This window comes from Chiloscyllium plagiosum, unplaced genomic scaffold, assembly GCF_037043375.1.
Source record: "Chiloscyllium plagiosum isolate Xiang-an unplaced genomic scaffold, Cpla_swu_hap1 HiC_scaffold_13, whole genome shotgun sequence".
Classification (NCBI taxonomy): domain Eukaryota; kingdom Metazoa; phylum Chordata; class Chondrichthyes; order Orectolobiformes; family Hemiscylliidae; genus Chiloscyllium; species Chiloscyllium plagiosum.
This window is the reverse complement of record NW_028270151.1, coordinates 75,941,669-76,013,757: the sequence shown is the minus strand read 5'-3', so window position 1 is coordinate 76,013,757 and position 72,089 is coordinate 75,941,669. Positions and strand designations below refer to the sequence as shown.

The 72,089-nt window shown below is 40.4% G+C and overlaps 1 protein-coding gene, 1 long non-coding RNA gene and 1 pseudogene across 3 annotated transcripts; 1 reads left to right on the top strand and 2 right to left on the bottom strand.

Annotated features, from left to right (window-relative positions):
- Positions 1-14,534: 14,534 nt before the first annotated feature.
- On the bottom strand, positions 14,535-59,104 carry fam168b (family with sequence similarity 168 member B). 2 transcript variants are annotated; one of them, XM_043701918.2, is made up of 7 exons: positions 59,026-59,104; positions 32,172-32,256; positions 31,439-31,519; positions 27,412-27,554; positions 25,120-25,297; positions 22,347-22,478; positions 14,535-19,830 (listed from the first exon to the last, which is right to left on the bottom strand). In XM_043701918.2, exons 2-6 carry the CDS (start codon positions 32,239-32,241, stop codon positions 22,366-22,368), a joined length of 585 nt encoding a protein of 194 aa, XP_043557853.1. In that variant the 5' UTR covers positions 32,242-32,256; positions 59,026-59,104; the 3' UTR covers positions 14,535-19,830; positions 22,347-22,365. The 2 variants fall into 2 exon arrangements, with proteins under 2 accessions (XP_043557853.1, XP_043557852.1); XM_043701917.2 differs by lacking the exon at positions 59,026-59,104 and adding an exon at positions 48,464-48,489.
- On the bottom strand, positions 42,952-48,120 carry LOC148148346 (uncharacterized; annotated as a pseudogene).
- On the top strand, positions 58,671-67,982 carry LOC148148345 (uncharacterized). The gene is made up of 2 exons (XR_015759217.1): positions 58,671-59,443; positions 64,933-67,982. It is a non-coding gene; the product is annotated as an uncharacterized LOC148148345 (long non-coding RNA).
- The last annotated feature ends 4,107 nt before the right edge of the window (positions 67,983-72,089 follow it).

Genomic DNA, 72,089 nt, shown 5'->3' with positions numbered 1-72,089 from the left:
GTTTCTCAATTTCTCTCTGACTATTAGGGAGTCTATAATACAATCTCAATAAGATGATCATCCCTTTCCTATTTCTCAGTTCCACCCAAATAACTTCCCTGCATGTATTTGTGGGAATATCTTCCCTCAGTACAGCTGTAATGCTATCCCTTATCAAAAACGCCACTCCCCCTCCTCTCTTGCCTCCCTTTCTATCCTTCTGTAGCATTTGTATCCTGGAACATTAAGCAGCCAGTCCTGTCCATCCCTGAGCCATGTTTTTGTTATTGCTATGATATCCCAGTCCCATGTTCCTAACCATGCCCTGAGTTCACCTGCCTTCCCTGTTAGGCCCCCTAGCATTGAAATAAATGCAGTTTAGTTTATCAGTCTACCTCGTTCTCTGCTTTGTCCCTGCCTGCCCTGACTATTTGACTCACTTCTTTTCTTAACTGTACCAATCTCAGATTGATCTCTTTCCTCTTTCCTCCGTATCTCCCTGGGTCCTAGCTAAACCCATCGCGTCCCCCGCTAACGAGACCTTAATAGTTTAAATCATCCTGCCAGTATATTAGTCCCCTTCCAATCCAAGTGCAATCTGTCCTTCTTGTACAGGTCACTTCTACACCAGAGGAGTTTCCAATGATCCAAAAATGTGAATCCTTCTCCCATACACCAGCTCCTCAGCCATGCATTCATCTGCTCTATTCTCCTATTCCTGCCCTCACTAGCTTGTAGCACTGGAAGTAATCCAGATATTACTACTCTCGAGGACCTCCTTTTTAAATTCCTGCCTAACTCCCTATATTCTCCCTTCAGAATGTCATCACTTTCCCCTCCTATGTTGTTGGTTCCAATGTGTACAATGACCTCTTGCTGAGCTCTCTCCCCCTTGAGAACATTCTATACCCTCTCTGAGATATCCTTGATCATGGCACCAGGGAGGCAACACACCATTCTGATTTTTCGCTGCAAGCCACAGAAATGTCTGTCTGTGCCTCAGACTAGAGAGTCCCCTAACACAATTGATCTCTTGGAACCCAGTGTACCTCTCATTGCATTAGAGCCAGTCTCATCCTGAGGAAAAAAATTACTCTTGGTGCACATTATGTACACACGATGATCAGGCAATTTTGTTTTTTTATTCATGGAAGTCTAGGTGTCTCTCATATCTTTTTTCATCATTGAATCCCTACAATGTGGAAACAGGCCATTTGGCTCAACAAGTCCACACACACACCCTCCAAAGAATAACCCACCCAGGCCCGTTCCCCTGCCCTGTTACTCTACATTTACCCCTGACTAATGCACCTAACCTATACATGCCTGAACATTATAGGCAATTTAGTATGGCCAATTCACCTAATCTGCACATCTTTGAACTGTGGAAGGAAACCGGAGCACCCAAGGAAACCCACGCAGACACGGGGAGAATGTGTAAGCTCCACACATGGAGTCGCCTGAGGTGTGAATCGAACCCGGGTCCCTGACGCTATGAGGCAGCAGTGCTAATCACTGAGCCACCGTGCTGCCCAAAGCCATATTCTTATACTATCCCCATATCCCTTGACGTCTATATTAGCTAGAAGTCTATCAATCTGTCTCTTGACATTACTCGATGACTGAGCTTCCACTCCTTTCTGTGATAGAGAATACAAAGGATTCACCATCCTCTGTGAAAGAAGTTCCTCCTCATCTCAGCCCTAAATGGTTTAGCTTTTATCATCTATGTAATCATCCTCTCTGCATATACACGGTATACCTCTAAGTTTCCATAAGGTAACCTCTTATTCTTCTAACCTACAGAGAATATACTCCCAGAATTGTCAAGCTCTCCTTATTTGACAGTTCCACCATCCCAGGAATCAGTCTGGTAAACCTTTGTCACACTCCTTCCATGAAGTGAATAAACTGCAGCTGTGGTCTCACCAGTACACCATAGAATCAAATATAGATTTTGCTCCTGCAGTCAAAACTTCTTGCAACAAAAGTAAAGTGTTGCACACTGTAAGTAATCTAATCTAATCTAAAAACTAAGAGATGTTGATAATGATTGATTCAAGGTATCTATTACTCTTATCTCAGTTTCTGCACTCGGTCACACAGCCAACTATCTGCCGCCACCTGCAGCACATCAGCAGTATTGCAGCTGAAGCTGTGTACAAATCAGAAAAAGTGAAACTTCTGCGAATACACGATCAGTACAATCTGTGCAGCAAGACTTAATGCTCCACCTAATTTCCTCTAACGTCTCTCCTCTTTTGTCCACCTCGCTGTGGCTGCCCTATCTAATCACAACTACTACCATAGCAAGGATACCTCCAGAATTCTATAAGGATCATCCCTGGGTCCTTTTTAACGCATCATCAAGCAACTACTAAGTGAGTCGAGAGCGTGGTACTGGAAAAGCACAGCCGGTCTGGTAGCGTCCGAGGAGCAGGAGAATCAACGTTTTGAGCATCCTGATGAGTTTTTGCTCGAAATGTAGATTCTCCTGCTTCCTCGGATGCTGCCTGACTAGCTGTGCTTTTTCAGCACCACACACTCGACTCTGATCTCCAGCATCTGTCGTCCTCACTTTCTCTTACCTACCGAGTGATTTCATCCAAAAACTCGGGGTTAGCTTCTCATGTAAGATCACAACACCCTAGGCCACATCCAGTTTAACAGGATGTCGTCCTCAATAAAACACTCGAGTACAGGTAACACCTCATCGAGACTGAAGAAAACCTTAAAACCCACAACAGCTTCCTCAGTAAACTGATCAATACCTTATGGGGCTCACGGGCCAAGATCCTGAAGATCTCTAGCATTACAACTGTGAGCTCAGCTGCAGAAAAGTGCACTCCAGCCTGTTCACACCAAATGTATCAATACTCAACTCAATATTGCACATCATCACATTCACTGTTCACAAATTTCACCTCTTCTGGTTCCCAGTCATTAGCAGCACTGTCCTGCTTCCCTTCACGTCAGAAGGGTCATTGCAACAGGTAGCAAAGAAAATCTACTCCAGCCTGAACCTTGCCCTTATTGAATGAACTTCTCAGCTCACCAGCTGTGCTCCATTCTCCCACATCATCCTGTGTGTTTGAACTTATTTCACGAAGGATTCAACATCAAGGAAGATTCATGGCGGAGATCCTCTGGTAAGGAGGATTATCAGGATGACACATCCATCACTTTCTCATTCCAGATCAACTTTGATCTCCCACAGTGTTCGAGTGTCTTTTTAAACCATTTCTAGACTGGCTAATGCATCTGAGCAGTCTCCCAACAGCAGAGAGTTGCCAGGAACATACATAGCAGCTGAGGCAAAGCAAACAATGAGTCACAATGTTGAAGAGTACCCACTGGGCAAACTTGAAAAGCTTACAAAAACTATGTAGCCACTGACAACTCTATTGCTTGGTTCTGAGATGAGACACACAACACAATGAATAATTAATTTGAAGGAGTCAGTGGAATGCAGTGGGATGAGGTGAGGTGGAATGGATGAATGCTGTCCTCTCTGTTGATTGGATGGTGACAATGTGTCCAACAGCCAGGATTGGAGAAGCAAGGATGAAGATTAAAGTCATGGAGAAACCACAAAGCTAAGGGCGAAGTTAGATTAATCAGTGAGAAACTGGAAAAGGTGTTCTCTGAAGGGAGAAGTAGTCACAAAGCGGTGATCAAAGGAGCAGTTAATCATCGAATAAGAAAGTAATGATGGTCTGATATGGCAAAATGGCTATACTGGGCTGAATTGATTTGGGGAATAGTGTAGCCAGATTTAGATACTTCAGAAAGAATCAGGTAGTTGCCATTTGCAACTCAAGTTTGCCAAAATTAGAATACCAATGCAGTCATCCATAATAAGCTTATAGATCACAAAACTTTTCTGAGTGTATGGGATTTGTTTTGGGGGAGGGACAGTGACCATTTGTCTGCTGAGGGTCCATAGGTAGTGAGAGTTGGACAGTGGGACAGGAAGGTTGGGATTAAAGTCCTCAGACTTCTTGTGGTAGCTATAACAGGTATGCAAATAGACACATACAAAATAGAGCCATGTTCATTGACCTTTAGCCTTCTGACTTAATGCTTAAACCTAGAGGAGCAACAACTTGTATTTATATAGCAGCTTTAATGTAGTAAAATATTTCAAAGCTGCAGTAATCATTAGTATGACCAGGCATCTGTTATCATTTACAAGAATCCCATGAGATTAATTATATTCTTCCACAACACTGCTGGTTAATATTCAGTTCCAGATGGCAGCTTTCAGTTCAGTGCTTCAGATGTTACTGGAGATGGGAGTAAAATCTGGAAATAGATTCAATACATTGCACCAAGGAAGAAAATAGAGTTCTACAGCGCAGAAAAGAAATTCCCACTGGTATTTCATCAAGACAACCAGACCAGGAGTAAAAAACAAACTGCTATAGATGCAATTCATCTTAGAAATATGTAATAACTTCAAAACATAGAATCTTACTTTCTACACCTGACTGTTCCATGAGATAATGGGAAATTTGGTCCCAGTATAACACCTCATACTTTCTCCCACATGGTAGATTAGATTAGATTAGATTACTTACAGTGTGGAAACAGGCCCTTCGGCCCAACAAGTCCACACCGCCCCGCCGAAACGCAACCCACCCATACCCCTACATTTACCCCTTACCTAACACTACAGGCAATTTAGCATGGCCAATTCACCTAACCTGCACATCTTTGGACTGTGGGAGGAAACCGGAGCACCCGGAGGAAACCCACGCAGACACGGAGAGAACGTGCAAACTCCACACAGTCAGTCGCCTGAGGCGGGAATTGAACCCGGGTCTCTGGCGCTGTGAGGCAGCAGTGCTAACCACTGTGCCACCGTGCCGCCCACTTATGATGCTTACATGGATACATTCAAGAGTCACTAAACTGCATTAACAAACCAAACTTTTAAAAACAATTCATTGAAAGCTAGCTGAATTTGCAGAAGACACAACACACCAAAGGGAAAGAATTGAACTGGAACCCTTAAAGTGAGCCCTTAAAGTGATGGCAGATGACAAATAGCAGGGTTAGATGTACTACATAAAATCTAGCATTCTACTCTGGTCCCAGCTGAGATCATTCAATCCTTTGTGTTGTGCCAGCTCTCTGAAACAACAACTCAACTTGTCCTACTCCCCTGTCCATTACCTCGAGCCTTACAAATATTTCCTGTTCAGATAATTTTCCAATTCTTTGTTGCCTTCACCACTCTCAGATAATGCATTCAATATCCTGAGTGGTTCACTGTTTATAAAAGCTTTTCCTTAGCTCACACTTGCTTTTCTTTCTTACCATTCATCTAAAACATGCCCCTTTAATTTTGACCCTTCTACCATTAGGAGCAGTTTCCCTCCATCTTCTCTGTCCAGATCCCTCATGCCTCTGAGCATCTCTAGTAATTCTCCTTCCCATTTTGAGAACAGGCCCAGCTTTTGTGATTTATTCTAACTGAAGCTTCTCTTGCCTTGAACCATTCTCATAAATCTTTTCCACACCTTCTCCAATGTCTTTATATCCTTCCTAAAGTATGGTGCCCAGATTTGGGCATGATCCTCCAGATGAGATCAATCATAGTTTCATGATAACTTCTTAATTTTTGTACTTGATGCTTCTATTTATAAAACCCAGGTTACCATTCTTAATAAATGCATTCTCAACTTATCCTCTCACCTTCAACAATTTAAGTTCAAACACCTCAAGGTTCCTTTGCTCTTGCATCATGTTTAGTACTTCTAATTAACTTTGCCTTTACTCAGCCTTTCTATCAAAATTCATCACTGACTTGTTTGCATTAATTTTCATGAGTGTCTGCCCATTCCATCAGTTCAACTATGTTCTCATGAAGTCAATCACAAATCCTATCATTTCACAATACGTCCATGTTTTATGACCTCCACACATCCTGAAATTGTGCATTGCACACTCCAAGTCTAGGTTAGTTAAAGTAGATCAAGAAATACAATAGGCCTAATACCAACACTTGGGAACCCCACTATATACGAAATCCAATTAGGAAAGTAATTTATTATCACTTTGTTTCCTGTCACTGTCCTTTTATCCCTTTTAATTTTGCTATCAAATCTGATAGGTGACACTTTAACATAAGCTTTTTGGGAGTCTATGTACACTATATCAATTGCATTACCTTCATGAAGCCTCATGGCACATTAAAAAATACTCTAGCATGTTAGCCGTCATTGCCGTTAATAAAGCCACAGTGGTCGCCTTAATTAACACCCCCCAACTGTCCTCAAGACTGTTCATTTTGTCCCATTTTAATGTTTCTGAGCTGTCTCAACACCAAGGTTAAGCTGGTTGCCTTGTCATTGGTGAACTTATCCATAAACCCTTTCTTGCACAAAGGTCAGCCTGCACAACTCTTCATTTGTCTGGCATCATTCATATCGGAATACTAAAAGTTTATTACACATGCAATTCCCTTCCCTGCAATCCCCTTTCTGATCCTTAATCTGTCCTATTCTTCCTTTTACTGTTTATATGTTAATAGAAAACTTTTGGGATTTATTTTTACATTAGCTGCCAGTCTTATCTCATACTTGCTGTTAGTTTCACATTACTTTCTTCACTTCCCCTCTGAACTTTACTTTCAGTCTGGTTCTTATCTGTAACCATCAAAATGAACTCTATCATAAGCAATGACTGAGAAAGATAGAGAATGAGGTGAAGCAACAATGTCCAGGGTACTCTGGCTTTCTTTAAACGGCCTTTCTTCTGGGCCTCCTTCACTAGTTGGCTGTTTCTCCCATTCCCTAACTGCTTACAGTTATGATATATCCACCATCAGAAATCCAAGAAACTGTCAACCTTGTGAATGAATCACTGTGATGTCATCTGTTCAAGTTCCAAAGTACGGAGTTCGAGCTACTATGCCTGGTGACATTGCCTGCAGGTTTGCTTACTAAGATACAAGGGGCATCTTGGAGTTCCCATATGGAATAAGATGGGCACCCACTCCTGTGGGTTGAGATGCCATGCCGTATTTCCACTTAAGCGATTTGTAAGCGATTAATAAGCTAAGGCTTCAATAAAGACACACTGGTCACTCAGCAATCAGCTGCTTATTTTGGACGACCATTTTATTTCACAACAACGTTAATTTATTAGATTAGATTAGATTACTTAGTGTGGGAACAGGACCTTCGGCCCAACTAGTCCACACCGACCCTCCGAAGATCAACCCACCCAAACCTATTCCCCTACATCTGACACTACGGGCAATTTAGCATGGCCAATTCACCTAACCTGCACATCTTTGGACTGTGGGAGGAAACCGGAGCACCCGGAGGAAACCCACGCAGACACGGGGAGAATGTGCCAACTCCACACAGACAGTTGCCCGAGTGGGAATTGAAGCCAGGTTGCTGGCGCTGTGAGGAAGCAGCGCTAACTCTTATCTGTATATCTCGAGTTGTAACATACTAAGACTTCTGAATTTTTCAGTGTTATTTATTATTCAGTTCATATTTTACTCCTCCATAACTAATAAATTAAACACTGACAGTAGTTACGATAAATAATCAAATTGGCATTTTCATTTGACTTTTGTTTTACGTGCACAGTGCAAAAAAAGAGTGAATTTAAGATTGAGCATTTTGCTCGACAATCAATATATCCAGCTATTGCAAAGGAGCAGACTTAGCCAAATCTGAGTACAAGACATAGAATTTCATATTGAAACAGTGCAGTGCTCTCATTGGACCACACCTTAGTATCTAAAATCCAAAAGGAATATCTTAACCTTTTTGTATTAATTCAGAACACATGTATTAAATATAGTAAACTGAGAAAGATACCCATGTGTAGAACAGAATAAGGTGTAAAGATTCAAATTGGCATAAGACAAATGTAACACCTGAATGGTCATATGGATGAAAACAAAAAAATGGAGATCACAGAATGTTAGGCAGTGTCCATGGAGAGAAAACAAGCTAACATTTTGAGTCTAGATGAAGTGTTAATTTTGCAGCTGCTCGAGTTTTAGACTTTGTATTATTCTTATGATTCTTACATTTCGGAATCATACGATTGTTTATTTTAATCATTTGAAATTTTAGTGGCCCAAATAATTACAAAAAAGATGCAAAGTAGTAAGATCTTTTTTAAACGGAATTTGTGCAGGAGGGACCTCCACGTGTTTGTCAAATATTGGAGAGGCCAACATGTGGACAGCTTTGGAAAGAGGTTTTTTTTTATCCCTAGATTGAAAGCTGAATGTTGGATTATTTGCAGAGGAGTTGCCATTTTGTTTAAGCTAAGTATTCGATTTCTTCTTGATATTATTTTATAGGTTTTAACTTTTTAAATTGTTTTGCATGCTTAATATTGAATCTGTGGGGTAAAGACATAGTTTATTTTAATATAAGGTGCTATTGAGTGTTTATTTCTAGGCTTAATGTCACTGAAGGCAGACAAAAGACACTGTTTGATGACTGGTAGATTTAGAGAAGTGATTACACGGCAGGATCAGTCAGATAGACGGTTCGTTGCTGGGAAAGGTAAGAAGGTAGTTGAGAAGTCTCCTGCAGCTATTCCCCTCTCATATATTCTGTCTTGGATACTGTTGAAAGAGATAGTGTCTCAGAGGAAAATAGAAGTGGTAGTCAGACATTGGATATAAAGAATGAATCTTACGTTAAACTGGGTTTGTCAAGATTTACAAGAATATTTGTTTCAGGGGACTCTCTTGGCACAATGTTCTGTCTGTGCTCCTGACAAGGAGCATGATAGTATGTTGCTTTCCTGGTGCCAGGATTAAGGACATCTCAAAACATTTGAAGCATATTGTCAAAAGTAATAGTGAAAAGCCAGAGGTTGTTGTACACATTGGTGGGAATTATATAGTTAGGGCAGGGGTTAAGGTTTTGAAGAGTGAATACAAGAGGTTAGGTAGAAGGTTATAAAGCAGAACATCAAAAGTCATCATCTCTGGTTTACTTCTGGTGCCAAGTTCAAACGAGGGAAGGAATAAAAGAATAGGAGAGAGGTGATGGTGCATGGATTCAGTTTCTTGAATAATTGTGATCTCTTCTAGGAAAAAGACCTGTTCAAAATGGATGGGTTCTACCTGACCTGAGAAGGAACCAAGATCCTGACGGGAATATTTGTTAGTTGTGTTTTGGGAGCCTGAAAACTTTGAGAGGGAGGGCTGGGGGCCTTCTAACTAACAGAGAAAATACAAAGAAAGATGAGGATAGTTCCAAATCAGAAAAAAAGCAAGATATTTAGAAAAGATAGACAACAGCAAGTGAGAGTATAAAGTAACATTGATGAAATAAATGCAGTTTAATTCTGCATGCAAGGGTTTTACAGGTAAGGCTGATGAACTCATGGAATGTATGGGAACATAGTACTGGGACGTCGTAGCTATTACAGAAGTTTGGCCCTGATCACTTATCAATCCCTTGCCTATAAGAATTAATCTGCCTTAAAAAAAATTCAACATTCTGCTTCCACAACGTTTTGAGGAAGAGTTCCAAAGACTCACGATCCTCAGAGAAAAAAAATGTTATCTTTATTGCATAAAAGGAAACATCCTCTCCACATCTACCCTGTCAAGACGCTTTAGGCTGCTGTGTGCTTCAAATAAGTGATCTCTTACTCTTCCCAAACTCTACCCAAGTCTAGTCTGTCCAACCTTTGTACATTTGACAATGCACACCTAGTCACCTGCATTCCAAGTATTAGTCCCGTAAACCTCCACTGAAATGCCTCCAACAGATCCATTTTCTTGCGTCAATAAGGTGACCAATACTGTACAGTACTCCAGATGTGATCTGACCAGTGCTCTGTATAACTGATGCATAATGTTCTATTGGTTTTCCTAATTGCTTGTAGTACCTGCACACTAACATTTTGAAAATCATCCATGAGTACACCTTCTCTCCACATCACAAGCTCTGTAATCTCTCATCACTTACATAACTTGTACGTCTTTATTCTCCCTGGAAAATTATCCTTAAAAATATTCAATATTATGCTTCCACTACCTTTTGAGGGTTCCAAAAATGGACATTTTCACATTTTCCCACAAATTCCATTTGCACAACCTTTTGCATACTTAACCTGCCAATTTTCTTTTTGTAACCCCACATCCTCTTTCCTACTTACCGTTCACAGCAAATTTGGCAACTACATCTTTAATCCTTCATCCAAGTCATTTTTTTCAAATTGGAAACAGTTGAGGTAACAGCACTGATTTGTGACATATTACTTGTTATATGTTGCCAACCTGTAAAATACTCATTTATTTTGCACTGTTAGCCAGCTAATCTTTTATCCGTTCAATATACTACCTCTTACAACATGAGCTATTATTTCCTTTAATGATGTTTTAAGTGGGACCTTAACAAATATCTTCTAGGAATCAAAGTATAGTCTACCTACACTTTCCCCTTTATCCATGGCATGTATCATTTGCTCAAAGAACTCCTATATAAAAAAAAAACAAACATTATTCCCCCTTCACAAAACCATTCTGACTCTGCCCAATTACCTTGAACTTATCTAGATGCCCTGCTATAATATCTTTAATGTTTCTAAAATTCTCCCGGTGATTGACATTAAGCTAACCAGTGTATAGTTCCTTGCTTTCAGGCTTCCCTTCTTTTGAATGATGGGAGTTAAATTTACTATCCTTCAACAAAATAGGGCAAAAACGTGTGGTGCTGGAAAGCACAGCCAGTCAGGCAGCATCCGAGTAGCAGCAGAGTCAACATTTTGAGCATAAGCTCATGATTCACGGACAATCCCTGAATCAAGGCAGATTTAGAAAATTGAAATCATTGCATCAACTATCTCACTAGCCCGTAAGATTTTGGGATAAAGTCCAGCAGGATTTAGATGCTTGTTAGCCATTGCTCCAACAGTTTACTCTGCACCACTTAGAGTCAGGGAGATGTACAACATGGAAACAGACCCTTCTATCCAACTCGTCCATGCCAACCAGATATCCTAAATGAACCTAGTCCCATTTGCCAGCACTTGGCGCTATCCCTCTATGAGGTAAAAACAATGACTGCAGATGCTGGAAACCTTCTTCTGGATCAGTGGTGCTGGAAGAGCACAGCAATTCAGGCAGCATCCGAGGACAGGCAAAATCGACGTTTCGGGCAAAAGCCCTTCATCAGGAATAAAGGCAGAGAGCCTGAAGCATGGAGAGATAAGCTAGAGGAGGGTGGGGGTGGGGAGAGAGTGGCATAGAGTACAATAGGTCAGTGGGGAAGGAGATGAAGGTGATAGGTCAGGGAGGAGAGGGTGGAGTGGATAGGTGGAAAAGGAGCTGGGCAGGTCGGACAAGTCCGAACAGGTCAGGGGATCGAGTTGCTGGAGGTTAGAAGCTAGGATGAGGTGGGGGAAGGGGAAATGAGGAAACTGTTGAAATCCACATTGATGCCCTGGGGTTGAAGTGTTCCGAGGCGGAAGATGAGGCGTTCTTCCTCCAGGCGTCTGGTGGTGAGGGAGCGGCTGTGGAGGAGGCCCAGCACCTCCATATCCTCGGCAGAGTGGGAGGGGGAGTTGAAATGTTGAGCCACTGGGCGATTTGGTTGATTGGTGCGGGTGTCTCGGAGATGTTCCCTAAAGCGCTCTGCTAGGAGGCGCCCAGTCTCCCCAATGTAGAGGAGACCGCATCGGGAGCAACGGATACAATAGATGATATTAGTGGATGTGCAGGTAAAACTTTGATGGATGTGGAAAGCTCCTTTGGGGCCTTGGATAGAGGTGAGGGAGGAGGTGTGGGCGCAGGTTTTACAGTTCCTGCGGTGGCAGGGGAAAGTGCCAGGATGGGAGGGTGGGTCGTAGGGGGGCGTGGACCTGACCAGGTAGTCACGGAGGGAACGGTCTTTGTGGAAGGCGGAGAGGGGTGGGGAGGGAAATATATCCCTGGTGGTGGGGTCTGTTTGGAGGTGGCGGAAATGTCAGCGGATGATTTGGTTTATGCGAAGGTTGGTAGGGTGGAAGGTGAGCACCAGGGGCGTTCTGTCCTTGTTGCGGTTGGAGGGGTTGGGTCTGAGGGCGGAGGTGGATGAGATGCGTTGGAGGGCATCTTTAACCACGTGGGAAGGGAAATTGCGGTCTCTAAAGAAGGAGACCATCTGGTGTGTTCTATGGTGGAACCGCTCCTCCTGGGAGCAGATACGGCGGAGGAATTGGGAATACGGGATGGCATTTTTGCAGGAGGTAGGGTGGGAAGAGGTGTAATCCAGGTAGCTGTGGGAGTCGGTGGGTTTGTAGAAAATGTCAGTGTCAAGTCGGTCATCACTGATGGAGATGGAGAGGTCCAGGAAGGGGAGGGAGGTGTCAGAGATGGTCCAGGTAAATTTAAGGTCAGGGTGAAATGTGTTGGTGAAGTTGATGAATTGCTCAACCTCCTCGCGGGAGCATGCCATTCCTATTCATATGCTCATTCAGATGCCTTTTAAATCTTGTAATTGTACCTGCCATCACTTCCTCTAAAAGCTTATTCCATACATGCACCGTCCCTTTTATATCTTTCCCTTCTCACCCTAAATCAATATCCGCTAGTTGTGGACTCCCCCACCCCAGGGAAAATACCTTATTGATTTAGCCTATCCATGTTCCTCATGATTTAATAAACATCTATAAGGCCACCTCTCAGTCTCCAATGCTCCACGGAAAACAGCCCCAGCCTATTCAGCCTCTCCCTATAACGGAAACCTTCAAACGCTGGCAACATCCTTGTAAATTTTTTTCTGAACCCTTTCAAGTTTTACAACATCCTTCCTATAGCATGGAGAGCAGAATTGCACGCAATATTCCAAAAGTGGCTGAACCAATGTCCTGTACGGCCGCAACATGACGTCCCCTTTAGTATACTCAATGCTCTGACCAATAAAGGCAAGCATACCAAATGCTTTCTTCACTAACTTGTCTACCTGCAAGTCCATTTTCAAGGGACTCTATGAACCTACACTTTAGGGTCTCTGCCCTAATTTGCCTTTCCAAAATGCAGCACCTCATATTTATCTAAATTATTTCAAAATTACATTAGCTGATGGAGCTTTTCCAGCAACATTGTTGCAATGTCTTAAATTGTCCTTTGTTAATAATATCAATCCTCTTGTTAGCAATATAACAGATCACAAAGTAAACAGATCGAAACTGTCATTGAAAAAGTCCCCAGTTGAGACCATCTTCTCTGGTGATTGTGATTTTCTTCAATTCCTTCTTTCCATTTCCTGATTAATTGCTACTTCTGGGATATTTTGTATTGTCTGTAATGAAGTAAGGAAAATACTTTTACACTTCATCCAGTATTTCTTGTTAAAATCCTAACTATTAATTCCCTAGACGGACTTTATGGTATGTAGGATCAACCACTATTTTGATTATGCTTATTTAAATAGTTATTAAAAACTTTTGATGTTATATTTCTGGCGAGCTTTTTCTGTCCATTAATATTTTGTTATCTTTGCTGTTATATCAATTCTGCCCAGTCAGCTTTTATTTCACAAGGTTTGATGGCTGTACACTGATTGAGCTAATTGTTGCAGGGTAGAGAAGAAAAAAATAGTTTAATACTGAAGTAGTTTTTAACATTGAGAATATTGTGTGTGATGGGCCAATACATGGTGTAGTTAGGCTTGTTCAAATTACGCAGGGAAACGTAAAGCAGCAGTTGGTGTCAGGCTAACAATTTAAGCAACAAAATATTTCTAAGAATTCTAGCTGCTTTTCAGCCACATGCATATACTTCAGTTATTATTCCATTATAAATGATGGTTGCAATTGTGGAAAGTTGTCTTCCACAAAATTACATATATTGCAATGAGAATAAAACCTATGGTACATTACCATCTTCTGAATTGGTTTAACAGTAGACACATTTACATAAGCACTGCCTTAGAATTGATAAGTTCAGAATAAAATGATCTGTTGCTGTTCCCCAGGATTGAAGAACTCAGTAGTCTGTTGGCCTGAGTGTTTCAGCTGATGGTGGAGCAAAATTTCCAGTCAACTGTATTTACAGCAAAGACTAATCAGTAATTAAGCCTCAAGATTGAAACTGCACTAAATGCCACCTGCAAGTCCCCAACATATCACATACCACCCTGAGTTAGTAGCTCTGTTCCATCAACATTACTGCATCAAACTCCTACTATTTCCAGGCTAAAAGCACTATAAGTGTATGAATACCAGAGACTGTAGCAACAAGTAGGAGCAAATCACTGCAGATGCTGGAATCTGTACTGAAAATAACAAATGCTGGAAATCACAGTGGGTCAGGCACCATCCATTGAGAGAGTAAGCTAATGTTTCACGTCTGGATAACTCTTAAGGAGGCAGCTCACCATTAACCTTTTAAGGGCAATTAGGAATAGGTAACAAATGCTGGCCCAGGCTTTGACGTTCAAATCCTGTGCGTTTAAAAAAAACACTTCGCCTAATGCAGGCATAAATTTACATTGAATCAAACTTTAAATACCATATATAGGAAAGTAAATCAGTTCTCTGGATGAAAGCACAAGTAACTTCACAACAAAAGGTAAGCAACACAAGTCAATCTTTATTGAAAACTTAAGTATTAATACATAACAATTCTTGTTACAATAAACATGCCTTGAAGTTTCTTTTTAAATCTGAGCTCATCTACTTGTCAGATTGCTTTTAAAAAAATAACAATGTATGAATTTACACATAATTGAACTGGCTCAGAAAGGAATTGTCAGAATTTCTGGTTTATGTTATCCAATGTAAAACGGTGCTTTATAACTAATTTCCGGAAGACGACACTGACTGAGACTAAATAAGTACCAAAATAATATTCTTTTTATTAAGCATAGTGTTTGAAAGTCAATTTTTTAAAAAAGTGTGCCTCTAACAAAAATGTACGTAACTCTCACTGGGGTGATTCTGCTGTGCCTATGTGTTGCATATGCTCATTTTATTTTGAACAGAAAAGCTGTCATACAGCACTATACTGCACACCAAACACAATCTACTCATTCTGTAAGATGCTGCTATTCAAAATCCCAACTTTTTAAAAAATTAGAATGGGGAAATAGTTCAGATTACATCCACCTAGACTACTGCTGAGCAGCTGTGTACACTGAATCACACCAAGTCTGATAAGAATGCAAGCTGGGGAGGGGGTCAGGATTAGGTTGAAGACTCTGAGAACAGATGGTAGCTCCTTTATATTTTGTTTTTTTAAATGGTCTTTAAATTCTAATTGGTGTTTGCTTCCCAATAAATGCTTTTAATGCAAAAGGAGGGGGGAGGGGGGGGGGGGGGGAAGCAGAACCTCTACATCCAATAAAAAGAATGGTTAGAAAAAACAGCATTTCATTGCTTGGCTAGGATTCAACATTTGAAGGGTTAGTCAATCCAGTTATTAACTGCTTTAAAAGACCATGCAAACATATACAATGTATGAAGAGACATTTTCCCCAAAGATCCGTACTGATTACTAATGTTTATTGTACGGCTCTTCTTTTGCCCTAACCCAATATTTAAAACAAGTATTTAACTGCAAAGTACTTCAGTTGAACACTGAATTGCATTGAAGGAACACACCCAATTTGAGTGTGAGAATTGTTGAGGCGTTAGGTTAAATAGAAATTACACTTCAATGACATACAGTATTCATGAACCATGGTGAAATACATAATCTTTAGCTCAACACAAGGTGGTCATTCTCAATCTGTCCCTGAGCATATGTGTTACCCCAAACAGCTTTGACAAATGCTTTAGAATATTTCCAAGTCTCAAAATTGCATGAGGCTACAGATCTTGCAGTATATTTTATCCCTCATGTAATTCTATAAATCAGTTCAATACCTTCTTCAAACCAGAATGTTTGAGAGAACAAATAGAATTAGTATGCCAAGCATGCATGTTCCTTCAACAATGCAACAACAGCTCAGAATTAACTTGAATGTCTCCCAATCCAAAGTGCAGAAAGTTGGATGGCCATTCGTAAATTTCAAACTTGGGCATCCACAAGTTTCTGGATGTTAAGAGACTGAAATTTTGGATTCTCTTCCACCCACTTTATGAAACAACACTAAAATCATCCCAAGGAACGACTTGAAATGCCAAAAGTAACCAGTATGAACACTAAAGAATGGCCAAAGCACCAAATGAGTGTTTTGTCAAAATTTGTGCAACAAAGCATAATTTGGTCTACCAAGTTTTTTTTAAATATAAAAAGCAACTAAATTTAAAACTTAACATAAACTGCATTATTTCAAATGAGTGCATGTACAGCAGTGTAACATGAAGAAACTCCCAGATTTAAACAGTGCTCTATATTAAACATTGTCCATGGCAGGCTTCCATGGTTGATTTTTCTTCTTCTCACTACCCATTATTTTCTCCTTGAAACATACATTGAAAGAAAAGGAATTGTATAAGGTAAATGCTGTCTCAGCAGCTATGCACTGTGGATTTAGCCTTCATTATTTGATTAGCCACTAACTTCTGTAATGCAGCAGTACTACAGAAGCACAATTGATGCCAAGTGATCAAGATGCAAGGGCTGCATATTTGAAAAACCACACTGAACAAGAAAATTTCCATGCTGCACTCAGTTACAAAGTCCACACTGATGCCACGATAGAAAATATTTCAGCATATATTACACCATAGCAGGTGAGGTGAAGCACTGAGAAGGATGTAAAAAGAAAAGATTAAAAATAAGGAAATTAAAGGAAATCATATTAATCCAGTGTACAGTGTTAATTATAGGTTAGCTATTTATGTTCAATTTTTGTTTCATTCTAAGCCCTTATTGGCAACTTATAAATCTTTAAAGGAACTATCAATTACACTTTTCCTTTAAAATTTACATAGTGTAATAAATTTTTATAAGTCAAAATTGGAATCTTTGTACTTTTTGAGAATCTTTTAGAAGGTTGATGTAGTCTGTCATGATGCATGTTTATAGAATGAAAAACCATATTATAGTGCGAAGTATCTCAAAAGTTTCCAAACCCTGTCAATACTAGATCAAAAAACAAACCCTGACCGATGTAACATCACACAATTTTACTTAGAACACAAGTGAAGAATTCATTACCTAACTCACTTCAATCTCTAAAAGGAATGAAATGTATATGAACACAATTTTAAGCTCCCTCCTTGATCATGTAATTTTAATGCAGGATTTATAAAAGGTAACCTTAGAAATACCTGTTCAAACATGCATTGCTTTTCTGAAACCGAGATACTCTGTAGGCCTGCAGGACACCACTATCAGTGAAACCTCTTGCAAAACTACTGCACTTGGCACACAAACGGCAGTGAGTGCAATCAGATATATTAAAACTTGAATTCATGTTCAATAAACAACCCAGTAATTTCATACTGCTCCATTTTTTAAAGTTAAATGTCTTTTTCATTACATTCCCAGTAGCAATGCTGCTGGCTATCCAAAACAGGTTAAGAAATTGGTCGTGGAAGTATTTTAAAATGAAGTTAACATACATGCTAAATCCATTATAAAAGTTCAATATAGAAAAATGGAATAGGAAAGATACGAGTTCTAAAAGTTATGTGCTTGTTCCCCTTGACTATTTCTTTGCTAGCTACTATCAAAAACAATTTCAATTCATTAAACTGACTAATTCCTCTACATTAAAATAAGTTGTTCAATGGTGTCCACAACTACTTTCCTCAATTTGTGCTAATTCAGGTAAAATTTGACAAGTCTAGAAATAAAAACTAACTCAAGACGTTGGATCCTCTTGCATCACGTATGGTGCCAGAAGCAATCCAAAATACTCCCCTGCATTACTTATATCACAAGTACAACCAGGAGGACAGCTGAATGCTCTCAGCCACACTGCTAGACAATCCTAGTGCACAGACACAATTAGGTTTCATCACAGATTAGCTGTCATTTCTGTAATTAACTTCCATGAAGGCTTAGTGTATTATCAATCTCCAAGAGGGACTGGAAATTGACACGGACAAGATCTTACTCAATTTTATCAATTAGTTTCTTACTGTCACAAAAAATTTTGCATTGAAATTATTATGCAGTGCTTAGGGGCTTTGAAACATCAAAGAACTAAAGAGATTCCTGGCCATTATAAACACAAGGAGTGGTTAGTTCATCCATTTGACCTTTCAGACTTGCATTATTGATTTGTTTTGAACAGGAAATAACAATTGAAAAAAGTATGCAAGTGGAACTCAGTATTTTTACATTGGATATCATAATTCAAGATTTTCAAGTTTCATTTTCCCTGTAATTCCTCATCCAATGCAGTGAGGTCTGGCTCTTAGTCAAGCTGATTGGGTAAGGCAATTAGCCCAATAGGTAAAGCTGAAAGATAAGTCAGCCTACACTATTCACTTGTATCTTCTGACAATAAGCTCAAGAATGGCATTACCCAGGTCATTGGGACTAAGAAGAGTTATTGCTCATTGAATTGCATGTAGAGATTGGGGAGAAAGCTAATATATGCAGGATAAAGGGGATCTGCCTTTTCTTCAGTTAGTAAGCAGATGTTATCTGACAGTTGCAGTCTGTTGTTCAATTCAAACATGACTGTTGCAAAACCAACAACTCCTATGAAAATCCAATGAAAATTATGGGATCATGTAACGGACAGATTTCCAAACCAAAATTAAGAAATTTACCTCCTTTGGTTTCATACTACAGTTTATATATTCAGAAGCATTAGTCATAAATGCCTTCAAAATGTTATTCAACTCTGCTTGACTAATGAAGTCATCCTATGTGATACACAGCCTGGAACAAATCAAATGAGACTGTGACAAAAATTATGTGAACTTGATAAACATAGTCACCAATATTGTGCCAACACTTAAAAGAAATGAGGCCTATAATTTGAGGAGCCAAATATGAAAAAAAAATTGTATTTTATATTATCTATTGACCAAGATGATAATCAGTGATTTGCATTTGACAATAACTAATGGGAAAACTTGTCACGGAAAAAAATAGTTACCAAATTAAAAGGCTAAAAACCATCAAATGTCATGATTTTAAATCAGAGGCATTTATAATGATACTGCAATATTAAATCAAAGAATAGAAAAATACTTCTATTTCCCCTACCAGCTGTTCCAGATGTGTTTAAAATATGCCTGCACATTTGCTCCATTTGTCTCATTTTAATCTCTAATGCTGCCTTTTTCTCTAATGTCACACTGAATCTAATATCGTTTAAAAATGGAAAAAAAAAATGACTGTCAAGACAACACCTGTAGGTTCCATTTCGTGCCTACCTGAACACCACCTCCAGGTGCTGTACTGTAAATGCAAATTAATAATCTGGCTAAAGAAATTTTAACTGCTCCCATTAAAAAAATTCCAGTCCAACAGATCAGCCAGAAGCTTTGTATTCTGGAGAGCTCCATAAATTCACTTGCACAACTCTTTTTGTTTAAAACATTACATACAATAAAACTCTGCATTATTGAAATTAAGTTGCAAAATATTTTTGAACCTCAGTTCCTTTGGATTTTGCATATGATGGTTTGCATTAGTCATTGCAGGTAGATTTGAGCAAGCATTTTGTAACATGCATTGAACTAGATAGGAATCCAAATATGCTTATACTCCCTTTCGTGTAATCTATAAAATTGCAAGACAGTCCACAAAACAGGTTTTGCTGTTAAGACTTGAGTACTGCTGAGTTCCAAGATGCAAGATATGCAGCCATGATAATCTTCCAAGACTTTTTTTGGTAGTGTTTGGCAAGTGTTGAGAGCATTGATGTGCTGGAAGGAAGGATCCTGGTTGGAGATATGTGGGATTCAGCACCAAGTGTTAAGACTTGTTTGATTGCATATCTCCCACCTTTCAACCTGTGAAAGAGATGTTTTTAAGAAAGAATTATTCGCAATTAAGTTCTATTTCAGTGCCCAAGTCAAACTGAACCACAACCACTGAACACAGAAGCTGCCTTACAACAAATTATACATTAAGTGCTTACTGAAAAATGTTCAGAGCTTGATTAATTTGAAATCCTACTAATTCCGAGTATGGGTGACTCTCATTTAACTATTCTGTGCAAGACTTTGAGAAAACATGGATTTATCTTTCCTCATTAATCATACGTGTGCTCCAACAGTAAAAGCAGGGCACACTGGTATAAACAGAAACTTTAACTTCCCAGTGAACAAATCTGGTCAATAGTCCAAACCATAGAGAGTCAAGAGTTAACTAAATCAGTAAACATCATAAGTATCTTAAGTAATGAAAATGTCAAGATTACATTTTAGTTGTAAGACTGTCAGTAAATACAAAATAGAGATACCAACAAAATAGATTTTCTGTGTAAACACTGTTGTCTCACTGGCAAAAAATTATTTTTCCTGTACCTCAATTGATCTGTGTTCCAAAAGGAAGTTTTTTTGCGGAAATTCAAATAGTTTAATTGACAAAATGAACAACCGAGCTATATAGTTCAGTAAAGTGTAACATGTAGAAAATTAAGAATTGCATAATTTACTTAGACATATTTCAGGTTTTTTGCAGATTTGCAAACATCAAATTGTAGACCAGTGCTTATGAATGGATTGGAAGGTGAAAAGTAATTAAGTATTGTGACTCCATGAGGGATATGAATTGAATTTACTTCAAACATTCCTCTAAACAGTGAAGAATAGGAAAAAATAGAACAGCCCATGCTTGAGCCAATCACAAAGATGAAAAATTTCTCAATTAAGAGCATATGTATATGCAAGATTTCCTGTTTCTCAAACTCATCCTTTCTGCTGCCACACACATGACACACTTTGGTATCAAATTTTTCCAGTGTAAGTTCCTATGCCCACAGTTATAATGAAAAATGAAATGTGAACCTATCTTGTAACTTAATCCTTGCACCAGCAATGGTGCTGTTTGTACCTCCTAACTCTTCAGAATATGCCATGAAGAAAACTAATGCGCCATTGCTAAGCATGTCAAAAACTATTGGTGAACTAATAAAATTCAAGCATTAAAATAAAGACAGACGCAGAGAATTTGCCTAAATGGTAAACTTGGACCCAGCGCTGTTGGATCGTGGAGCTCCCTGATATTCTACTGGCGAACCTATGGCAGAATTTGCCTAGAATGTATAAAGATATGTCAAAGTGAGGATAGCAGATATTGGAAATGGTATAATTGAGTAGATATTTTCCATCAGCTGCAATTTTAATCACGTGAGCAACTGCTCATTTTTATTTTGGTAAAAATATGCATTCGACTTGAATTCTGATTTATGTATTTCCCACAAATCTAATGTTATTTATGTTGGTTTTTCAAAGTTGTGTAAATCGAATCCTGGCTGTAATATGGATTGCAAATTCAGGTACTTGTGCCCTGAGGTAACTGAAGGTTTCTCATTTGTAACTGTTTTCAGATGTTAGTGACACATTCATTTCAAAATGCATGCCCTGCCTTTTATAGAGAAATATATTAAAGTCTCAATAGAACCTCTGAAGGGAGTAATTATTTCACAGCACATTTCTCAGGTATTGCTACCCTTCACTTCAGAACAGCTGCATGATCTCTCATTTATCTTATCGCCAAATAGGTTTATACTCTACATTTATGATCATCTATATTAAGGAACCAAAGATTAGTGATTGGATGTAAGTATTCAAGAAGTATTGAAAATTAAATTTGATTTAACAGAACACATTTCAGTCAATATGTATGAAATTAAGTCTTTTGTATTCATTAAATAGATAGTGAAGCTTGATAAAGAGACAACTACGTTTAAGGTAAAGCAATCAATCTGCATCTACAAGGTCAATAACACAGTCTGCTTCAGTTAAAGGGTTAGCCGTGATCAAAACTGTTATCTAGCAAATTGGATATCATCGATTTTATGTAATGTAAATCACTCATGCCCCAATATTGTGGGAAAATGACATCACAGCTCTGCTGTAAGCTAAGATATACATTAATCCAGCAAGAGTTACTTGATGACTATAACTGATTGAGATTCTTTGTGCAACAACAGTCATCAACTACTGCACTGAAAAAAATGGAGTCTACCATCCACATGCATAGATATGAAGAGCTTGTTCCCATTTTAATAAAATGAGCTTAAAGTTTATTTAAAGAGGCTGTATCATCAATTGAACTGAAACTCTTGCAAATTCAATGTCCCATGCTAACAGCAGTTCTGACAATGTAATATTCCAGAAATGAAACAATTAGCAGCACAACACAAATCTGGCTGACTGAATTGTTCTTGAATTTGAATTTCAGCTGAAATTAGGCCAAAATGAGGTATGTTATCATGACTAAAAATATCAATTTCTTAAATCAGCTATGATTGGCTAAACTTTAAAAGGGACTGCTCCACAATGAAAGAAGGCAGACTTGCATTTTCAGTTACTAGCTGATCACCACTGTGAGGGTACGTAGTTGTAGGTAGGCGTTCCCGGAGTCCTATAAGCAGGCAAGGAAACTGGATGAGGAGCTACTGGTGTTGGGGAATGAGTTGTCAACAAAGTGCCTGCAAAAAAATAATTTATTTTTAAATGAAACGCAATCTCAATGCCAGATTCAGTTGAAGCACCAATCACGCTCAAAAGACAAGAGTTACAAAAAGCATCCATACCTTCAGAAAAAACTGGAGTGACAGATAAACTTTTAACTAAAGATCAGACAATATGAATTCTAACTGCTACACATATTCTTCCATCCACAAACTCTTTAATAAATATCTTAATGACATACTATTGAATGTAGAAAAGAAACTAGGCTTATGTTTAAGTCAATTCTCCTTTTCAAAACAACGATGAGCTCAAGCCACAAAGTCTTTAGAAAAATTAACACAGAACTGTGGATGCTGGAAATCTGAAACAAAAACAGAGTGCTGCAGCAACATAGCAGGTCTGGCAGCACCTGTAAAAAAAGAGAACAGAGTTAATGTTTTAAGTCCAGTAATCCTTTGAAATGTTACTGGATTCAAAATGTTGATTATTTTCTCTCTACAGATGTTGCCAGACCCCACGTTTCTCCAGCACTGCTTCTGCTTTAAGAAAGTTACTGGTTTGATGGAAGTCAACTGTATTTATTACTCAAAAACAAGCCACACAAATTTAAGCATTTTCTCACTTGTGTTTGACCACAATTTTTTGTAGACAGGAAATTGGGTTGGGTTCCAGAAACAAGTTGGCACATACATGTGAAATCTGACAAACCAGATTATAAACACTCCTAAAAGCAGCCAGAAGCTTCATACATACATGTAAGGATTCTCATTACATCAACAAATTAACAACTCATTACATAAGGTAGACAACCTAGTTAAATATTTCAAGGTGCTTTTTACAAGAGGGTTCAAATAAAAGTTTTCACTAAGCCATAATGGGAGCCATCAGGTTAGAAGACCAACACTGAAGATCAAAGATGCAAGATTTAAGCTTAATTTTAAAAGGAGGAGTAAGAGATAGAAGAGCTAAGGGAGGAAAAACTAAAACTTAGGATCAAGGTAGCTTAAAACATATCCAAAAATGGTTGAGCAACACTATAACTCAAAGTGCCAGAATCAGAGCATCTCAAGCCCTTAAAGCTGGACAAGGTTACCTTTATTCATGGGATGAGAGCATTGCTGGCTAGGCATCTACTGCCCATCCCTAATTGCCCAGAGGATAGTTAAGAGTCAACTACATTGCTGTGTATCTGGAGTCATATGTCGGCCAGACCAGGTAAGGATGGCAACATCCTTCCTTAAGGGATATTAGTGAGCTAAATGGGTTTTTCCGACAATCAGCAATGGATTCATGGTCATTAGACACTTAATTCAGATTTTTAAAAAATTGAATTCAAATTCCACTGTCTGCCAGATCAAACCCAGATCCCCAGAACATTATCTGGGTCTTTGGATTAACACTCCAGCAATAATATTAATAGGCCATTGCCTCCGCCCAAGAGATGCGGAGGGGATAGGCCTTGTAGGGATTCAACAACAAAGAGAATTTTAAAGTGAGAATTTTAAAACTGAGGCACATCAGACCAACAGCCGATATAGGTCAACAAATACAATCATGCTGACTAAATATAATGGAACAAGTTAGAACAAGGCACAGCATTTGATTAGATACAGTGGAAGCTTAGCCCAACAGAGCATTAGAATTGCCAAGTTTAGATCTATCAAAAGAATGTATGAAAGCTTCAATAGATGAGGTGAAAGTGGTGAGATCAGCCCTGTTGTGAAGGTGGAAGTAGACCATCTTGGTAATGGTTCAGAATATAGTTAGAAACTCAACTGTGTCAAATATGATACTATAATTCTGAATGGTATGATTAAATCTCAAGACAGCTGCCAGGCATAGGGCTGGTGTGGATGGCCAGCAAATGGAGTGTAGTAGGGACCTGAGACAATGGCTACAATTTTCTCAAGATTCCCTGAAGGAAACTTCTGCTCATTCAGTACTAAATTCCAGCCAAACAGTGGCATGAATCAGAGACAATGGAAAGATCAGAAAAGTTTGTTATGAGGATGATATTGCAGATGGACAACATAGGAGATGAGGAACAGGCCAAGCATAGATCTTCGGGGAATCCCCAGTGATAACTGTCCATGAGCAAGTGCAGAAGTTATTGCAGATGATTCACTCAATCCAATTAGATACATTAGAATAAATGTGACAACAGTAATCCTAACTAGCTGGACAATGAAGGTGCAATACTGAAGGAAGATGATATGATCTCACCCAGTGTGAGGCAAATGAGAAGGCCATTGCCTCTGCCAAGATTACAGTCGCATAGGCGATCATTTGTGACTTACAACAGTCATTTCAGAACTGGACAGATTTACTCATGGAGTTGAGAGAAAGGGGCAAAGAACTAAACTTGTAATTAAAATCCAATTTTTGAAGTTGGAAACTAACGTGAGAAATGTCATGTTCTGAGAATTAAACCTTCCATAACTGATGCCAAGATAGTGATTTTGTTTCTTGAGAAAATGTATCCTTTAGTTGGATAGCTTAAAATATTTAACATTTTTATGCATAACTCTTACTTAATCTTCCAATATATATATTTTCAAGTTGCTCCAGTTGAAGCACGTTACATTTAACACTTGCCTGCTAAATCTCAAAAATACATTGCAAGAAATGTACAAGAGTCTAGTTTATGCTGATACACACCTGCTGACATTGCCATAGTGGTCCCAGCTACCATTCCCATGGCAACACCATTTGCTCTGGGTGATGGAATTGGTTGTGGGTACATGGCAGCAGGCATTCCATTTGGTTGAACAACTGTGGTGTGATGAATTACATGAGGCGGTGCAGCATATAGAGGCTGTGTGTAGTAAGTGCCTTGCTATTGCAAGAAGGGAAAAAAAATTAGCACAATTACTCAAGATCATGATATTTTAATAACTTTAAATTACATCAAAACTATGTAATTCTCTTCCAAATGTCTTGCTACCACAAAAATAGCCCTGAAATATTTTACTGCAGACAATGCAGCACAGAAATACAAAGTTTAACCACAACCTGCTTCCTAGTCACATGTTATCTCTGACACTACTGTAGTTACTGCAATCAGAAAAGGTAAATTCTATGCTCTGGAAGATACAGATGCTTTTGCAGGTAGGAATTATTGTATTAATAGGTACTACCAAGTTACACTAAACTCCTCAGAAACTTGCTCTCATTTGATTTGAGAAATTAGAATGATGAAATAGTGAGTGATAAACCTAATTTTGGTATTTTAGGTGCTGGAAAGTATATAGTGAACTCTAATTGGTTAGGTTTTGTTTTCTTGATTCAGTGACTGTTGTTCCTATTTAGAAAACACTTCAGATTTTACAAATTCTGTGGGATACTTTGAGCTTTAATCTGAATGTATGTAGATCAGATGACATTATTTCAGTTCCTCTTCAGTAACAGTAAGAAAATGAGAAGTTATTTCCCTGTGTGGCCCATTCTTATAGAACAATCAGCAAATACACAGTTTTTGAATCATACATTCCAAAGTTGATCTGTGCAAACTGTAGAATTTCAGGACCTAAAAATTGCTCCATGCTTTGAAGGTTTGGCCATTTTAGGTGCTTTTCAGATGAAGGGATTATTACAATCTTTTGCTTCAGGCAGATAACTGTGCTTAGTTTTAGTAGGCTAACTTACTGTCCGCAATTTAACTTGCTAGTTTTGTCATTTAATGTTCATCATCCTTTTAGATTCATGACCAACAACATGAATTTCTGACCAAAATACGTTCCTTGATGAAACATTTGAGTTTAGCACTTTAGAGGTAGCTAACTGAACAACCACACACAGAAATAATTTACACAACTCTGTTGCACCCCACCACTGTACAGCAGAGAATTTATGAATCAATGCAGAAACTCTGCCAATTCCCAAACACAACAGCTACAGCCAATATTGTCAATTATGATCCTGTACAGTAACTTCAATAAACTGCATGTCTTTATTCCATCCAACTTCATGGAAAAAGAAAATCAGGAGTTGAGTTTTTCAATGCTGGTGAATTTCAATCTGTGCAGGAATTACGCTAACTAGGCAGAAACCTCAATAAATTTTTCAAAGAACTGTCAAAACGTTTACCTTAAATCATTTGTTGGAATACAGGCCTGCTTCTTCTGTATTTAGAAAAGGATATTTCTGCAATGCTGATTTTAGGAATTAAAAATTTCAATAAGCAAGGGCTGTTATTAGAACGGAGGGTATGAAACTGCTTACATTCCTATACCCAACAATGAACTGCAAGGATGATGTCAAAGTACACAATCAGCCACTTCACAACAATAAAGCTATTTAGAAATTAAATGTATTCCTCATCACCCAATAGTTAAAACCATGTGGGCCATTCCGGGGTCCACCTTGAAGAAGTTTTAAATAAAATGCGGGTTAATCACCTAACATTGAACAAGCCAGGGACTCAAAACAATCTGCATGATATATGAATATCATTTCTGATCAATTCATTCAGTAATATCCCTGCCTGAAGACCTATGATTAATTCCTTCAGACATTAATAATGCATAATTAGGACATGTTTTAGTGATTAATATTTCAGACTCACCTAATGTAAAGTTGGGAAATGTATTGGCCCACAATTTAGAAATGAAGTATTCAGGATTTCTAGTGTGTTTCGAAATTGCATAAACTAAAGAGCAAAAAAGTGCTTAAAGATTGTACCTAAGGAGGTGCCAATAATTTGTTGGAAAGGTGTATAGGTGAGTTTATATTGGCAAGCATTCGCATTTAATTATGAACAAGTCAAGAATATTTCTTATACAATAACAGACATCAGCCTACACAAACCCATTTTTCAAAAAAAAAAAACCCCGTGTTTCACAGCAAGAAAATTAGTTCAATCTTTAACAGAGATCTTTAACAGCCCAAGCTGTTGGCTTTGAAAGTGATGTCATATCTAATAGATCTTTCAGCAAAGGACCCATGCCTGACCTGCGCGTAAGGGTTCTGCTGTGGATAGGCACTTCGAACCGGGTATACAGCTGTCTGGTATGGGTTGGGAGAGGAGGAGTAAGGTGGCACCGCTCCACTGGTTGGAGAACATGAGACTTTATAAGGTGTGCCTGGTGTGTAACCTGAAACAAAAAAAAACAGTAATTTTAGAACAATACTAAACCAGAGGTTAAAGTCACTCTAAGAAGCAAGGTTTACAGAGATTAGCTGTACAGAACGGTTCCAGGAAAAAGGGCTGCCATTTAGTCTAATCAGTCTGTGCTAATCAATAAAAAGAAAGATATCTAGCCTTATTCAGTCCTTGGTGCACCAGCTTGAAATGTCGAGTAAATAATTAAATATATATATAAATTAGTAGATACTAATGAGGATTTACCATCCATGCAGGTGGTGTGTTCCAGACCCCATCCTCTGGGGGAAAAAAAAGACTTCTTCTATTCTTAAAATTACTTTTAATGCCCCTTGTTACTGGCCACTAATTGAAGGGAAATGGTCCTTCAAAATACATATGGGTCTTCAAAATACATATGGGTGGTTGGTGAATCTACCCCCAAAAGTATCTGAGAAACACAATCACAATGGCAACCATTGTTTAAAAAGTCACCCCAAAATTGAAATGGACATAATTAGTTCAGACCTGCTCCTCCAATTACAGGTTCCCTCTCTCAGGCACTTGCTGCTGATAAGTAAACGAGAGATTCTAACAACAAAGACAGGAGGAAAACAGCTTGTGATTGGAGGAACAGCAAGCAATAAGCAAAACAGTAGAAGTGAGAGTGTCCCTGGGCTTGAGGCCATAGCTTTTGCTGAGGGCTGGACAACTTATCCAGCAGGGTATCTGCCAGGTCCGTGTGGACGTGAGTGGTGACTAATAGGGGGAGGAGGCAGTTACAAGATGAGTGGGGCAGAAGAACTATCCTGCAAGAAGGGTTGTGATGGATGGGTGGTGCAAAAGGGTGAGGGGGAGGTGAGTGGTGCCATCATGGAACAAAGAGGTTGAAAGGGGGGATGAAGAGAGGGTGGCTGCAAAGGAAACAATGATTGTGAGCCTATCAACAAATAAAATGCTCAGCAAACTGGAAGCCAAAAAAATGAGGGAAGGACTGCTGCGATTCTTGAATTGCTATGTAGGGAAAAATATTAAATCGATGTTGTTACAATGAACAGTGTGCATTAATTAGTAAATTTATGAGAGATTGAGATTGGAGATGCAGTAAAATAGGTAGTAGCTTCCTAATTAAAACATCCCAGATTGATGTTTGCAGTGAAAACTCACTAACTGTGAACTCATTAGTCTGCAGAAGACGTGTTTACAGTAATGGCCTATTGTGTGTAGAAGTGTTACTTTGAAGAAGTTTTTGTTATTAACTTATGTCTACTGTCTTGTACCAAATTAAATACCACAGGAAATTAATATTTTCCTTATATGTGAAGGTTTAAGCGTAGAGGAGAGCTAATAAAACTATTGAAGATATTTATGAACTCTTCTAAATCTGCTTCTGTGCAAAGCACCTTATATGTCAAGAGAAATACAAGAGCTATTTTTCTGATGTGACTAAATCATTTAGTAAATGAGTGAGTGCACAGAGTTAAAAATGAGGCCTGGAAAACTAAAATAATCTTCAAAGATAAAAAACAGCCCTGGAGTAAGTCTAGGTCCACTTAATTTTATATAAGTCAATTAAAACTAATCTCAGCCTCTACTGATTCAGAGAAAACAAACTCAGCTAATTAAACCTTTCTTTATAAACAACATTCTTCATTTCAAGAAACTTGGTCATAAATCTACTCAGTGTGATACACTTCCCCCATAGCAATAAGCATAGTGCTGTCTTCCTCGTCTTGAGTCTTCCAAAAGCGATCGCCTTACTTTTGGAAGACCAAGACAAGGAAGAATGGCACTATGCTTATTGCTATCTTCAACAATCTGTAGATAGATACGTTCTATGATACGCATTTTGATATCCCTTTGTTGCTCTACATTTCCATAACCTACCCTTACTTGTATTATTTTGCATTGTGTGATCTCAAATTTACTCGACCGGCATTTGTCTAGAACAAATTCCATTTGCCATTTTCAGCCAACCTGACCTATTCATTGATAACATCCTACATTTAATAGCTTTCCTCCTCACTATTAATCTCTCAAACAATTTTTGTTTAATCTGCTAAATTAATCACACCACTTACATTTACATCATATACCAAAGAGACATCAAATTCCTTGCTAAAATCCAGGTATTCATACATTCAGTGTGCAACTTTCATTAACACTCTTTGGGAGTTTGAAATATTTACACAAATGAGGAAAATTCATTTGACAAATCCTTGACAAATCCATAAATATTGATTAATTGTCTTTCTAACTGATGACATGGATCCTCAAGACTTTCTACAGAAAATTTTGCCATATCTAAGGTTAGGATGGCTGTTCTGTAATTACTTGATCCATTCATGTCCCTTTTTAAGCAATTGCATAAGGTTGACAGGCCTCTAGTATTATGTAAATACCCAGACAGAACTGCAAAATGATGCTGAGAGCTTCTGCTGTTTCTTCCCTTGCCTCTCCTAGCAGGTTATTCAGGCTTAGTGATTAATTCTTTTTTAAAGATGCTAAATCCCTTAATATTTCTTTTCACACTATGGTCATATCAACCAATATTGCATACTCAACCACAATGTCTCCATCATTCCCCACTTAATTAGGACAATAATAGGATAGTGATTCTCCAATTGTCCTCTTCCATCAAAATTATACAGCTGTAGATCATAAATCAGCCAACTAATAAACAACCATATGTAATTGCCTTCATCTATTCCAATAAATAAGAGGCTGAAGAAAAATGCAACATTCCAATGAATCTTACATTTTACTTTCCAAAATCCACAGATGTTTTACACTCATTACCCTCAGTTATTTTTACATCTTCCCAATTGTAAGTATCTACAGTTCCTAACTCTAGTCTACTGCTTGGCATCCTACTACCTCAGTGTGTTTAGCAATTTAAAAAGAGAGTTAAACAAATTTAAGTTATCGGAATTATGAATATGATCTGCTCTTATTTTCAGAACACTGCATATGTCTCCTGTTAGAGTAGACAGCTTTTCATATATAAGACTGGAAAAACAAATCTCTATTCTCTAACACATGTGCGATTTGAACTTAAAGCAGAGCTGTAGGTTAATCATTTTATTTGCCAAAGTGAAAACTGAATTCAATTTAAAACATCATCTCTGTCTGCTGCAAATTTCCTCAGTAAACTTACTGGGAGTACTACTGACCCAGTGCTATTTATTTTGCAAGAAGTCTCAAGAACGTAAGAAAGGAAGACTCTGGAGTGCGCGAATGTGGCTCATTAGTTGCCCTCTGGTCTGAGTCAGTTGGCTATCAGTTCACGCTGCAACTTCAGCACATCATCAAGACTTAGATGTCAGCAAAGTAGTATAGAAGTGACACGTCCATTTGAATAGCTGAGATATCTTCCCTTTCCCTCCCTCCCTCCCCACTTGCCCACCCCCGAAAAAAAACGTGGCTAACATAAATGCATTAAGGTTAGGCCAATTATCACGTAACACTAATATTTGTAGGATATGTTTATGAAACAGCTTTTGCTTTTTCCATAACAGTAAGCTTCAAAATAATTCTTGTTTTGGAATGTTTGGGATGCAAGCTTTTGATTTCATTCGAGGTCAGGGTCCCCCGAATTTGGTGCTAAGCTTCGTGTCTAATCAGGACAAACTGAGCTGGTATCGCTCAACTAAATGAGTACATAAATTCCCAAACAATGCCTTTAATGATTTAGAGACACATGACCAGTCATTTATTTCTTTGACCCTTTTAAGATTAAATTTGCATATTCACAGAATATTTTAAATTGCTCAGCTTCATTCCAAACTAAGATGCTAAGAATATAATTGTGGCTCATAATCAGTGCTTTAAGGTTAAAAAGATATTTTTACTATGCGTGACCACTGATATGAATGTAATCATTAACAAGTGTGATACCTGTCTGGAAGGCTGGGTTTGTACCAGCATACATAGTAGGAGAAAAGGCAGGAGCAGCTGCTGCATACCCCACTGGAAAACCTGCATAGTTTAAAAAAATGTGAATTTAAAATTAGCATGAAGAATTACCAAGAATACAATAAAATCACAAGCCCATAACACAGAAACTAATCCTCACAGAAAACAAACATTAAATATTATCCAATATAAATCCAGACAATACCATTTGCTATGTTTCAGAGTCATTATCTAAAGACAGAAGAAACAATGGTTTAAAAATTAATGTTACCAGTTCCTCTTTACAAACATTACAAAGAACACTGACTAACATGCCCACTTACAAGCACAATTCTTCAAATTCCAAATTCTAATGACAGGGTGAATGACAGCGAAGTGAGATTGGAGGAAATCACTGGAGTTGACAGTGGAAAATGGACTAGAATGAGACTTAAACATGATGATGGAACGTTTAAAGTCACAGCAACAAAACTTCTCAAACAGCCTTTCAAATCCAGTCCCAGAAAGGATGGTAGCCACACTGGTCCAATCTTCCAACAGAATGCAATAGTGTGGTGTTCTTCAGTCAAGGTGCCTAAACTAGTTCAATGTATTTTTGGAGTTAAAGTCACAAGCATTTAATACTTCATCTAATCTTTTACCATTAAACTCCCACATTTCCCAGCAATAATTAACTATATTTCTTAACTGACATAGCATTAATTTATCAACTTGCCTGGGTATCCAATTCCTTTTGGATTTGCATATGGAACCCCTGAAGCAGCTGAACTGTATACTGGGTTCATGGTGTTTCTAAGGAGCTGTGCAAAAAAAAAACATATTCAGCATCTTACTGTTTCTACTGGCAAATAATTTAATCAATAGAGTATTAAAGAATCAATTTTCAGTCAAAACTAAACCAAAGTTTGAAAAAATATTTTATTTCTCCTTTCTCCTGATAGCATTCATCGTCCTATAATTGTATACTAGAGAACAATTTGAAAATTTCAAATGAGCAGCAGTGGTGAAACAAAATCTTTCACCACAAAATAAATATATGTTTTGGAATAAGTACATTCCATTAGCTGGAGTTGCACGATGAAGGGGCTTTAGCTAACTTATTTCTTTACCATCCATAGAAATGACTGGATTAGACCCACACAATGAACACACTGGCACGCAGCTTTAAAAAAAAGACATAAGGACTTCCAAACATAAAGAGATGCACGCTTAATTTTCCACTTCAGCATATATGCCTTACTTACAATACAATTTCAAATCATGTGTTTGTTTTGGGGTGTTGTAGGGGAAGGGGGAGGGTGGAGTTGCAAAAACGTTCCATTAGAATTTGCATGGTCTTCAGATTTCTGTGTTTCACCAAAAGTTACGTTTGTTGCTGTCTGGTCACAGTGGCTCAGTGGTTAGTACTGCTTCACAACATCAGGAACCTGGGTTCGATTCCAGCCTCAGCCAAATGTCTGCATGCAATTTGTATGCTCTCCCCGTATCTGCATGGGTTTGCTCCGGCTGCTCCAGTTTCTTCCCACAGTCCAAAGATGGGCAGGTTAGGTGGACTGGCAATGGAAATGCAGGGATAGGGTAGGGAGATGGGGTGCACTTTGGATTGTCGATGTGGATTTGACAGGCTGAATGACCTTTTCCACACTCTACAATATGCCAAAATATTATTTTCTGTCATGCTTGATAGCAATAAAAGACCCAGCTAATAGGCACTGGTCTGCCTGCACCATCAGTGCCAATTCCTAGTCCAGGAAAATAGGGAGGGCCAGTGGTAGGAAGGATATCTGACTATAAAGCCAACTGCCAAATCTAAAAATGATTGTTTGTTATGCACCTTTGTAAGAGCTTTGTGGTGAATCTACATAACACCAGCAAAGTTAAAAGAGAAAAGGAAAAGAACTGAGCAATACACAAACATTTCCAGGGAATCTCTCATACAGGAATGGCTTGAAAACTGAGTTTAAATGCCATAAGAAGCTGCACTGGGCAAAAACTAAGTGAACAATTTCACCAGAAATATTTTGGTTCAACGGAGATTGTTGAGCCCTCGCCGAGATATTTGTATTATCGATAGCCACAGACAAACTGCCAGAAGACTGAAGGGCAGCGGATGTGGTGCCATTATTTAAGAAAGGTAGGAAGGAAAAGCCAAGGAACTAAAGATTGGTTAGCCTGACATCAATAGTGGCTAAGTCTTTTGAGGGGATTTTGAAGGACAGGATTTAGAAGGACAGGATTTAGAAGGACAGGATTTAGAAGGACAGGATTTACATGCATTTGGAAAGGCAAGGGTGGATTAGGGAAAGTCAGCATGGCTCTGTGTGGGAAATTTCACATCTCACTGACTTGATTGACTTTTTTTTGCAAAAGTGACAAGGAAGACTGATGAAGGCAGAATGGCAGACATTGTCTGTGAAGACTTCAGAAAAGCATTCCACAAGGTTCTGTATAGTAGACTGGTTAACAAGGTGAGATCACTTTGGACCCATGGGGACTAGTCTATTGGATAGTAAATTGGCTAGAAAGTAAGAGACAAAGTGCTGTTTGTTGGACTGGAGGTCTATGTCGAGTGGTATGCCGCAAGGATTGGTGCTGGGTCCACTGCTTTTTGTCATTTATATAAATGATTTGGACATGAATACAGGAAATCTGGTTAGTACATTTGCAGATGACACCAAAATTGGTTGTGTAGTGGACAGTAAAAGCAATCTCAGAGTGTAATGGAACCTTGATTAGATGGGCAAATGGACCGAGGAGTGGCAGATGGAGTTTAATTTAGATAAATGTGAGGTGTTGCATTTTGGAAAGGCAAATCAGAGGACAAACAGTTAATAGTGAGGTCCTGGGGAGTGTTGCCGAATAAAGGGACCTGGGGTGCAAGTGCATAATTCCTTGAAAGTGGAGTTGCAGGGAGCGAGTGGTGAAGGCAACATTTGGCACACTTGCCTTCATTGGTCATGGAACTGGGTTTAGGACTTAGGGCATCACGTTGCAGACATTGGTGAAGCCACTTTTAGAATACAGTATTCAATTCTGGTCTCCCTGCTTTACGAAAAATGTTGTTAAATCTGAATGGATTCAGGAAAGATTGAAGGATGTTGTTGGCATTGGAGAGTTTGAGCTATAAGGAAAGGCTGAATAGGCTGGGGCTTTTGTCCCTAGAGCAGAGGATGAGGGATGACCTTATATAGGTTTGTAAAATCATGAGGGGCATGGTTCGGCTGAATAGCCAAATATCCTTCCTATAGGAGGGAGATCAGAATTGCATACAATATTCCAATAGTGGCCTGACCAATGTCCTATACAGCCGCAACATGACTTCCCAACTCTTGTACTCAATGCTCTGTCCGATAAAAGAAAGCATACCAAATGCCTTCTTCACTATCTTATCCACCTGCGATGCCACTTTCAAGGAACTGTGAACCTGCACTCCAAGGTCTTTGTTCAGCAACACTCCCCAGGATCTTACCATTAAGTGTTTGAATCTTGCTCGGATTTCCCTTTCCAAAACGCAGCCATTTATCTAAATTAAACTTTATCTGCCACTGCAGAGCCCATTGGCCCATCTAATTAAGATCCCATTGTACCTTCTTTGCTGTCCACTACACCTCCAATTTTGATGTCATCTGTAAACTTACCAACTATACCTTCTATGTTCACATCCAAATCATTTATATAAATGACAAAAAGCAGTGGACCCAGGACCGATCCTTGTGGCACATCAATGGTCACAGGTCTCCAGTCTGAAAGGCAACCCTCCATCACCACACGCTTAGTTCTACCTTTGAGCCAGTTCTGTTTCCAAATTGTTAGTTGTCCCTGTATTCCATGTGATCTAACCTTGCTAAACAGTCTACATCGAAGACCCTTGTTGCATGCCTTACTGAAGTTAAAAGGGTACAGAAAAGATTTACAAGGATGTTGCCAGGGTCGGAGGGTTTGAGCTATAGGGAGAGGCTGGATAGACTGGGACTGTTTTTCCTGAACGGTCGGAGACTGAGGGGTGACCTTATACAGGTTTATAAAATCATGAGGGGCATGGATAGGACAAATAAAAAAGGTCTTTTCCCAGGGGTAGAAGAGTCCAGAACTAGACGGCATAGGTTTAGGGTGAGAGGGGAAAAATTTAAAAGGGACCCAAGGGGCCACTTTTTCATGCAGAGGGTGGTGCATATATGGAACGAGCTGCCAGAGGATGTAGTGGAGGCTGATATAATTACAACATTTAAAAAGCTATGCGGATGAGTATATGAATAGGAAGGAGAGAAGTGAGGACTGCAGATGCTGGAGATCAAAGTCCAAAGGTGTGGCACTGGAAAAGCACTGGCAGCTTCCGAGGAACAGGACAGTCAATGTTTCGGGCATAAGCCCTTCATCAGGGTTTCAATAAGCCCATCGACACATGAATAGGAAGGGTTTAGAGGGATATGGGCCAAATGCTGGCAAACAGGACAAAATTAATTTAGGATATCTGGTCGGCATGAACGAGTTGGACTGAAGGGTTGGTTTTCATGCTGTTCGTTTCTATGACTCTATAATAGTCAAGGTCTTTTCCCCCCAAGGTGGGGTGTCCAAAACTGGAGGGGGTAGGCTTAAGGGGAAAGGGGAAAGATTTAAAAGGGACCTGAACGGCAACATTTTAATGAAGAGGGCACTGCATTTATGGAACAAGCTGCCAGAGGAAGTGGTGGAGGAGAGTACAATTACAACATCTAAAGGCATCTGGATGGGTACATGCTGGCAAATGCCACCAAATGGTATGGACAAACTGGACTGAAGGATCTGTTCCATGCTTTATAACTCTATCTGTACAAGGATTAAAATTTCTATATGAAACTTGTGTTGACAGAAGATTGTGATTTCCTAAATATATCTGACAAAAAAAATTGTCATTAGTTAACAAGGCACCTTTAATGACCAAAAGATACATCAAATTTGACAGAAACTTGGTTTTTTGCAAGTCAAGTTCAGATAAAACTAAAGTAAATTTCATTGCTGTAGTAAGCAATAATTTCAGATGAATAGTTAGTTCTAAGGTTATTTCTAAACCTATGTAAATTACTGCACAGATCAGTAAACTCAAAAATCTATAACTACATCTAACCAAGGTTGTACTGGAAATGTTTCTTTTAGGCAGAAGATGGATAATATAAAGAGGACTACAGTTAACACTTGGAAAAGCAGGTTATATTTGTTTAAGGCTAGATTGACAGCCCCAAACAAAAATGACACTTCCAGCAACAGATTGGAGGGAGGAGGCATTAAAAATTAAACATGTTGTATGCCATGTTTCTGGAGATAAACTTGTCCAACAACTAGATTTTTTTAATTACAAACAAGGGAGTTTGTGACACTTCCTTCTCCAAGGTAACATAATTCTGCCAGGGGGAAAATTTATAGTCTCTATTCTGTTCATATCACTTTTATTTTTCACAATTATAGATAAATAATACCAGTGAATTTTCATTTTGCAGCAAGTATGATTCAATTGTTTTAGTTAATTTTTGAAAGGGATAGGGGTAGCAAGGAAGAGGGGGCAGATCGATCACTGGTGCGTAACTTACACTGAGGATGACAAATTTGTGCATAATCATTCCCTGGAACAGTATTGGCTGTCACTGTTCATATAGTCACCCAAAGTCACACCTCTGCAGTACCACAGGGATCAATGCTGGGGCTATAATTATTGACAAAGAATACACTACAAGTTGAATGAAGAAAGTGAATGCAATATAGTGAGGTTTGCAAATAACAAAAATAGGAAGGGAAAACAAATGGTGAGGATGACAGTCTGCTGAGGGACATATATAAGTTGAGCAAGTAGACAAGAATTTGGCAGATGGAATTATAAAATGGGAAACTGTGAGGTTATGTACATTAGCAGGAAGAAGAGAAACTGATATTATGTAAATGGAGAAAGACTTCAGAAAGCTTCAGCACAGAGGATTTAGGAATCCTTGTGTATAAATCTCAAAAATCTAGTATACATATTTAGCTGGTGATAAGAAAGGCAGTTCAAAAATAGGGCAATCTTGCTGCAACTATACAAGGCACTAGTCAAGACCACTGCTGTAAAACTGAATAATTCTGTGCACCTAAGGAAAGACACACCGGCAATATAGGTAGAGACAACAGAAGGTTCCCTACGCTGATCCCAGGTATGGAGGGACAATCTTATGAGGAAAGGTTGAGTGAGCTGGTCCTGTACTCACTGAAATGAAGACAAGTGAGAGGACAGCTTATTGAAACATACAAGGACTTGACAAGTTAGATATGGAAATGTTCTTCTCCCTTGAGAGTCTAGGACCAGAGGGCATAATTTCAGAATAAGGGGTCATCCATTTAAGATAGAGATGAGGAGGAAAGGAAGAATTTGTTTTAAGGGGAGTGAATTTGTGGAATTCTTTACCACAAAGGGCTATGTAAGCTGGATCATGAGGTATATTCAAGGTTGAGATAGATTTTTAATCAGTAGAGAAATTAAGATTTATAAGAAAATGTAGGCACTTGAAGTAGATTATCATCAGTAGCATTGAGACGTCCTAATAGTGTGCAAGTCCAGTTTGGTGGGACTCCTGCTTCAGTATTTAACTACATGTTCAAACTACTGACTTCACGCTGGTTCTAAACATAAAACCAATTTTTTTCCTCCACTGCTTCATCCTTAGAAACTGACTCAACTTCTGGATGCTTCTAATATTTCCTGTGTAAACCATTCTTCGAGTTAGCACACCTTCAGCAAAATATGATCTGATTGTTACCTGACAATCTCAGAGATGCATTCTCTCAAAATTTCTGGAATATCAGGAACACAGACAATGACTTATGTTCCCCCTTCACTATCCTATAGTTGGAGATCAATTAAAGTCCTTGCACTATTGCAAGTAAATTCAAAAGTTCTAAAAAATGGATTGCATCTGGGTCCTTCTAGACCTCTGTGTTGTACAGTACAAAAGCATAATGTGCTTACATAATGACTCATTGAAAAAATGTTGCCATTTGTGAAGGGAATTTACACAGTAAATTCCAAACTGGCATCATATAATTGCTTAGATTGAAACATGGATAAAGACATTGAATTTCCTAAATGAAGGAGACCACTCTTGACATCAAGACAGCATTTGATTGTGTATTCCAGCAAGGAGCCGATGCAAAACTCTAATCAAATTAACCAGAACAAACTCTGAATTCTCCATTTTCTCATTTTCACACCTTTTCACCATTTTACATCCTCCGATCACCATCAGTAGCAGCCTCTTTGTCTTTGGCGCTGAGCACCTTTTAATCTGTTCTACTTATTCCTCCTCCTCCCACTCTGTCTACAGTATAAAAAAGTTTTCCATACCCTTTAAGTTCTGAATGAATCAGAATGAACTTAAAACAAATTCTTGTTTCTCTCTCTACTGATGGTACAAGACCTGCTCAGTTTGTTCAGCACTAATTTTAAAACTCTCCATTGGATGGTCTCATGCCTACCCAAAAAGGTAATTGTGGTTATTGGAGGATAATCATTACTGGAGCTGTTCAACATTTAGCTGCTTCAAAGGCATTCAAAGATAAAGTTAGAACTGATCTGTGCACATGTTCCGTTTATTTGCAACTCCTAAGATATTGAAGCAGACAAGCTCACATGCAAGTACTGGACAACTTTCAAGCATGGGTCACAAAGTGACAAATAACATTTATACAAGTGCTAGGCAATTGCTAGCTCAACAACAATCTAACCATCTAGTCTTGACATTCATCAATATTACCATTGTTGGAAGGTGGTGGAATTTGAATTCAATAAAAATCTGGAATTAAGAGTCTAACGATGATCATGAATCCATCGTCAATTTTTGGAAAAAGCCACCTGATTCACTAATGCCCTTCAAGGAAGGAAAGTGCCTTGCTTACTTGGTCTGGACTACATGTGACCCTAGGTAAAAACAAGGGCTGCAGATGCTAGAAACCACAGTCTAGACTAGAGTGGTGCTAGAAAAGCACAGAAAAAGGCAGCATCAGGATGAAGGGCTTTTGCCCAAAACGTCGATTTTCCTGCTCCTCGGATGCTGCCTGACTTGCTGTGCTTTTCCACTACGTGACCCTAGACCCACTGCAATGGGGTTCACTCTTAACTACCCTCTGGGATGGGCAATAAATGTCAGCTACACTAACCCTGTAAACAAAGTAAACAGAAGTCATGACTTAATCCATGACATACATAACAATGAATTTTTATAAAGTGCCATTTACTCCCATTGTTGTACTGCAGCATAACTCCAAACCATGTTCTTAGGAGATAAATGTCTGAACAGATTGACTAGTCATGACAGGCTATTTCCAATCATATTAGAGAAATCACTCAGATGCAGTCATGGAGCGATCAATGAATCATAGAGTCATATAGCACAGAAACTGACCCTTCTGTCCAGCCACTCGTGCCGAACATAATCGCAAAGTAAACTCGTCCCACCTGCCGTTCCTGGCCCATCTCACTTTCCCATTCACATACTTATCCAATTTTTAAAAAAATGTTGCAGTTGTATTCAGATTCACCAGGCGGCACGGTGGCTAGCACTGCTGCCTCACAGCGCCAGAGACCCGGGTTCAATTCCCGCCTCAGGCGACCCACTGAGTGGAGTTTGCATGTTCTCCCCGTGTCTGCGTGGGTTTCCTCCAGGTGCTCCGGTTTCCTCCCACAGTCCAAAGATGTGCAGGTCAGGTGAATTGGCCATGCTAAATTGCCCGTAGTGTTAGGTTAGGGGTAAATGTAGGGGTATGGGTGGGTTGCGCTTCGGCGGGGCGGTGTGGACTTGTTGGCCCGAAGGGCCTGTTTCCACACTGTAAGTAATCTAATCTAATCTAAAACATGCAAACCACCCTGTGTGAAAACTATCCCCCACAGGTCTTTTTAAAATCTCTCTTCGCTCATCTTAAAAATGTGCCCCCTAGTCTTGAAATCCCCCATCCTAGGGAAAAAAGCAACTACCATTAACTCTATCTATACCCATCATCATCTTTACAAACTTCAAGGTCATCTCTCAACTTCTTATGATCAAAAGATTGACTTACTTCAGTTTAGTGGTAAGCCCAAGCGTTAACTGCAACTGAATTTATAAAGTTAATGCAAGCTATAGTGAAATTGGCATTTTAAGTACAAGGTAGTGCACAGTACGTTTTTATAATAGCAATGCAAGGAATACCAAGTTCCAAGGATAGTCCAGTTTCCCCAAGATCTAATATGTAAATAGAAACTAACTCACAATCCAAGCACATCCACGTATTATCTACTCAAAGGAAGGAAAATTGGATTGCTTTTCAATTATTCAATGCCTGCTCATCATTTGATCAATTCAACTGACAGCTCCCTCCCATGATATAAACATTTCAATCAGATTTAGTGAAGTAAATTAGCCTGAGACAGTCAAATCTAAGCTCAAAAATTTTGCATTTTAATCCTAAATGAGAAACTTTCCAAAATATAAACTGAATAGCATCTAAATAAGCATTAATTTAAAAGTTCTGTCGAAAAGAATATTCTTTTATTAATTCACGGGATGCTGGTCATGAAAGCATTCATAGAATTTAACGCCTGTACTTAATTGTCTTCAAGGAGCTGCCTTCTTGAACTGCCACATCTTTGAGATGTATAGACACCTACAACATGAGGCAAGATATCTTAGGATTTTTACCTGCTTACAATGGAGGAACAGCAATAGTTGTTCCAACAAGAAATTCCAAATCAGCACTGAGAGAAACTTAGAAGGTAACTTGTAGATGGTAGTGTGGTAGTGTTTTCATGAAGCTAATGCTGTCATCTTTCTAGGCTGCCTTAGATGTCATATATTGCAATCATGTCGTACGAATCGCGGAGTAAGCAAATAAGGTGGTGGATATGGAGCCAAAGGGGTTGATTTGTCTCGGCTGGTATTGAGCTGTTTGTATGTGTTGGAGCTGCACTCATCCAGGCAAGCCGAATGAATTCCACTCTATCATAGGCCTTTCCTTGATTCAATTCCATCCTCTCTCGTTTCCCTTGCTTCTACTTCAAACCAGTTACATCTGAAATGTTCAATTTGTTTCTCTTCATAGATGTTATTCATCTGGAACATTTACAGCATTTTATTTTTATTTAACTTCTCACTGCCAGCTAGATATCAGTGCTATAGCTGTAGCGGAATTAACTAGTTTCAGGCAAGGCTATGTTTCGAGCACAATTCTTCAGCACTGCAGATGGAACATGCATGGAACCCTCAGTTCCTGCAGTGCACTGAATGCATTTTAAAAAAATTTCACATAAAAGGGAACTAAATCTGCCAAAGGCCGGCTCTTGTAACGGTGAGAAACCTAGGCCTAAAAATAGATTACAGTATTCACTTGGCAGTTCTGGCTAAACATAATTGTGAATGCTTCAAGCTTTGTCTTTTATATTTACATACTAGATACTGCCATCATTTACAGTAGGGAGGCTCGGGGAGCCTTCTTCTGTGTGACAAAAAGATTGGAAGAGAGAAGGACCCAAAGCAAGAGAGCTTTGTGCCACTGAAACAGTGCAGGAGAGTGTGAGATAGCAGGCTCATAACGAGCAGGAAAGAAAGTGAAATCAGTAGGTTCTCAAACAGCATGAGAGAATGCAGGACTATACCTTCAGAAAAAGAGCTGCTTGCATAACAGGACAGCCGCAGGAGACAGCAATCAGTGTCAGGGAGCTCTGTCAACTGGTTTCTTTGTGTCAAAACCAAAGTGCAATGTCTCAGGAAGAAAAAGGTGGGTATTTCTTCTATGTTCTCTTCTATTGGCCAATGGTTTAAACCAGTGGCTGAAGAATACAACTAAGAAATTCACTTTTAACATGTTTAACATCCAAATTAACTAACAGAATAGAGATAGCAAGGTTGGCTAAATATTGCAGCTCTAGAATGAGAGCACTGGTGGACACAGATGCACTTCATAGCAGCCACATTTGCAGCACATGAGAGCCCTCAAGGTGCTTTCATAGCAAGAGCAGACATTTCAGCCTGCTCCCCAACCCGAGTTGTGTGTTTTTCCAGGACCCTAAACTTAGCATGTTTCAAATAAAGCCTATCGCAATGCAAGAACTCTCTTTTTCCCTGTACTGATAGTGAATTTCTCACACCAATCTTTGTGCCACATGTTTCAGAAGGCAGTCATGCACCACACAGGCATAGAATGGAGGAAAATAGAGGTAAGTGACGACAACACTTGGTACAAAGTGCCATTCAAATGAGAAAAGAGAAATATAGCAGTAATTGAGGATAATATAGATACGGGAAATAGATATTGCTCTCTGTAGCAAAGACACAGTCACCCACCTAGTGTCAAGATTTAGACCATTTGAGTCTTGGAGTCATAGAGATGTACAGCACGGAAACAGACCCTTCAAACCAACTTGTCCATGCCAACTTGATATTCTAACCTAATCTAGTCACATTTGCCAGCACCTAATCCATATGAACCCTTCCTAATCATATACCCATCCAAATGCCTTTTAAATGCTGTAATTGTACCAGCCTCCACCACTTCCTCTAGCAGCTCATTCCATACACACACCAACCTCTGTGTGAAAAAGGAGAGAGTGGCTAGGATTTCTGGATGCGTTTGGCATGCTTGTTTAGGTTTGTTAAGGTGGCGGTAGACTGTGTTTATTGGCAACCTGTTCTTTTTGAATACGCTATATAGGTGCTTTTCCTCTGCTCTTCGTAATTCCTCTGTGCTGCAGCATGTGGTGGCTCATTGAAATAATGTTCTCGTGTAGCTGAGTTTGTGGGTGTTGAGATGACTGCTTCAGTAGTTCAGCATTTGGTCCATATGTGTTATTTTCCTGTAGACGCTGGTTTGAAGTTTCCCATTGGTTGTGTGCTCTGTGACACCTAGGAATGGCGAGTTTGTTGTTGTTTACCTCCTCTTTTGTGAATTTTATGCCAGTAAGGATATTATTGATGGTCTTGAAGGTTTCCTCTAATTTATTTCGTTTAGTGATGACAAAGGGGTCATCCATGTAGTAGACCCAAAGTTTGGGTTGGATGGTTGGCAGAGCGGTTTGTTTGAATATCTGCATTACTACCACTGTAAGAACCCTGATATCGGAGATCCCTGGGTTCCATTGGTTTGCCTGCAGGTTTTGTTATTGGAAGTGAAGTGGGTAGTATGGCATCGGTCCACTAGCTTGACGATGTTGTCTTTGTGGATGAAGTTGGTGGTGTTTGGTGTGTGTGCCTTTGGTTCTTCGAAGAGGATAGTCAGTATTTCTTTGGCCAGGTTGATGTTCATGGATGTGAACAGGGCTGTTACGTCAAAGGAGACCATTATTTCATCATCTTCTACCTTGGTGTCTTTGATGGTGTTTAGGACTTCTTGGGTGGAGTGAATAGAGTGGCGTGAGTCTTCTACTAAGTGTTTTAATCTTTGCTGTAGTTCCCTGGCTAATCTATATGTTGCTGTTCCAGATGGTGAGATTATGGGTCTGAGGGGAGTTCCTGGTTTCTGAATTTCAGGTAATACATAAAACAGGTGTTGGATCTGTCTAGTTTCATTTTTTGGAAGTTGGTCTGGTTTAATTCTCCAGATTTCTGACGTTTTTTTGAGTAGGGCTCTGATTGGGTTCTCTCGTTGTGGGGTTGGGTCTATCGTCACCTGTTGGAAAGTTGTCAGTATTTGCAAGCTTTCTCAATGTAGTCTGTTTGGTTTAAAATGATTGTCAAGCATCCTGCAGATTGGGTAATGACACTAAAGTACCAAACACTACATTGGACAAACGGGCAGAAAACTAGCCACCAGAATACACGAACATCAACTAGCCACAAAAAGACATGATACACTATCACGGGTATCCTTACATACAGATGAGGAAGATCACCACTTTGGCTGGGACAACATATCCATCCTAGGACATGCCAAATAGATTCATGCACAAGAATACCTAGAAGCATGGCATTCCAACCAGAACTCTATTAACAAACACATCGACTTGGACCCCATATAACATCCTCTGAGAAAACGAAAAGGAAAGGACATCACCAACCCAAGGAAACCTAAACACAAAAGAAAGCAGGTAATAATACCAGTGCTTCACTGGAAGCTCCCGGATGATGCTATAGACTCAGAGTCATAGAGATGTACACCATGGAAACAGACCCTTCGGTCCAACCTGTCCATGCCGACCAGATATCCCAACCCAATCTAGTCCCACCTGCCAGCACGCAGCCATATCCCTCCAAACCCTTCCTATTCATATACCCATCCAAATGCTTCTTAAATATTGCAATTGTACCAGCCTCCACCACTTTCTCTGGCAGCTCATTCCATACACGTACCACCCTCTGCATGAAAAAGTTGCCCCTTAGGTCTTTTTCATATCTTTCCCCTCTCACCCTAAACATATGCCCTCTAGTTCTGGACTCCCCGACCCCAGGGAAAAAAACTTTGTCTATTTATCCTATCCATGCCCCTCATAATTTTGTAAACCTCTATAAGGTCACCACTCAACCTCCGACCCTCCAGGGAAAACAGCCCCAGCCTGTTCAGCCTCTCCCTATAGCTCAAATCCTCCAACCCTCGTAACATCCTTGAAAAGGTTCAGAAAAAATTTACAAGTTTCACAACATCTTTCCGATAGGAAGGAGACCAGAATTGCACACAATATTCCAACAGTAGCCTAACCAATGTCCTGTACAGCTGCAAAATGACCTCCCAACTTCTATACTCAATACTCTGACCAATAAAGGAAAGCATACCAAACGCCTTCTTCACTATCCTATCTACCTGCGACTCCACTTTCAAGGAGCTATGAACCTGCACTCCAAGGTCTCTTTGTTTAGCAACACTCCCTAGGACCTTACCATGAAGTGTATAAGTCCTGCTAAGATTTGCTTTCCCAAAATGCAGCACCTCGCATTTATCTGAATTAAACTCCATCTGCCACTTCTCAGCCCATCTGGTCCAGATCCTGTTGTAACCCTCTCCGCTGTCCACTACACCTCAAATTTTGGTGTCATCTGCAAACTTACTAACAGTACCTCTTATGCTCTTGTACCGATCCTTGTGGCACTCCACTGGTCACAGGCCTCCAGTCTGAAAAACAACCACCACCTTGTCTTCTACCTTTGAGCCAATTCTGTATCCAAATGGCTAGTTCTCCCTGTATTCCATGAGATCTAACCTTGCTAATCAGTCTCCCATGGGGAACCTTGTCAAACGCCTTACTGAAGTCTATATAAATTACATCTACTCTCTGCCCTCATCAATCCTCTTTGTTACACTTCTTCAAAAAACTTAAATCAAGTTTGTGAGACATGATTTCTCACGCACAAAGCCATGTTGACTATCCCTAATCAATCTTTGTCTTTCCAAATACATGTACAACCTGTCCCTCAGGGTTCCCTCCAACAACTTGCCCACCACTGAGGTCAGGCTCACTGGTCTATAGTTCCCTGGCTTATCTTTACCGCCCTTCTTAAACAGTGGCACCACGTTTGCCAACCTCCAGTCTTCCGGCACCTCTCCTGTGACTATCGATGATACAAATATCTTAGCAAGAGGCCCAGCAATCACTTCTCTAGCTTCCCACAGAGTTCTTGGGTACACCTGATCAGGTCCTGGGGATTTATCCACTTTTACCTGTTTCAACACATCCAGCACTTCCTCCTCTGTAATCTGGACATTTTGCAAGATGTCACCATCTATTTCCCTACAGTCTATATCTTCCATATCCTTTTCCACAGTAAATGTTACCTAGGAGAAAGTGAGGACTGCAGATGCTAGAGATTAGAGTTGACAATGTGGTGCTGGGAAAGCACAGCAGGTCAGGCAGCATCCGAGGTGGAGAATCAACATTTCAGGCATAAGCCCTTCATCAAGGCTAATGCTCAACATGTCGATTGTCCTGCTCCTCGGATGCTGCCTGACCTGCTGTGCTTTTCCAGCACCACATTCTCGACTGATAATGTTGCCTAGTATGGTGACAAAACATCTGAAAACCAATCTTCCAGCTCAGTAAGCAACTTACATCCACAACCTCAACCTGAGCTACAAATCTTGCCAAAACACTTCTATTATTCTAAACTCATGTTCATGAGAGACCAAGTTAGCATGCAGATGCAATAAATGCATTGAGTAAATTACCATAAAAAATTTACCATAAGTAAATTACCAATGGAATTCTGGCCTTTACTTGCAAAGTTAGAATTCTAAAATAGAAAAGCCTTCTTCTCACTATATAGAGTGTCTGAGGCTGTATCTAGAATGCTGTACAGTTTTGGTTCCCCTATATTTAAAATATGTACTAGCATTGGAGACAGTTGAAGAGATTCTTGGCTAATTCCTGTAATGAATGGATTGAGAGATCAAGAATGGTAAAATGGGTAAGGTGTTGATATATTAGAATTTACAAGAATGAGGGTGATCTCCACGAAACATGCAAGATTCTGAGATCCTTGACAACGTTGATTGACGGGGGGGGGGGGGGGGGGGGGAGAAGAGTGATTTTCACTACTGGGAAATCTCAAAATAGGTGACATAGTTACAGAATAAGGAGATACACAGTTAAAACTGAGATGCAAGGGATTTCTTCTCCGGAGAGAATGGAATGGAATGGAATTCTCCACCCAAACTGGTTGCAGAGGTTAGATCACTGAAGTAAAGAGAACGTAGATAATTTTTGAACCATCAGGAAGTTGAGGGACATCCTGAGCTGACACAAAAAAAAGTTGAGGTCTGGGACAGATCAGCTATGATCTTATTGAATGACTGAACTGGCTTAAGTTGGGCTGAATGGCCAATACCTGTACCTATTTCTTGTGTTATGGCCTTATCTCAGGGAGACACTGTTACAATACTGTCCATGTCAGTATACATGAAACAGATTTAAGATGAGGTAAATAATTTTCTCCCTTGTGTCATTTCCCTTGCCTTCAAAAACAGCAGAACAGCTCTATTTGCCAAAAGGCTCAGCCAGACAACAAAGGAAGAGCTAGTACCTGAACAAAACAAATACAAATGTAAAAGTTTGAAACTGACTAATGGGAAAACCATTAACCACAGCGAAGGGTAACAAAACAGATCATAAGAGCTACAAAAAGGGAGCATTAAAAGAAATTTGTAAACAATACTGAAACACCCCAATTTAACTACCATGTTTGGAAGTGGATATTCAGGAACAACCTTGGCCCTGAAATTATCAGTAATATTATTAATGAGAATTAATAACATGCTAAAAAAGCTATGCAGCATCAATATTTTGGTAGAGAATGCAGTCAGTATGCAAGAAGATCAAAGGGAACTATTAAAATAAAATCAAAGACAGCCCTCATTAACATTAACAAAATAAAACATCACTGAAGAGTATAAAATTCCCAGAATCAGATTGTTTCTATCACAGGGTTTTAAAGTAAATTTAAAGACTGCAAACGCTCCATCTACTATATTCTAAAGTTTTGATTTTAGAAACATTCCTTAAATAGGAAAATTGTGCATAACACTTTACTATTTGAGAGAGATGACAGGGTCGAAGAAAAATCATAAACATGCTAGTTTAACATTTGTTTTTGAGAAATCATTGGTCAATAATTCAGGTGACAGTGAACGAATGCAATGAAATAATTCAGCTAATCACAAAACTAACATGCGCAAAGGGTATTTCATACCTGATGAACCTGATACGTCATCTTGTAGAGGTAACTGAAGTATGAACAGTCTACATTATGAGTTACATGAACTCCCATAAGGCACTTGATAAAATATCGCATTAGAGTCTGTTAGTCGAAGTTTAAATCCATGGATTTGTAGGCAAACTATTGATGGCATGTACACACAATTGGCAGGTAGTCTAAATGGCAGGATGTGACCCAAAACATGCTGGGACCTCTATTTACAGCATTTATTAATAACTGTGATGAAATAACCACATACCCAACTTTGCCAATGACAACATTAGACAGTATTTTAAGCAATGTAGACGACAGTGTAACATTATAAAGATATGTGAATAGGTTAGAGAAATGAACAAACCATGGAAAATGGATTTCAATGTCAGCAGATAAGTCACCCACTTTGGACCTGAAAATGGATAGGACACTTTTGAAAAGATGTAACACTTGAAACAGACAAGATCCAGAGTGACTTAGGTACTCAAATACATTCTTAGGAAAATGTTATTAACAGGTAGAGAAAATAATAAAATGGATTAATGGGATACTGGTTTCCTGTCCTGAAGTATTCCCAGATGCATTTTAAGAATTCAGTGACAGTTCATTGACCGAATTCAATTTCACAATCTGCTTTCTACTCATACTCTGAGTTATTACTCCAGTGTTATAACTACTAAATTGTCTAGCTAAATTAAAGTTATTGAGAACTCAGTGTAGGTCTTCGAAAGAATGGGGAGCTTGCAGGTCAAGGTGGATTTCTTTTGTAATTAAGATTGGAGAGCCGGAATACCAAAATAGAAAACTTTAATTTGTGACTCACCTTTAAATCACTCATAAGTCTATTATCACATCCAATCATGTTATGGTCACTGTGATTTAGGAGTCCCTTACTATTAGATTGGTCATTAATTAAGACTTGTCATCACTAAACCTAACATGGTCCTGCTGGTTCAAGGACATAATTTTCCATGAAATTTTCTCAAAGTCATTTAAGGAATTATCTGCTTTTGGAACTAGTTACCACAGAGGTCCCACCTTCTCAACTTATCCTCTTGCTGCGGGGTGGTGACTCTCAAATTAAACTGCCACCAGTCATCTACATCTAATGAGTGCGCAACCCTATGATATTCTTGGACTAACGCAACTTCAGTTACTCGTATTATGGAGCAATGGAGGTTTTGAGGTTTGGCAGTGGTGGGTGGTAGGCATATGATCACTGCTCTAAACAATCTGGCCTGAAGCCAATATACTGCGTTATTTCATTTATACTGCATTTATAATAGCAATATAGCAGCTAAATGTTGGAAGGTGGAACAAGATATATTGCTTTTTTTTCAAATTATAAAGATGATTTCTTTGGTTACCCTTCCACTCTTGTTCCGGCAGGTATTGCTATCTAGAATCATACAGTATGTACAACATTGAAACAGGATCTTTGGCCGTCCATCAAACATCAAACTACACTAATCTATTTACTTGAACTAGGTCCATAGGCTACTCTATCCTGGCATCTTAAGTGCTCATCCAGGTGCTTCTTGAATGTTCCGAGTGTACTGGACTCTACCATCCTCTGGTGCAGCACATTCCATATATCTACCACCCTCTGGGTAAAAAAAAAATTTATCTCCGATCTCCCCTAAACCATTTGCTCCTCACCTTAAGCTTATGCTTTTTGGTCTTAGACATATCTGCCATGAAGAAGAGATTCTCATAATCTACCCTGCCTGTGCCTCTATAATTTTATTTACCTCAATCAAATCACCCCTCAGCCTCCTCTGCTCCAAGGAAAATAAAACCAGCCTATCCAATTTTTCCTCAGAATAGAGACTTTTCATGTTGTTGAATCCAATAATTTTTAAGATTTTTTTCATCAGAAATTGAGTATGCAAATTTCCCTCACAAGCATGTGTTTCCGATGTTACTTTTAATAATTTACAATGCTCGCATTAACATTCAAAGGGTTTTTAACGAATCCAAACTAAAACTGCAACATCTATGTACTATCACTGCTCCTTAGCGATTAGCCAATAGAACCAGTTAATTTGATGACCCACATCCATACAAAAAAAATCCAAGAAAATGTTTAATAAACCTATTGATTCTTGGTATTTATTGGATCATACATTTTAAACTCTGTACGACTACCTGCTTTCAGTGACCTATTTTCACACTAGACCAGTACACACGCTCCAGAATGGAATTTTTATAATGTTCCAAAGTTTGCTTCTTGACATTGACCAAGGATTCGCATAATGGTGGGGAAGGGTTGGAAGTATAATCATAAACTTTGGTATTTTATGCTTGCCCATTAAATGACCTACAAGTACTGCTAAGTCTTTCAGAATCCAACACACATCAAATGTTAGTTACTGGTACTACACTCTCACCACTATTTCAATGAAACAGCAACTGAAACTTGTTCACATGATTGTCAGGTCATGACTGATTAAATTATATCAAGTACAAAAGATACTAAAAACACAACTGTGTAATTTTCAAGTTTTATAACAGTTCTGAACAAAGAATACAAAGAAAATAGCATTCCTGATATTACTGTCCAATATACACTGATATGGGTCAGACAACAAATGGAAGGTATTCACACATTTTTGTCCACTGTAATAATGGAGCTTCCACTCCCCTTCCTCACTAAGACATTTTCAGCTTCTGCCAATTAAAGTTGGCAGAACAGACCAAATGCTGGCTCAACAACAACCGGTATTGATACAACAGGACAACACAAAGGAAGAATTGCTGCAGCTTGTAGTTTCAAGAGCCTGGTCACTTTAAACAAGTTTGCAAGACAAATCACTAACGCATAACCCATGTCACATCTTGTTTCATCATAAGAATACTGCAAAACTGTTCATTTCTTTTCTGTAACAAGGTGCCAAAAGCAAAACAATTAAGATGGCTATATCTTCATCAATATGAAGTCAGTGCTAAGGCAAGGCAACACTCAATGCCATGTTGTATTTAATCAAATGCAAGGTGCATGCTAGATTCAGGTTATACCAATGACTTGAGGAATACAGACAGCAGTAATGCTTAGGGAGGAGCCAAAGACGGGACAAGTGAGGCCTTGCAGACACTTCAAAACAGTAGCTAACCCTTCCAACTGCAATATAAACACTACAGTGACGTCGGCAACACTTTATGAGTCTGTACCATTCAGCTATGCAAATCCATATCGAATCCAAATCTCAGCTATTGATTACATTGAGTCATAATCTAAAACTCTGCAATCTCAAACATTGGTCGTTCTGCAATACCTACAAGCAAATAGATAATCGAAAGTAGGATAGAAGGGTGCAATATTGTAATTGTGCACCTTAAAGATAACCTGTAATACAAGCACATAAAGTTCATGTTCTCTAGTTATTTCATCCATGCTAACAGGTAAGTGCAGTTATTCAGTATTACGTTACTGCTGAAATTAATCCGAACTCAAGGCACATGTACATAAGCTGTAGCAAGTAGAAATTCCTATGATAGTAAAAGACTTGACTAAAGCAACTGCCATTTTCTTTTTTTGCAGCAAATTTCAAAATTTAATGTCAGCCACTTGCAGAAGTGATATCACTTCAATCATGACAGAAAACCTATGGTCCACTACACATTTAGTATTAATGCCATACAAAACGTCACATTGCAATTGTCAATCCTAGTTTAAATATTGCCTTGAGTAAATTTTTAAAGAAATATTTCCATATATTTATACTGAACGTTAGTTTACTGCGCTTTTGTAGTCAACAGTAAACCAATTCCAATGACAATACAACCAACACAAATGAAATAGTTTGGGGAACAAAACCTGCAGAGGAACTGAACAGTTACTTTGCAGTCTTTGCGGTGGAAGATATCAGTAGCATACCTGAACTTCAAGACAGTCAGCGGCAGAGGTGAGTGTCATGACAATCACTAGGGAGAAGGTGTTGGGGAAGTTTTAAGATCCAAAGATAAATCACCCAGACCAGATGGTCTACAGCCAGATTTCTGGAGTAAATAGCACAGCAGATTCCTGATATATTGCTGTTGACCTTTCAAGAATCACTGGAGTTAGGGAGAGTCAGAGAAAACTGGAAAGTGGCTGATGTAACACCCCTGTTTAAGAAGGTAGGGAGGCATACGACAGGAAATTATGGGTCAGTTAGCCTGACTTTGGCTGTTGGCAACATTTTACAGTCCATTATTAAGGATGAAATTATGGAGTACTTAGAAGTGCAAGGTACAATAGGGCTCAATCAGGACGATTTTGTCAAGGAGATTCATGTCTGACAAATCTGTTAGAATTCTTTTGGGGAGGTACTGAGCAAGTTAGACAAAGAAGAGCCAGTGGACGTGATCTATTTGGATTGCCGGAAGGCCTTTGACAAGGTGCCCACAAGAGGCTGTGAAATAAAACAAGAGCCCATGGCATTAGGGGCAAAGATAGAGGCAGGGATAGAGGATTGGCTGACTGGCAAAAGGCAGGCGGTGGAGATAAAGGGTTTTTTTTCAGGATGGCAGCCAGTAACAATTCACAGAGGTCAGTGTTGGGACAGCAACCGTTCATATTATACATTAATAATCTGAATGAAGGAGCTGAGGGCATTGTTGTAAAGTTTGCAAATAACATAAAGGTAAGTCTTTCCAAACATAGATGGGGACTGACATAGTGTTAAGAGTTTAGATGGAGAGGAATTTGTTGAGTGTGTGCAAGAAAATTTTCTGATTCAGTATGTGGATATGCCCATTACAGAAGGGGCAAACTTGACCTACTCTTGGGAAATAAGGCAGGGCAGGTGACTGAGGTGTCAGTGGGGGAGCACTTTGGGGCCAACGATCATAATTCTATTAGTCTTAAAAGATAGACAGATCTAAATGTTGAAGGTCTAAATTGGAGAAACGCCAATTTTGACGGATTAGGCAAGATCTTTCAAAAGCTGATTAGGGGTAGATGTTCGCAGGTAAAGGGACGGCTGGAAAATGGGAAGCCTTCAGAAATAAGATAACGAGTGTCCAGAGAAAGTATATTATTGTTAGGATGAAAGGAAAGGCTGGTAGGTGTAGGGAATGCTGGATGACTAAGGAAATTGAGGGTTTGGTTAAGAAAAAGAAGGGAACATATGTCAGGTATAGATAGGATAGACCGAGTGAAGCCGTTGAAGAGTTTAAAGGCAGTAGGAGTATAGTTAAGAGAGAAATCAGGAGGGCAAAAAGGGGACATGAGATAGCTTTGGCAAATAGAGTTAAGGAGAATCCAAAGGGTTTTTACAAATTCATTAAGGATAAAAGGGCAACTAGCGAGAGAAGAGGGCCCCTCAAAGAACAACAAGGCGGCCTTTGTGTGGAGCTGCAGGACATACTAAACGAGTATTTTGCATCAGTATTTATGTGGAAAAGGACATGGAAGATATAGAACGTGGGGAAATAGATGGTGACATCTTGAAAAGTGTTCATATTACACAGGAGGAAGTGCTGGATGTCTTGAAATGCATAAAGTGAATAAACCCCAGAACCTGATCAGGTGTACCCTAGAACTCTGTGGGAAGCTAGAGAAGTGATTGCTGAGCCTCTTACTGAGATATTTGTTTTATCAATAGACACAGGTGAGGTGTTGGAAGACTGGAGGTTGACTAACATGGCGCCACTGTTTAAGAAAAGTGATAAGGACAAGCCAGGGAACTATAGACCAGTGAGCCTGACGTCGGTGATGGCAAGTTTTGGAGGGAATCCTGAGAGACAGGGTGTACATGTATTCGGAAGGGCAAGGACTGATTGGGGATAGTCAACATGGCTGTGTGCGTGGGGAATTGTGTCTCACAAACTTGATTGAGTTTCTTGAAGTAACAAAAAGGATTGATGAGGGCAGAGCGGTAGATGTGATCTATATGGACTTCAGTAAGTTGTTCGACAAGGTTCCCCATGGGAGACTGGTGAGCACGGTTAGGTCTCATGGATTACAGGGAGAACTAGCAATTTGCATACAGAACTGGCTCAAAGGTAGAAGACAGAGGGTAGTGGTGGAGGGTTGTTTATCAGACTGGACGTCTGTGACCAGTGGAGTGCCACAAGAATTGATGCTGGGTCCACTACTTTTCATCATTTATATAAATGATTTGGATGTGAGGATAAGAGGTATAATTACGTTTGCTGATGACACCAAAATTGGAGGTGTTAGTGGACAGCAAAGAAGGTTACCTCAGATTACAACAGGACCTTGATCAGATGGGCCAATGGGCTGAGAAGCGGCAGATAGAGTTTAATTTGAGGTGTTGCATTTTGGGAAAGCAAATCTTAGCAGGATGAACACATTTAATGGTAAGGTCCTCGGGGGTGTTGCTGAACAAAGAGACCTTGGAGTGCAGGTTCCATACCTCCTGGAAAGTAGAGTCGCAGGTAGATAGGATAGTGAAGAAGAGGTTTGGTATGCTTTCCTTTATTGGTCAGAGTATTGAGTACAGTGATTGGGAGGTCATGTCGGACATAGGTTAGGCCACACTTGGAATATTCCATGCAATTCTGGTCTCTTTCCTATCAGAAAGATGTTGTGAAACTTGAAAGGGTTCAGAAGAGATTTACAAGAATGTTGCCAGGGTTGGAGGATTTGAGCTATAGGGAGAGGGGGAATAGGCTGGGGCTGTATTCCCTACAGCGTCGGAGGCTGAGGGGTGACGTTATAGAGATTTATGAAATCATGAGGGACATGGATAGGATATACAGACAAAGTCTTTCCCCTGGGGTGGGCATAGGTTTAGGGTGTGAGGGGAAAGATATGAAAGGGATCTAAGGGGCAACTTTTTCATGCAGAGGGTGGTACCTGTGTGGAATGAGCTGCCAGAGGAAGTGGTGGAGGCTAGTACAATTTCAACGTTTAAAAGGCATCTGGATGGGTAAATGAATAGGAAGGGTTTGGAGGGATATGGGCCAGGTGCTGGCAGGTGGGACTAGATTAGGTTAGCATAGCTGGCCGGCATGGACAAGTTGGACTGAAAGGTATGTTTCCGTGCTATACATGTCTATGACACTAAGTGGAGGGACATGTTATGCTGAGGAATGGAGAGCCTGCAGAAGGACTTGGACATGCCAGAAGAATGGGCAAAGATGTGGCAGAGGGGACACAATGTGGGAAAGTGTAAGATTATGTACTTTGGTAGGGAAAAAAAAAGACTATTTTATAAATGGAGACAGGCTATAGAAATGTGAAGCACCAAGGGACTTAGATTCTCTTTAGGCTAACATGCAGATTAAGTTGACAGTTAATGCAGCAAATGAAATGTCAGCTTTCATTTCAAGAGAGCTAGAACACAAGAGTGGAACTGCACTGTGGAGGCTGTATAAAGCTCTGTTCAGACCACACCGAGAATATTGCGAATTGTTTCAGACCCAGTATCGAAAAGGGGATATGCTGGCATTGGAGGTGCTCCAAGGGAGGTTTACAACAATGATCCCAAGGACGAGGGGCTTGACATGAGGGATCTGTACCCTGAATTTAGAAATGAGAGAGGGGGGAGGAATCTCTTTGAAATACTGAGATATTTGGATTGAGTGGACGTGGAGAAGATGTTTCCACCAGTAGGAGAGACTGGAACCCAAGAACATGACCTCAGAATATCAGGATGACCTTTTAGAAATAAGGTGAGGAGGTATGTCTTCAGCCAGAGGGTGGTGAGTCTGTGGAACCCACTGCTGCTGAGGCTGTATGGCCAAGTCATGGAGTGCATTTAAGACAGAGAGAGAAAGGTTCGTGAGAGAAAGTTATTCCAAGCATCACCTAAAAATACAATATCAGGAGACACTACATCTAGCTCTTCTGGGGGAGAGAGGCAAGGGGCCAAAGCATACAAAACAAAAACAAAGTTGTATGAAAGTCAACCTACCCCTCACTTTGCTGACCACACTACTTCAAAGAAAAGTCTCGACAGTCAAATGACAGATGTACAAAAATGAAAGCTCTCATTTTCTTACCACATAAACATGCTAATTATGAGGAAGAAGAGAAATCTGAATCTCAAATTGACAAAGATTTATAGATACTACCACTAGAATTTCAGTGGTGCACAATGGTGAGTGGCAGCACGACTGCAAAACAAACCAAAGAACTTATTTGACAACCGCAACGTGATCTGTGCAAAAATCAAAGTATTGATCATTTTTATATCCTGTTTTGGAAAAATACGCAGTGAACAAGAGCAATACTAACCTAATGGTAAGCTAAAATCGAGAATTCTCCAGGCTGTGAACAATGGACCATTCGAATTTCCCCATCTCAAATTAAAAGATAGTGTTAAATAAGGCTATAGAACTAAATTGAATAAATTGAGGTAAAGTACAGCCATGACCAAATTGAATAGTGGAAACTGTACAATAAGCTGACAAGCCAAAGTCCCCCAAACAGAATTGAGGGCAACATCAATTTTCAACTTAGATTTTGAACACTAACAGGATCCTTCTTTGTTGTTTTCTGGAACAGCATATTCCAAATTTATTTTCTACACCGTTAGCAATTTTTACCTTTTAGACACAAAGATTTGTCTTAGGAGTAGACAACTATTTGGTCCCTCTCGCCTACTCCATTGTTCAATAAGATCAGAGCTAATTTGATTGTGGCCTCAACTCCATTTTATAACCAACCCCTATGAATTTTAGATATTTTTGGATTAACAAGGGAGTCAATCTATATTTGCCTTGAAAATATTCCAGGATCTCATGCACCATTCTTTGGAAAGAGTTCCACAAATTCAATCGACTGACCATAAAAATGTCTCATTTCCACCTCCAATGGCAGGTCCATTATTTATAAACTGTATCACCTAATTCTAGTCTCTCCCACAGGTAAGGAACATTCTTTCAGCATCCACTCTGTCGAGTCCCCTCCGTTATACATTTCTTATAAAAGTTTCAATTACAGCACCACTCAATCTTCTAAACTCTAATAGAAACAACCCCAGTCATGTCCACTCTCTCAAGTTAGCCCTTGCATTCCAGTTATCAGTTGAGTGAACCTTTGCTGAACTGTTAACTCATTTATATCCTTTCCTAAATAAAAAAAACTCAAAACTGTATGCAGTAGCTCAGATGCTGCCTCGCTAAAGTACTGTGCAATTGCAGCAAAATGTGCCTACTTTCACAACCCACTGCCCTCGCATTCCATTTACCACCTGAATTGCTTGATGTACCCGCATACTAAGTTTGAGGCTCACATACCAAGACTCCCAGATCTCTTTGTACTTCGTATCTGCAATCTTAGTCCAGCTATATAACGATGCATTTCTATTCTTCCTGCCAAATGGACAACTCACATTTACCCAAATTATATGCCACCTGCCAAATTTTTGCCCATTTGCTTATCTAGACCCTGTTGCAGATTAGTGTTTTTCACATCTCACTTTGATTAGTATCCTTAAATTTATCAGCAAATCTAGCTACCATCGATTCAATTCATTCACCTCCCTATTCATTGAGGTAAAATATCAAAACCCCAACTGAACCCTATGACATGATACACGTCAAAAACTCCAAATACAACTGATCAGTACCACACAAAATTTAAACAAAAAGAAGTGCTTTGCAAATTACTGTAAAACAATGTGTTTATCCCTTTACTGGAAGCAAAAATGGAAAATAAAAAGCAAAATGGCATTTATAATTCTGGTGGAGATTTTATTATTGAGCGACACAAACTGCAAATATGTTGACAAAACGTAATTGACCTGAAATATCTACTTTGTTTTTCTGTCAATCTTACTATTTCCAGTAATTTTCACTCTCATTCTAAATTAATGCCAGGGTCTGCAATTAACTGATTTCCATTTTCATAGAATCCCTACAGTGCAGAAGCAGGCCATTCGGCCCATCGAGTCTACATCGCATCCTAACCCAGACCCACTCCCCAACCTATCCCCACAAGCCTGCATTTCCCACGGTTATTCGGCCTCCCCGACATATCTTTGGCACTATGGGCCATTTAGCATGGCTAATCCACCTAACCTGCCCATCTTTGGGCTGTGGGAGGAAACCGGAGGAAACCCACGCAGACACGGACAGAATGTGCAAATTGCACAGAGTTATCCGAGGGTGGAATCGAACCTGCTGCTAGGCATCAGTGCTAATCACTGAGGCACCGTGCCACCCATTTGCTCAATAGCAAATGCAGTGTATTTCTTTTCTGATCGCTGTTAAGTGGTGATCCTTCAAAAACCGCAGACGATCAAAACAACGTTGTGTGTTTCGACTGGGGACGTGAGGCTCAAGATGTCAAAACAAGAGCTGTCGACAACAACAAAGCAAAGTGGGAGCAAATAAAACAAAACGGCGGGGGGGCGGGAGAGAAAGAGAAGTGGTGGCATTGAAGTATGAACAGAAAATCCCTCTTCTATGCAACATCGGTAAATCTCAATTCCTCCCCACCCCAAACAAATCCACCAGCCGGTCTGAACCATTTACGAGGCCGACGCTGTGCGTGACAAGTCAGGAAGCAGTCAATTGTCAATGGCTGCAACCAGAGGCTGGGAACGAGGGAGGGAGGCAGCGCGGACATTGCAAAGGAAACGCCTCCCTCTCTCCCCGCCCCGCTCCACAATAACCATCGCCATAGAGGACGCCCGAAACAACAGCCTTTTCCCCCAAAACAAGGCCCGAAAAGGATGGGAGGGCTCGAGGAAATAACACCACCAGCAGCAGCAGCAGTACACCACAGCTCCCCACCCCCTCATCCCCGGGGAAATCGGCCATCCGCAGAGCCCCGGGGGCCCACCATCCCAGGGAAAGGTGGTGGTTGGCGAGGTGGACAGAGGGGGCGGGCTCGCCAGGCCCCGGTGTCAAAGTGACGATCAAAACGATAACGGACCCGGGACCCCCCCCCGACAATCGGACGGCGGAGGCAACGAAACGGAGAGGCCCGGATTCTTCCCCTCCCCCGGGGTGTGGGGGGCAACCCACCCTGACTGAACGATTCCAGCGATGCAGACTCTCCTCTCTCACTCCGCCTCACATCAGCGACGCTGCGCAACAACTGCAAGCTTTCCCCCTCCCCCTTCACTTGCCTCACTCCTCCTCACCTTCCCGCCGCCACTTCCGGCCAGCCCGGGCTTGTCCACGCCCCTTCCGGGCCTCACGCTGACGTCAGGTGGGCGGGTCCAGCCGGTGACGGCGGCAACAATAACATCGAGCGCGGTGGCAGAGGTAGAAAGTACGAGAAGGATCCAGCGTCGTCTGTGCAGAGCGTGAGAAGGGAAGGGATGAGAATTACCGCCTACAGCCGCAATGTGAAACTGCCTCCGAAATTTGAAAGAAGACGGTTTAGAACTGATGAGTTTTTATTTCGTATATTTTATGTCATGATACACCTCTAGAGCAGGTGGGGCTTGAACCCTGCATCTGAATTAGAGCCACTAACGCTACACCACTACAGCACAAATGGTTGGGTTTTGGTACTGTAGGGAAAAAGGAAGGGGGATAATAGGACAATGAATGGTATTGATTTTTGGACAATCTGATTACCTGCTGCAGTTTTCCCATTACTTCAGGCACTGATGGAGACCATTTGGCCTCTCAATGTCCCATGTCGAGCTTTGTAGAAACGAATTTAAGTTTAATTTTTATCTTTTTAATTGTCAGCTTTCCGTATGGCAATCCAATCAATCTTTTTCCCTCACTTAATCCCCAATGTTTGACCAGTTTTCTGTTCAAATCCTCAATTGTCTCACACAAATGGTCAACATTTTCCAGCTTATTACTGCTGGCTAAACCACACTTTATGTCCCCAGTGTGTTTTGCCACCACCTAATCAGAACAGAACAATTTTTCCTTCTGTCAGAACTTGCTTGGGAATGTTGCGCCAATAATCATGCACCACTCACTGTTCCACACATCATCACAAGATGTGTAAACATATAAAACTCAGAATGAGGCCAGCAACACCCAATTTGCTTGATTGACTGCTTTCTTCAATAACAGTAAAAGACAAAAAGATCTGAATCTGCTTAACATTTAATGAGATTATGGCTGATCAGATAACCCCCAATTCTGTTTTTATGCCTTATCCGCATAGCCCTTGATTCCCTTATTTAAAATCACCCATTTTAGTCCTAGTAATAAGTAAAGATCTTGTTTCTATAGCTGTCTGCAATAAAAAATGCCAGAAATTAAATACCCTCTGGAAGAAGAAATTCCACCTCATCTCTGTTTCAGCTGAGTTTTAGCATTATTGCACCTTCTGACTGTAGACTCCCATGAGTGGAAAGCACCACACTGCATTTATCTTGTCAATCCTCTGAAGAATTGTACATATTCCAATGAATTGCCTCCGAAGAATTGTACATATTCCAATGAGTTGCCTCATTCTTCAGTTCTGTCTTCAATGAATATAAGCCCAACCTTACTCAATCTCTCCTCAAGAAAACTACTTCATGCCTAGGATCAGCTCGTGACGCTTCTCTGGATTGACTACAGTGCCACAAAGCTTTTCTTTTTTAAAGGGAACAAACACTTCACAGTATTCCAATTGTGATCTAACTAGTGCCTTATAGTTTTAGAAAGTCCTCCCCGTATTTATACTCAACTCCCTTTGCAATAAAAGTCAACATTCCATTTGCCTTCCCTGTTATATGCTGAATTTGCATGCTAGCTTTCTGTGATTTATGCTCAAGAAGCTCCAAATCGCTCTATGGTGCAGCTTTCTTCCATCTTTGCCATTTAAATAATATTTAGCTCCTTTATTCTTCCAGCAAAACTGCATAACCTCACATTTTCCAACATGATTTTCATTATACCAAGTTGTTGCCCATTCGTTCAACATAACAACAAACACAATAACTGGTGACAAGGATGGAGTTGAGCCACAAACTGTGTACTTTGTTTCTTTATCAGAAAGAAAGACATTGCCCAGATTTCGTAAACAGTGCAAAATTGTGGAGGGAACATCGGGAGAAACGTCACAGGGATGAAGTCGATGCTAGGGAACAACGGTATGCACTGGGGAGCAGGCTGAGAGTGGTGGTCATGAGGGGACTTGGGCCACAGCTTAAGGCAAAGAGGGCAGTACTCATCCAGGAGCTTAATGATGTGTGTCATGAGGACTGTCAGGCTGTGAGGGATTTTAGGGAAAAGTGGTACATTAACCAGTTGGTGAGGGAACGGTAGGTGCAGAGGGCATTTACCTAGGTGATTCGCGTACTGAATGGCTGCTAGACACAAGTGGCAGGAAAAGTTCCTGATGTTGAGAAACAAAATGGTGGGAAATATTGGAGGGATGGGATATTTAAAAGAGAAAGATTGTTGGACTCTGCACACTGAACATTTTAATGCATGTTTCAAGATGAATTGTGTGGCTGAGGGAATAATGGTACTGTTTGAGAACCATTAAGAGTAAGACCTTCATAATTCTGAGGGTTGTGGTGCAACTGGAGAAACCCATGGAGAAGACATACCAAGAGCTGGGGAGTTATTTTTAACCAGTGTCACTAATGGTCACGGAATGTTTCTGGTTTTATAAATGGGTACAGCATGAAGGAGAGAGAGGTGCTGGAAAAGTACCGCCAGTCAGGCAACATCTGAGGAGCAGGAGAATAGACGTTTCGCACAGGAACGAGCTCGTTCCTGATGAAGGGCTTATGTCCGAAATGTCAACTCCCTTTCTTCAGGAAGAAGGGCTTATGCCCGAAATGTCGATTCTCCTGTTCCTTGGATGCTGCCTGACCTGCTGCATTTTTCCAGCAACACATTTTCTGTTCTATGTTATTCCCAAATTAGAGGGCATGACAGTAAAGATGGAAGTCATTATGGGTGTAATGGTGCCTCCAATTCCCAAATCACTTTATAGGATAAAGTTAAAGTCAGTGCCATTGAAGCTTGCCAAGATTACACTATAGACATACTCAGACCAACTGGTGCCACTGAAGGGTTGTGCACTGGTAAAAGTACAGCTGAGGGACCAATGTGCCAAACTGCCTGTGTATAGAATGTAAAGGTGACCACCGTATATTATTTGGGCAGTCCTGGTTAGAGAAGTTAAAGTTAATTAGGTTATGGTTAACAGGCTGGTAGACTCAAAAACAAGTTTGCAAGAGATTTTGGACAGGTGAAATGCATTGAATAGAATCTTGGGGGAAATGAAAGGGGTAGAAATTCAACTTCAGTTGAAGCAGGAGGCTTAACCAAGTAGTCTGAAGGCACATCCACTACTGTATATTATCCAGCCTAAAGTGAAAAAGGAACTGGAATGGCTGGTGAACCTGAGAGTGTTGGAATCAGTAACCACCTGTGAATGGGCCACTCCAGTCACCCCAGTCGTTAAAACAGATGATGCAGCAAAGATTTGTGGTGATTTTAAGGTCACAGTCAACCCAGCCCAATGTGCAGATCAATATCCACTTCCATGCATTTCAGATTCTTCACTGGACAGGCTGGGGGAAGAAATTTTCAGAAATAGATCAGTTGCAGGATTACTTACAGATGGACCATGCAAAGGAGTCCCAGCCACTGCTGATGACTGACACACAGGTGACTGTTTTGCTATGACTGGCTGTCTTTTGGATCATGTCAGCACCGGCTCTATTTCAGAGGGCCATGGACCAAATTTTTAATGGATTCCAAAGGGTCCAGTGTTATTGGATGACATTTTGATTACTGGATTGTACAAAAAGGAGCAATTGAAAAGCCAAAAAGAAACTCTAAAAGGTTAGTGAAACATGGCCTAAAAGTAAAAAGGGAGAAATGCAAGTTTTTTCTTAGAGGCATTCATAGAGTTCCAGGGCCATGTGGTCAATGATAAGGGAAGATGCAATGTGCTGCAGAAGATGGAATATCCAGTACCACATTCCATCTGGCCTAATGTGAAGGTGCAACTGGAACTGAAACCTGAGAGTGTTGGAACCAGTAATCACCAGTGAATGGGCTATTCCAGTTATTCTGATCTTAAAAACAGATGACATGGTGAAGATTTGTTGTGACTTTAAGGTTGCAGTTCACCCAGTCCAATGGATGGATCAATACCCACTACAACACCTAATATGGTCAGTGGACTGGCTGGAAGAAAGACATTCTCAAAAGTGGATCTGTCGCAGCCAACTTACAGATGAGGCAAGCAAGGGAATCCCAGCCACAATCGTTAGATAGTGACACACAGGCAATTGTTTCATTACAAGTAGCTCCCCTTTGTCATCATATTAGCACTGGCTCTATTTCAGAGGGCCATGGACCAAATTTTGAATGGATTGCCAGGTGTCTGGTGTTATTGGATGATATTTTGGTCAGTGGATCAACCAAAGAGGTGCATTTGAAAAGCTTAGAGATAAAAAGAGGGAAATGCGAGTTTTTTGTTTTGAAGATTCCTTTGAGTTTCTGAACTATTTAATTGATGTTAAGGGGCTACACTAGGTGCCAAAGAAGATAGAGGCTGTCATAAAGGTTCTTAGACCAGAGAATGTATCTCAACTGAGATCATTCTTGGGACTTGTAAATTCCAATGTCAAGTTTATGCCAGAGAAGCATAGAAATGCAGTTGCTTTGTCTAGGTTCACAATACTAAGAAATAAAGATGTTCCAGACTGGAACCTGAGAATTATGTACTTTTTCCAGGAAGACAAGGTTATGGTGTCAGCGTGTCAGGTATAGAAAACTACCCAGAATGACCAGCCTTGAGCCGAGTGGTGCACTTAGTCCTGAGAGGACAGACTTGTCATAGAGATCGCCCAGAATTATTCCTGCTGAAGGGTATTTGCCCGAAACATCGATTTCCTGCTCCTCGGATGCTGCCTGACCTGCTGTGCTTTTCCAGCACCACTCTAATCTAGACTCTGATTTCCAACGTCTGCAGTCCTCGCTTTTGCCTTATGACTCCACCTATCCAGGAGTTGGGAGTTGTCTGTATCAGATGGGTATTTAGTGTTGGAAATGAGAGTTGTTATTGCTGTCCTGTTAAGAGGAAAAATGTTGGGTAAAGTGCATCCCAGTGTGGTGTGCATGAAAGAAATAGCCAGAAGCTGTGTCTGGTGATCAAATGTGGATTCGCAGGTTACACGAAGCTGGATCATGTGAATCCTGTGCATTAGTAAGGAAGGGCCTTTGTTGTCACCTTTTCAACCATGCGAGTGGGATCATTCAACGTGGTTGCAGTTTCATATCAATTTTGCAGGACCAGTAGAGGGATGAATGTTACTAATGGTTGTGAATACTCGCTCCAAGTGGCCATAAGTGACAATCATGAAGTCAGTATCAGCAGGAGCAATGATAGATTGATGGTATGAAAGATTTGTCAGGTTTGGAAACTCTGAACAACCTGTGAGTGACAATGGTCCACCATTTGTGGTGCATGAGTTCAAAGAGTATCTAGAAAATCATGAAATTAGGCATATGAGATCAGCTCCATATCAACCTGCGACAAACAGTCTGGGCAACAAGAGCCAATCAGAGGCATAGCTGTGGAACAACCAGAGATTGTGGAAGCACAGGAGACTACATTAGAAAATGTTCCTGAGATGGGGAGATGGTCTTCTAGGAATCACCATCCCCTGAGAGACTGATCGTGTCAGTGCAAACTATGCAAGGGCCGTTTTCTCTTTCTAATTTTTTGCACATGTTCCTGATGATGTGTATATTTTAGCTACAATGCTTGTATCATCATCATAAGTGTTGAAGATATATGTAATGAAATGAGGACTATGGTAATTAAGGCTGAGGGATTTTACACATCGTTGGGTGTGTGTAGCCCCTTTAAGTGAATATGTCATGTGACCTGGAGGCCAGAGGTGGAGGAGATAGACACTGTGGAGCTGAGTGGACATACAATTATGTGCTCCTTGTTCAAGTTTACTCTCTATCTATCTTGTGTTCTATTTCTGTTTCTAGAGATGCAGGCCACAAACTTTGCAAATGCCTTTTTTTTGTCGGGAAGAAAGATGTCACCCAGAGTCCGAAAATAGCGTTGAATGATGGAGGTAACGTTGAGGGAATCGGTCACAAGGGCACCGGACTGATGTTGATGCCAGGGAAGAACAATATGCACTTTGGATCTGGCTGAATGCTGTGGTTGTGAGGAGTCTCAGACCGCAGCCGATGGTTGATGAGGGGAGTACTCACCCGGGAGCTTACCGAAGTTGTTGCAGACAGCGGTCACAAGAGTTTTTGGGCTGTGGACATCGCTAGGAAAGAGCAGCACACTAATACAGTTGATGAGGTTGCAGTTGTTATGGTGGGCAATCACCACGGGGATTGGGACTGCGAACGGCTACTTGATTCGAGTGATGGAAATACAGAATGATGGGCAATACTGGAGGGATGTGATATTTGATGAAGGACAGAATGTTGAACACTACACCGAATGTTTTAATGTATATTTCAAGGAGAATAAGCTGAAAGCATAATGGCACTGACTTTTCTTGAGTACCATCGGGAGCAGGACTTTCAAGATTTTAAGGAGTCTAGTACAACCAGAGAAATCCATGGAGAAGACATACCATGAACTGGGGAGTTATTTTGCACCAAAGTCACTGATCTTTGCAGAATGTTTCTATTATTCAAAATGGGTATAACAAAATGGACAGTCTATCGCCCAATTTGTACAAGTCTAAAAGAGGTTTGTGAAACATTGCAAGATCACAGAGTTTCTCCAAACTACCTTGCAGGACAATTTGGCTTGTGGCCTCTGACACAAGGCCATCCAATGGAAGTTATTAACAAGAAGAGACCTGGATTTCAGAGTTGAAGTTGCTACTCGATGGAATTTGCCACTAGTGAAGCAGCCCAAATGGGTGATGGTATTCAGATGCACCGACTAGTGGAAACTCAGCAAAGAGCAGTAACAATCATAAAATGACTTCAATGTGGCAAGGGTGCCACAAGGAGTCAACGTGTTGGACTCAAGAAGTGCTGTGCTGTTGATGTAAGCAATTGCGCCATATTCCCCAAAATTGCTGAGTACAAATCAAGGAAGAAAAAGCTGGTTAAAGTAGACAATTCTTGGACAAGGCATAAGATACGTGCCACCAGCCAAGGAGCAGATTGGGAGTCAGTTCGGTTGATGAGAGAAGCAAAAGGCCCAGAGTCAGCAGGGTTTTGGTTAAACAACATGTTGATGTGGAGTGAAGCTGATCATTCTGGGTTCTGCCAAATGAAAAGATAAGACATTAAAGATGGAAATTGAAATTGGGGTGTAGCAGTGGCTCTGATTTCCAAACCAATATATAGGGTAAATTTAAAGGCACTGCCATGAAAGCTTGCCTGGATTACACTACAGACATATACGGAACTGAAGGGCTGTGTGCTGGTAAAATTACAGCGGAGGGAACCAGTGTGGCGAACAGCCTGTGTATGAAATGCAACTTCCCTGCAATATTTGGATGTTTCTGGTAAGAGAAATTACAGTTAAATCGGAACATGGTTAATAATTTGGCGGACTCAAAAATGAGTTTGCAAGAGATTTTGGACAGGTAAAAGGATATTTTCAGAGGGAATTCTGGGGGAAGCGAAAGGAGTTGGAATTAAACTTTGATTGACTTTAAGGTTACAGTCATCCCACCCTGATGTGTGGATCAGTACCCACTTCCACGGAATTAGGACCTGCACAGTGGACTGGCTGCAGAAAGAAATTCTCAAAAATTGATCAGTCGCAGGCCTACTTAAAAATGGGACATATGAATGAGTCCTAGCTGCTGCTGATGACAGTGATACACAGGTGATTGTTTGGCCACAATTGGCTTCCTTTTAGCATCATGTCAGCACTGGCTCTATTTTAGAGGGCTATGGACTAAATTTTGAATCGATTGTGAGGTGTCCAGTGTTACTGGCTGGTATTTTGGCTACTGGATCTTCTGAAAAAGAGCACTCAAAAAGCCAAGAAGAAAGCATAAAATGGTTGGAAGAACATGGCCTTAGCACTACTGGGAAATATGTTCTTGACTGGAACCTGAAAATTAAGTACTTTTCCCAGGAAGGCAAGGTACAGGTATTAATGAGTCAGATGCGGAAAGCTACCCAGAGTGACCCCAGTGGTGAAATTAATTCTGAGAAGAAGGACGTTTCATAGAGACTGTCCAGTGTTATGACTCCACTTGTCCAGGAGGGGTCATAAAGATGTGTGCTTAATGTGGGGAATGAGAATTATTATCCCTGTCCTATTAAGAGATAAGGTGCGAGAAGAAGTGTACTACAGCGTGGTGCAAATGAAGGAAATACCCAGAAGCTACTACCTATGGTCAAATGTAGGATCCCAGATTGACGAGAAAGCAGGATCATGTGAATCTTACACATGTCAGAAAGGGTCCTCCATTGTCGCTCCATCTCCCATGGGAGCAGCTTCAATCACCGTGACAATGGATTCATGTCAATTTTGCAGGACCAGTAAAGGGCTGGGTTTTATTAGTAGTCATGGGTGCCCACTTCAAATGGCCTGAGTTGGCAACCGTGAAGTCAGTGTCAGTGGAAGCAATGGAAAACCAACTGGATGAAAAAGTTGCCAGGTTCAGGAACCCTGAACAAGTAATGAGTGACAGTGCTCTGCTGTTTGTGGTGCATGAGTTCAAGGAATACCTGGAAAATCATGGAATTAGACATATGAGATGGGCTCCTTGTCACCCTGCAACGAAAAGCCAGGGTAACCAGAGCCAATCAGAGAGAGGCATACTTGCCGAACGACTTGAGATTTTGGTAGCCCAGGAGACCACATTCAAAAAGGTTCTTGAGAGGAGAAGATGGTCTTCTAGGAATCAACATTTCCCCAAGAGACTGATGGTGTCAGTGTAAACTACAAAAAGATTGTTTCCTTTTTCCATTATTTTGTACGTATTCCTGATTATGTAGATTTGTTATTTATTGGATCCATATATATTATGTAAGAACATAAGAGCAGAAGTGGCCCATCGAGCCTACTCTGCCATTCAATAAGATCATGGCTAATCTTTTTGTGGATTCAGCTGCACTTACTGCCCATTCACTGTAACCCTTAATTCCCTTACATTTTCAAAAATCTATCTTTGCCTAAAAAAAACAATAATAAAGGGATTAGGGAAATAAAGGATGAGAGATGTTACATATGTAGTTGTGTGTGTTGCCCACTAAGAATCTCAGGTGCCACAGGTGACCTAGAGGTGAGAGATAAAGGGGCTGTCTAGAACGGAATATAGAGCTGAGTGTGCACACAATTAAGTATTCCTTCTTGAAGTTTACCATCTGTCTGCATCATGTTCTATTTCTTTTTCTAGTAAAGCACAAACACAAGAATTAGTGATGAGGATAGGATTCAGGCCTCAAGCTGTGAGCAAACACCATTTTTTTTCGGTTGGGAGGAAGCATGTTGCCTGGAGAATGAGCACAGCATGGAATTGTGGAGTTAACATCGAGGAAGGTGGTCACGAGGGCACTTGGACAGATGTTGATGCCAGGGAAGAACAGTACACATGCAGCACACCATATGTGGTGGTCATGAGGGATCTCGGGCTGCAGCTGGTGGCTGAAGATTGGGATACTTACGCAGGAGCTGACCAAAGTTGTTGCGGAGATTGGTCATGATGGATCTCGAGCTGGAGATGTTGCTTGGGAAGAACTGCACACTAATACTGTCAGTGAGGATGTGTTCGATGTGAAGGGGGTTCAGCGAGGGGACTAGTACTGTGAATGGCTTCTAGACTCAAATGGCAGGAATACAACATGGTGGATAATATTGAAGGGATGAAGAGACAGAACGTTGGACACTGCACTGAAAGTTTTGATGCTTGATTTTCGGGGAATAAGGTGGCTAAAAACATATTTGGACAGGGTTTTCTTGAGTACCATTGGGAACAAAACCTTCCCGATCCTAAGGAGTCTGGTGCAACTAGAGAAAGCCATGGCGAAGACATACCAAGAACTCTAGAGCTATTTTGCGCCAAAGAGACAGAACGTTGGACACTGCACTGAAAGTTTTGATGCTTGATTTTCAGGGAATAAGGTGGCTAAAAACATAATTGGACAGGGTTTTCTTGAGTACCATTGGGAACAAAACCTTCCCGATCCTAAGGAGTCTGGTGCAACTAGAGAAAGCCATGGCGAAAACATACCAAGAACTCTAGAGCTATTTTGCGCCAAAGAGACAGAACGTTGGACATTGCACTGAAAGTTTTGATGTTTGATTTTCGGGGAATAAGGTGGCTAAAAACATAATTGGAAGGGTTTTCTTGAGTACCATTGGGAACAAAACCTTCCCGATCCTAAGGAGTCTGGTGCAACTAGAGAAAGCCATGGCGAAGACATACCAAGAACTCTAGAGCTATTTTGCGCCAAAGCTACTGATAATCACAGAGTATTTCTGTTTTTATGAACTTGCGCAGCATGAAGGAGGGTCAGTTACCCAAATTGTCATTGCCTTAAAGAAGTTAGTGGAACATTGCAAAGTTGGAAGGTTCCTCCAAGGTGCCTTGCAGGACTGTTTAGTTTGTGGCCTCTGACACACAACAGTCTAGTGGAAGCTACTAACAAAGAGATCTGGATTTCAAGGCAGCTTTCGAAATTGGTGAAAAACTCCAGAAGAATTGCGGATGTTGTGAATTAGAAACAAAAAATATACATTGCTGGAAAAGCTCAGCAGGTCTGGCAGCATCTGTGGAGAAAATCAGAATTAATGTTTTGGGTTGAGTGGCCCATCCTCAGAACAACCATTCTTGTGACAATGCTGGGTGGATACCATGTCTGAAGCTCAACAGAGTGTGGTACCAACTGTGGAGAGCTGTTGATGTAGCAAGAGTGGCCAGATGGAGTAAACGTGGTAAAAACAATGACTGCAGATGCTGGAAACCAGATTCTGGATTAGTGGTGCTGGAAGAGCACAGCAGTTCAGGCAGCATCCAAGGAGCTTCGAAATCGACGTTTCGGGCAAAAGCCCTTCATCAGGAATAAAGGCAGTGAGCCTGGAGCGTGGAGAGATAAGCTAGAGGAGGGTGGGGGTGGGGAGAAAGTAGCATAGAGTACCACAGTGGGTGAGGGACTCCCTGAGATTCTTGTAGAGAGAGGAGGAAATCTTCTTCAAGGCAGGCATCCTTGCAAGAAGATTCGCAGTAGGGTTAAAATCAACGAGGTAAAAACAATGACTGCAGATGCTGGAAACCAGATTCTGGATTAGTGGTGCTGGAAGAGCACAGTAATTCAAGCAGCATCCACGGAGCTTCGAAATCAACGTTTCGGGCAAAAGCCCTTCATCAGGAATAAAGGCAGTGAGCCTGGAGCGTGGAGCCTGCCTTGAAGAAGATTTCCTTCTCTCTCTACAAGAATCTCAGGGAGTCCCTCTCCCACTGCAACTCCCAGGTACTCTATGCTACTTTCTCCCCACCCCCACCCTCCTCTAGCTTATCTCTCCACCCTCCAGGCTCACTGCCTTTATTCCTGATGAAGGGCTTTTGCCCGAAACGTCGATTTCGAAGCTCCTTGGATGCTGCCTGAACTGCTGTGCTCTTCCAGCACCACTAATCCAGAAGATGGAGTTAACGTGTCAGACCCAAGAAGCCCTGTGCTGCAGGTGTAAGCATATGGGCCATATACCACAAAATTGCCAATTGCAACTCAAGGAAAAGAAGGGTTTTGAAATGAGACAATTCGGGGGACAAATGATAAGGGACATTCGCCACCTAGGGAGTATGCCGGGAGTCAGCTGGGTTGGCATGAGATGCAGAAGGCCCAGATTCAGTAAGGTTTTGGTTAAACACCTTGTTGTTATAGGGTGAAGCTGATTGCTCTGTGTCCTTCCCAAATTAGAGAGTAAGACAGTAAAGATGGATGTCGATATGGGTGTAGCGGTATGTCCAATTCTGAATTAAATGTATAGGATAAACATAAAGGCAAGGCCATTGAATTTTGCCAAGTTTACACTACAGAGATATACGGAACAAGTGGTGTCATTGAAGCACATCCACTTCCGCACTCCATCTGGCCTAAAGTGAAGGTGCAACTGGAACTGGAGCCTTCGAGTGTTGGAAGTAGTCATCTCCAATGAATGGGCCAGTCCAGTTGTCCTGGTCTTAAAAATAAAAGGTGTGGTGAAGATTTGTAATGACTTTAAAGTTGCAGTTCACCCAACCCAATGGGTGGATGAATACCTACTACAACACATTTAGGATCTTTGTTCAGTGACCTGCCTGGGGAAAAGAAATTGTCAAAAATGGATCTGTTGCAGCTTACTTATGGATGGGGCATGCAAGGGAGACCCAGCATCTATCGTGAGATAGTGACAGACAGGTGATTGTTCCAAGGGCCAAGGACCAAATTTTGAATGGATTGCCAGATGTCTGCTGTTATTGGATGATATTTTGGTCAGTGGATCGTCCAAGGAAGTGCGTTTGAAAAGCCAAGAAGAAACACTGAAAGATTGGCAGATCTCAGCCGACAAGTAAAAAGGGAGAAATATGAGACTTCTTCAAGTTCCTGGGGCAGGTAATTGATGGTAAGGGACCACACAAGGTGCTACAGAAGATGGAGGCTATCATGAGGGCCCTAAGGCCAGAGAATGTGTCCCAATCGAGATCATTCTTGGGACTTGTAAAAATTCCAATGTCAAGTTTGTGTTAGTGAAGCACAGAAAAGCAGATGCCTCGTTTAGGTTAGTGCTACTAAGAAATAAGGATTAGATTCCCTACAGAATGGAAACAAGCTCCTTTGGCCCAACAAGCCCATACCGATGCTCTGAAGAGTAGCCCACCCAGCCCCATTCCCCTACCCTATATTTACCCCGACTAACGCACCTAACACTATGGGCAATTTAGCACGGCCAGTTCACCTGGCCAGCACATCTTTGGATTGTGGGAGGAAACCAGAGCAACCAGAGGAATCCCGCACAGACACGGGGTGAACATGCAAACTCTACACAGTCACCCAATGTGGGAATTGAACCCGGGTGCCTAGTGCTGTGAGGCAGCAAGCTAACCACTGAACCACTGGAACCTGAAAATTATATACAAGGCTACGGTGTCAGCGAGTCAAGTGCGGAAAGCTACCCAGAGTGACTCAGTCTTGGGCTAAGTGGTGAACTTAGTCCTGAGAGGACA

Bases quoted from the DNA above. Each gene is read 5' to 3' on its own strand.
- fam168b (XM_043701917.2), bottom strand. The intron at 31,520-32,171 runs GCAAGTTGATAA...TAAACTATGCAG, and splicing joins AAAAGGAATTGGATACCCAG to GTTTTCCAGTGGGGTATGCA. The intron at 22,479-25,119 runs GTGTGTATCAGC...ATTTTTTTGCAG, and splicing joins CACTATGGCAATGTCAGCAG to GCACTTTGTTGACAACTCAT.